At 39.7% G+C, this 72,089-nt stretch overlaps 4 protein-coding genes across 4 annotated transcripts in view; 1 reads left to right on the top strand and 3 right to left on the bottom strand.

The window, feature by feature from the left end:
- The first annotated feature begins 18,311 nt into the window (after positions 1–18,311).
- On the top strand, positions 18,312–24,721 carry ptger4b (prostaglandin E receptor 4 (subtype EP4) b). The gene is made up of 2 exons (XM_080047162.1): positions 18,312–19,346; positions 21,300–24,721. Exons 1-2 carry the CDS (start codon positions 18,564–18,566, stop codon positions 21,885–21,887), a joined length of 1,371 nt encoding a protein of 456 aa, XP_079903288.1. The 5' UTR covers positions 18,312–18,563; the 3' UTR covers positions 21,888–24,721.
- A 5,752-nt stretch (positions 24,722–30,473) lies between these two features.
- Positions 30,474–42,190, bottom strand: ttc33 (tetratricopeptide repeat domain 33). The gene is made up of 5 exons (XM_080047239.1): positions 42,122–42,190; positions 41,195–41,425; positions 37,722–37,803; positions 35,722–35,853; positions 30,474–32,872 (listed from the first exon to the last, which is right to left on the bottom strand). Exons 2-5 carry the CDS (start codon positions 41,422–41,424, stop codon positions 32,510–32,512), a joined length of 807 nt encoding a protein of 268 aa, XP_079903365.1. The 5' UTR covers position 41,425; positions 42,122–42,190; the 3' UTR covers positions 30,474–32,509.
- Positions 42,191–42,772: 582 nt separating this feature from the next.
- prkaa1 (protein kinase, AMP-activated, alpha 1 catalytic subunit) lies at positions 42,773–54,460 on the bottom strand. The gene is made up of 9 exons (XM_080046340.1): positions 54,298–54,460; positions 52,050–52,191; positions 50,097–50,190; positions 49,619–49,763; positions 48,518–48,605; positions 48,156–48,380; positions 46,849–47,371; positions 46,177–46,303; positions 42,773–45,585 (listed from the first exon to the last, which is right to left on the bottom strand). The coding sequence occupies exons 1-9, from the start codon at positions 54,392–54,394 to the stop codon at positions 45,302–45,304; spliced, it is 1,725 nt and encodes a 574-aa protein (XP_079902466.1). The 5' UTR covers positions 54,395–54,460; the 3' UTR covers positions 42,773–45,301.
- A 7,391-nt stretch (positions 54,461–61,851) lies between these two features.
- Positions 61,852–72,089, bottom strand: part of aif1l (allograft inflammatory factor 1-like) — a 13,358-nt gene continuing 3,120 nt past the window's right edge. The window contains exons 4-6 of the mRNA XM_080046384.1: positions 68,597–68,638; positions 66,656–66,818; positions 61,852–64,224 (exon numbers count right to left, since the gene is read on the bottom strand). Of these exons, the coding sequence (XP_079902510.1) occupies positions 64,134–64,224; positions 66,656–66,818; positions 68,597–68,638 (296 nt within the window). The 3' untranslated portion in view covers positions 61,852–64,133. The remainder of the gene's footprint in view (positions 64,225–66,655; positions 66,819–68,596; positions 68,639–72,089) is intronic.

Genomic DNA, 72,089 nt, shown 5'->3' with positions numbered 1-72,089 from the left:
GAATAAAGGACAATTTAGCCTCCAGGTAAACTATTATAGCCAAGGGTCCATGCAAATGTACTGCAAAGTTACTAAGAAAATGGTTTTAGTATCTGTTGGAGGAAATCTGGAGGGTTTTTTACGTTCTCATTACATTTTTTCTTCACTTCCCGTGGGACCAATAATGTTTGTTTACTCACTTTCACAAACATAATTCAAACTTGTCTTCTAGTGCCAAGGGTTAACATTCCCCCTTTCATCCTCAGTTCGATCTAATAATAAGGTCTTCGTTAATATAATGTCCAGATTAAGATAAATTTCCTGTGGATATAGTCTCCGGGCTACGGACCCTTACACTGGCGTCACCATCAGGCCAAAGCCTCCATCTGTTTGTCTATTTGCGATGAAATATCAAAAGTCTGTCACGTCCAAAAGAATCTGAGCCAAACGTTGCAAACACAAGCCTAAACTCTGACAATATAGGCTTAGACAAATATATCTTTGTCCTGTTAGGATGAAAATGTGTTTGTTGACTCACGATCGTGCACAGTACTGTTTATTTTTTATTTTTTCATCAGAAACTGCTCATCATTACTCTATTGATTTGCTTGAGTACATCTACTTACCGGAGATGGTAACCGCCACCACCACACTCATTTCACATAGACCACAAAAATCCCTGAACAAAACAGGGTAAACCATCCAAGTAAAGTGACCTAGATTGATGTTCTTACTCTCATGCAGTATTTGCCGATGAAAAAGAGATTTTTATTTGCTGGGTTGATGGATGTGTGAAAAGACAAGTGCCCGAGGAAACCCACAAGTCTGAAATTAAAGTGATTATATACAGAGGTATAGCCAGCATGTAGGTACTGCGTGCCAGTTTATTTAAACAAAGGTTCCTTTGTCTCCTTGTAAGTAGCAGCAGATAATATATTTGTTGTTCAGAAACCTGTCGGATGCCTGAGGGATATGGTAAGAGTTGAGCACAGATAAGAAAAGATTTCACACAGTAGTCAGTGTGTGCTTTGAGGGGTTGAGCCAAGAAGGGCAGAGATACACAGATAAAGAAACTGCCCGAGAACACCAAAAAAAAAGTGCAGAAAAGAAACATGATTTACCCTATGCATCATACACACACATGCATGACTGCTAAAAGCTCCAACTAGCATGTGGAGTGGAGTTTCATGGTGCAGCCGCAGTCAGTGGAGCATGGTTATTGTCAAGGAATGCAGAAGAGAACAGGTGGGGCGCTGTGGTATCAAAACAGATGCCAGCAGCCGCTGCTGAAGACTTATGATTGTCTCATTAAAATCTGATATGAAACACAGGGATGTAAATCTTTCACGCTTTCATACAAACACACGTATGTCATTCAATTGAGAGGGGTGTGAATAGCCACTACAATCTAATTGGCAGTTTGATGTATCCAAATAATGGGTAATGAGGCATACCACACAGCACCATGAAGACAACAACATAAAGTGCAACTAGCGACAGTGTTGGTTAGCAACACGTTAGTCATGTGACGTGTGTTTTTTAGTACAGGTCAAGTGCAAGGGGTTATAATTTATAATTTGGTAATTATAAAAAAGTTCTTTTTTTTTAAAGATATTTTTTTGGCATTTTTATGCTTTATTGATAGTGTAGCGACAGAGTTGAAATGGGGCAGAGAGGGGAATGACATGCAGAGAACGACCGCGGGCTGGAATCGAACCCGGGTCCGCTGCTGGCCGAGGCCCATGGGGGGGACGCCCTACCAACTGAGCTAAGGGCGCCCCCTCATATAAAACAGTTCATGATCCCAATAATGCTCCTTTAATTGTGGAGTTGTGCAAGACATAAACTCCAAATCAATTCGAAATGAAAGTAACTCAAAAGTTGTTACATAGTTACATGTTTTGTCTTCTCAGCTGCTATCTAGTTTCAGCTAGCTACGTACGTAAACTTTCGTCAGTTTAGGTCGAGATTTGTCTGGAGTGCTTCATGCAGGCTAAGCTAACCTTAGCTGCCGATGGTCTGTTAATACCGTAGGCTGGCTGCTTGTTCCACCCAACTTCTTATTTCCTATTCATACATTTGTTAACCAAACAAGTAGAAATACAAGTAATAGTAATGTCAGTAATTTCCTCTGCTGTTCAGCTATTAGAAAGGTTATGTAGCCTTCTTACATATAACCTGCCATTACTTTTTTCAATTTCCCAACTGAGAGACAATATTCTGGCCATCACTGTAGCAATGCACTTAAAATGTCACGTTTAATATCTTTCTTTTAAAGTAAGTTTTAGTCACATCAATAGATCCTTGGTTTGGTCCATTGTCCTTTTAATGAAAACCCCTTTCTGAGATGTGCATTCAACCTGCCAGTCATTCTTTCATAACCTGGGTGGTGTTATGTTTTGGTTGGAACCTGGAGCAGCCAACCCCCTCCACCACTGGAAACAAACACAATTATCACCATAGTCTCTCTTTACTGTTCATCTTAAGAAGACACTAGACTAGACCGTTCTGCAAAAAATAACATTTAGATTGTACTTTTGGATTTCTTATGAAGTGTTTGCTCAATGCAACACGCTTTTATCGCCTAGACGGCATACAGCCACCACCATGCTTAAATGATGCTTCCATAGCGTAAACGGCCGGGTCAGACGATGTCAGCCGTTCTCAAACAGTCGGTGTCTGCAGAGACCTGTTGCATTCTGGGTCAACCTAGGTGAAGTGCAGTCGTAGCTGTAACTTGTTAATTGTGTCGTTGTATAGGATGAAAGGAGGGATGAGAGGTTTCGCCGTGCATCTTAATGAGGTAATTATATAACGCCCAGTCCTTGTCTCATATCTGGCTATTGCTTTATATCTTACACATAAACAAATACTGCACAAGCCTTGGGACGTGAAGTTCTTGATGTTTGCTCTTCCAAGCTGCTAGAGGGAAATAGTTTGCAACTGTTGAGACTTGTTCCTCTAAAGCTTATGTTAAAACCGCACCTGAGTGTGGAGCTGATGAACATAATTATAGCCATAAGTGTCTTAGGTTCTTCATAAATGTACCGATTGAGAGGACATTTTTTGGAAAGGAGATCAAAATAAAAACAAAACATATAATAATATGTCAAAAGTCAGTTTACATGTCTAAAGCAAAAACAAAAACAGAGGACTCTCAGGGCTCGTCACATATTTCCTGTAATTTCCCTAGTGATGGTTCGGACGTGTAACAGTTCCACTCGCCTCCTGCAGGACAGATGAGTCTTATCTTTTAGCACACACTCACAAACACACACACACACACACACACACACACACAAGCACGCACGCACACACACACTACACTACTGCGCCAGGCAAAGATGAAAGCTGTCTCCATGTGTTGTCAAGATAGTACAGAACAGAGTGTATGTTCCATCTCTTGAGTCAGAGCGGCTGGCCGATGAGTCACTGAGTGCAAACATTACATCTGTTCGAGGAATGGGACCAACCAATTGCATTTTTTCCTGTTTCTATAATTGAGTAGCTTTACAGTATAAGTGTACTATTAGGAGAGAAGGTTGGTAGTCCTACATTTTTTTTTTTTTTTTTTAACAAAAACTACATTTTGTCAGTTCCTTGTGAGAGACCAAAAACCTATGCTGGATAAATGTGAAGTCAGTCAAGAAGAAGGCCTGACATCTGGCTTTACTTTGCGCTCTAACCTAGATACTTAATAGATGTTGTCAGTGAAAAGAATATATATATATTACTATGCATTGCATTGCATTCATGTATGATCACTGCTGTTTGATCAAAGTTGTTTGCTACACGAGTGCAACTCTTTGGGTAAATAATGAGTAAAATAAACGGTTTTCAGAGCAAATTGGTCCGTTTTGAGATGGTTAAACATTAACCTCACAGGTTGTCCAGGCGCTTCCCTCCCTTTGGCCAGACAGACAGTAGGAGTGCGTAACACACACTTTTTGAGAAACTTATCAGACTAATTATTAACCTTTAGTTTGTTGTTTGTTGCTTCTTCACCGTGTCAAAGCTTTAAAGACTTAACAAACATCATTGCATTAGCCTTGTCATGCATAGGCTCTGAATGTGTGTCTTCCTGATTGGTGACCAAGACATAGCTCTATATATAGCCTACAAACTGTTCAACAACAACTGACAACATCGCCTCGAGGTAAAAGTGTGTACACCAGACTCATGTGTCTTCACACTGTTGCTCTAAACACTCCACTATCGCTTGACAAATCTAGTCTGATAGAAGACTCACTGCATGCGTACTGTGTGCAACCACATCTGAACGTTGACCTGTTAATAATCTGAAATCGATTAAGTGTTTCAGTGACACACGTGAACAGGACATTACATCTTAAAATACTTGACATTAGACATATTATTTAGAATATATTCAGGAAGTCAGTTGCTATATAAATATTTTACTGTTGGAACAAACCTTCCCTTATCTTAACCCAGTGTTTTTGGTAAGCTCCATCTACGTAAAAGCAGTGTCAACATGTTTTTTTTTGCAGCTACAAGAACCTTGCAAAGTGTTTATTGATGTACAGCATTTGTCACAATGATCCTTTATTATCCGTTTACACACATGATCAGGTAGAGTTATAGTAAATATTACAAAAATCTATTAATGATCTGTCAAAAACTAAGGGGCTGTTAACAGAGTAACGTTTTCAACATAAATTCTATGTTTTTTTTTTAAATGTTTTACTACTGTCCTGGCATGCACTACATGTACGTACTACAGAGATTTAGTTTCCTTTTGTGGTTCCGTGTGCATGTAGAGCGTATTCAAAAAAATGTGTCTAAACGCAGACATTTAAAAAAAAGTTTTTAGCTGGATCGTTGTGGTGTACATGTGGCCTAAGGCGAGCAAACAGCTTCCACTTCTTGACATCAGTTGTCTCTCTCTGTTTATAACTTCTCTTTTAATCTCTTAAACAGCAACTGACCCCACTGCTGATATAACGTTTAAAAAAATGTATCGGGTTTAATCCAAAGGACATCCTCATCTGAAGGGTTGAATTTGTGCTTTAGAACAGAAGTGGGGGCTTGATCCGACTCCCTGGGGTGTTCACTCCTCAATAACTACATGGGAAGCTTACAGTGGCTTGTGAAAGTATTCATACCCCTTGAAATTTCCCACATTTTGTCACGTTACAACCACACACGTACATTTATTTTATTAGGATTTTATGTGATAGACCAACACACAGTGGCGCATAATTGTGAAGTGAAACATGGTTTTAAAAAACATTTATGAATAAAAAACTGAAAAGTGTGACGTGCAAAAGTATTCAGCCCCCTGAGTCAATACTTTGTGTAACCACCTATCGCTGCAATTACAGCTGCAAGTCTATTGGGGTAAGTCTTTATAACCTTTGCACATCTACAGACTGACATTTTTGCCCATTCGTCTTTGAAACCTTTTGAACCTTGACCCTAATAGCTCAAGGTTCAGATTCGGCATCAGATTGGATGGAGAGAGTCTGTAAACAGCAGACAATATTATAACAGCAAGTCTTTCTTCTTCTTTCAAGGCATTCTGAATTGTATTGAGGTCTGGACTTTGACTGGGCCATTCCACATGACTATGCTTTGATCTAAAACATGCAACTGTAGATCTAGCTGTATGTTTAGGGTAGTTGTCCTGCTGGAAATTGAACCTGTGCCCCAGTCTCGAGTCTGTTGCAGACTATAATAGTTTTTTGCCCCCTGTATTTGGCTCCATCCATCTTCCCATCAACTTTGACCAGCTTCCCTGTCCCTGCTGAAGAAAATCACCCCCACAGCATGATGCTGCCCAGGCCTGCCCACACAAATGGCTGGTCCCCTGAAACCCTCCAGTCATTGGGCCCCCCTTAACCATTACTCCTATCAACAATGGGTGTGAGTGCGCTCATCCCTCAATAAACAAATACATGTATTTGTAGAGAGACTAACTATCTTATCAACCAGGGAATTGCAGAGACAGTTGGGGGAGCAAGGGCTCATTATTATTTTAAAATGGTAGCACATTTCTGACTTAGCCCAGTATACCTACAAATTTATTTTGATTCCCTTACACTCACACAATTGTTTAACAGATCAACAGATCTCTACAAAATAATCAGTTCACACAGAGACATTGCTCTTCTTTAGTATTCACTAAAGCAAACAGTTTTTTTCACAATTTGCACGTTTTCTATGCTACTAGTTTCTGGTAAGATACATTTACACTAATTGACTGCACCAAATATTGCACTTTTTTGTATTTCTGCACATGACATTAAATCATTTGAAATCTTTTGGTGGTATTTTTGAAATAAATAACACTTAAAAAACAACATCAACAACAAATTCTTCACACACAAATGAAAAAAGGCGGTTCTCTACATGAATAACCAAACCAACATACCCTCAAAACTATAAAGTTGGCCTATGTTTGGTTGCAACATTTAGGCAGTTCATTCTGCTCTCATCACTGCAAAAGCACTGAAATCATTACAAAAAAAGTTCTTAATCTTTGAACTCAAATATGTTCCTTCAATTATTTCCAACTTCTTTGCATTAAGAACTTTTTTAGGTCTATTTTTATTTAATGTTTTTAGAAACAATTAATAAAGAAAGCAAAACAGAAAGCAGGACCTTGGTGGTTACGGCAATAATTAAAACAGGATGATGCTGCTCGTCAGCTTCATTGTGGTAGACCCGGCTGGTTGGTCAATTGGCCAGGTTTGTGAAAAACTGGTCAGACCTGGGTGGTCGTGTCAACCTGAAGACTTATGTCAAAGCCTTTAGAAGGTATAGTCCCCAAAGGGAAATTCTTTTTCACAAAAATGTATGTTATGGGGAGAGAGGAGTAAATCCTGTAGACTCAGTAAAAGTAACTAGCCTGTCCTCTTTATAAGAATGTAGAAGAGCTACAAAAGGTACCCAACCTGTTTTTTCATGGGGTCCAAATACTTTTCACAACGACACCCAGACACAAGTAGCAGGTAGGCCTACATGTGTTTTCCGTGAGCAGGAACGACTCAGGAAATAAAATCCAGACAGAACTGTTTAATATCAAAACCCAATCTTGTCACCATTTGAAACAGTTACACTCCGCTGTGCTCAATCTGAAACATTTTTCTACTGCTTTTTAAATGGCCGTAAGCGGAGCCGCGTCTCTGTGTAAACACCCAACTTTGAATAGATATTGACATAAATATTTAAATATCTAAAAATAAAGTTTAGCTTAGTTAGGTTCTTGGCTTCCAAAGACCATGGGCCCCCAAGTGGCTGGGTCCTAGAAAGCCTTCCCACTTTCTACCCCTTATGGGCGGCCCTGATGCTGCCATCACCATGTTTCACGGTGAGGATGGTGTGTTCAGTGTGATGCCCAGTGTTAGTTTCCCCCATTTACATTCAGACTTCAAGTTTGGTCTCATCTGAATATGTTGTGTCCCCCGCATGGATTGTGGCAAGGGTTGGAGGAAGGTGCTCTGGTCAGATGAGACCAAACTTGAAGTTTTTGGCCTTAATGCAACCTGAACACACCATCCCTATCGTGAAACATGGTGGTGGCAGCATCATTGTGGGTCCTGTTCTTCAGCAGGCACAGGGAAGCTGGTCAGAGTTTATGGGAATACGGATGGAGCCAAATACAGGCAAGAAAACTTGTTAGAGTCTGCAAAAGACTTGAGACTGGGGCGGAGGTTCACCTTCCAGCATGACAACTACCCAACACATACAGCCAGATCTACTATGGAATGCCAGTGGTTTTCAAACTGTGGGGCGCGCCCCCCTGGGGCAACAAATTTAGTTTGTGTTTTTGATATTAACATCATATTAAGCAAATTTAAGTTATCATACAAAAAAGGAATACAATGTTTTGGTCTAGATTGTTAATAGCCTAATAATTGAATCAGATCATCTGGGAGATAATCCGAGGTTAACTGATCACGTGATGTCACGTTCACATTCATGCACAGTGTGTATTGAGTTTATTTAAAAACATTTGGAAATGGGGCTGTCTTCAGTTTCCCATGCACTGTGTATAGTCTATATAGCCTATTTCAGCCTCGTCTGTGGAAATAAAGATAGCTGGACAAGAGTTCTTCTGCTTCGTTCCTCTCACTGCATTTAAATGCATTCATTATATTACAGAGAAATATGTCTTGTTAAAGAAAAAGAGCACCAAGCCCAACCCAGAGGACCCTGCATAATATTTTATTTTAGATTAATATTTTTATAGAAAATTCATGTGTCTTTCTTCAATAGCTTCTACTTCATCTGACCCAGTGTCTCCAAATTATTTGTTCACACAATTCCTCATATTTAGCCTCTTAATTTTACTCTCAAAGTGCACCAGATTCATAGCCTGGAAATCCAGATCCTGATATCTTGAATGATAGAGGGTCTGGCCACGATCAATAGTAATTTCCAACTCAAGGGGCGGCTCCTACTCGTGCATTTCAAATGCCACTGCATGCAGTTGGATAGCACTACAACCAATCAGAGCGATGCACAAGGTGACGTATTAAGCCCTGTTCGTTTAGCGAACAGCTGTTAAACTGTTAAATTACATTTTTGCCGTGGTCGGTCGGCAAAACAGAACATTCCACTTGCTAATGAAAGATTTGAGTGCCGTCTTCCAAATCGTAAAGGGTCGAGGCCAAAGCAGTCTCAAACTCACACAGCATATCCGCAGCCATCTTTGATGTTTACTATCACGGCTTCGACGTCGCATGCACGTCACTGTCGTCATCCGCCCATATTAGATAGAACCAATTGAAACATGAGCCAGGATTTCTGGACTTTCTGAAAAAGTTTCAATGGAGAGTGTCCAGACCAACAGGCGCAGCAAATTTAATTTGCCAGCGCCTAGTGGCAGGTCTGGGAATGCCAGGCTACCAGATTCATGCATTTCTCTTTAAAAAGGTGACCGGACCCCCCTAGTAGGGTCTGGTTCTCCGCTGGCTACTATTTTCACACAGCAGGACAATGTGGCACTAGCAAAAAAACTGGGTGTGTGAAGGACATTTAACAATAGTCAATAATTTGGGCAAATCTGTCTGTCTATCTTTCTCACTCCGCTGCACACTCAGTCACTACTATCCATGCTTAAAGGAAGCAGGAACCACTGGATTAAGATGTTCAAATGTATTTTAAGAAAGCAAAACAAAAACATACTTAGATAAAGATGTTAAAATGTTTAAAGAAAATGTTTAAAAACGCACAAAGATGTTTAGAATGTTTCAAAAATATGTTTCAAATGTGTAAAATAATTAAAAGATCTTTCAAAACACACAGGGACTTGGAACTTTTTTTGGGGGGGGGAGGGGGCTCAGCTGAAATTTGTTCTCTGAGGGGGGGCTCACTCTCTCACACTTTGAAAACCCTTGATTTAGATCAAAGCATAGTCATGTGTTAGAATGGCCCAGTCAAAGTCCAGACCTAAATCCAATTCAGAATATGTGGAAATACTTGAAAATTGCTGTTCACAGACGCTCTCCATCCAATCTGACGCTAAATCTGAACCTTGAGCTATTTTGCAAAGACGAATGGCAAAAATGTCAGTCTGTAGATGTGCAAAGGTTATAAAGACATACCGCAATAGATTTGCAGCCGTAATGGCAGTGATGCATTTCTACAAAGTATTGACTCAAGGGGGCTGAATACTTTCGCACGCCACACTTTTCAGTTTTTATTCATAAATTTTTTTTAAAACGATGTTTCATTTTCATTCCACTTCACAATTATGCGCCACTGTGTGTTGGTCTATCACATAAAATCCCAATAAAATAAATGTACGTGTGTGGTTGTAACGTGACAAAATGTGGAAAATCTCAAGGGGTATGAATACTTTCGCAAGCCACTGTATGTGGGATGTTGGGCTTTCTCTGAAGCAAACACACAAACATAGACGCAGCCATTTATGGCACTGGCCATTGGCAGTTTAGAGACATAAAATCCTTTTTATTTTTCTCTCTTTTTTTAGAATGATTAATATTGAATTTGACTGAAGGAGCACGAGAATTGCCAGAGGGGTACGGACATATCAAGACTTGCCTTTCACTGATCTGTTCCCAACCGTAAAATAAACAACAAACTACAGGTCTGCACTTGCAGGACAGAAACTGTAGAATGTGACACTTACACAACACTGTCACTCAAAAAAAACTGATTGTAATACTGACTGTTGATTTTCTTTTGAATCCCAAATAGGTTTATGAACCTTATCCAGGGAAATGTGAGGGTGCTCTCATGGGGCTGAGGGGCACGTGCACTCGAGCAGCCGATAGTAGACTTCTTATTTATGGTGTTTTCTTTAGTTCCCAGGGGAAAGATTGAACTACTAGATCTGATGTCTTGTCAAATGACCCTACTCCACAAAGTACACTTGAGTTGAGATGGGCAGGCAGATAAAAATGGGGGTAGTGGTCGTCAAGAGTGGTATGCTTGGGGCTCTGAGTGTATCTCTCCGGGGGGATCTCAAAAGAATATCATGGGTTTTCCCAGGCAGGGACATGACTTATTTATCCTTCTTTTTCAGTTTTCCTCTCTGGGAATTTGCATTCCTTTTTCTACAAGGCAGTAGAAGTCCTGCAATAACAGCACCTGGGCTTTGTGGGGGTAAACTAGCCAGCCTGACTATACATATGAATAAAACACGCTGTTCTTACAGACAGCCCCCTACTGTTCTCTGGTCAGCCTGCCCCTCCCATGTTTACAATAACAATGTATGCATATTTGAACTGTCTCTCCTCCAACCCACTGTAATGTAACTTAGACGTCCCCCCCCCCCCCCCCACCACCCTCCCCGGGGAGCAAATGATCCTTAAATATGAGATGATTCTAAGGAACTGTGTCACTCCTTGCAAGATACACTCTGTTGTATACGGCAATTAGTGAGCCCTCCGGAGGACCCTTGCTATTGAAATAAACCTTTTGCTTTAAACACTGTATCATCATTTATCACGACAGCTTCAAGTGTAAGACATAAAGATGAACCCTCCACATCAAGAAAGGTCTCAATACATTTCCAAAATTTCTGAAGAAATAGAATTAAAACAATATTGCCATTTTATAAGAATGTTGATCAAACGCTATTATAGCTTTTATGCCAGTGGTTGAATCATTAGGTCTTCGTAAAGATCCTCTCTCACGTTTGGGAATAGAGAATGATGAAATGTATCACAGCATAAGAATGCACCAGCAGCAGCGTTCCTCTGAGAATCACTACGATACTTCATGGTGAAGTCCAATTCCAACCCTGTATTTATTTTTGTTAAATTTGGAAGATTGTGTTTCATTCTCCTGAGGCAATGTTGTTTATAAAAGGCAAACATGACCAAATACTATTTCCACATAGAAAAACAAAACGGTTAATGTGTCCAAAGGATATAAGTAAATCTATCAGAGGTTCATTGATTCAATAAATTTGATGTCTGGATTGTGAGTCCGTAGGTGCAACATGGCGTACTGTGAACACATCGGATTGTGTACGTGATGACCTTTCTCTCATCTTTCTTTTTGTTTCATGCCAGCTAGCTGCAGTTATCTATTTTTATATCGCTGCATCCACCCACAAGATTCTCTAAAACCGGCCCCAGGTCATGCTCACGTCTGTGCTATCATCCAAAAATACTGACCGAACATTGACAACTGGTTTCACAAGAAATTTAAGGTTTTTCGAAAGGATTAAATCCATCCATAACTTTAACTTCAAACTCTCTATGCCTACACAGCTTGTACAGTTTTTACCCTAACTGGAGTATTTGGTATATTTGTGAAAGAGCCACAGCAGACATGTCCTTAAGCGTACACCATTCTTGTAATGCTCTAATGTTTTTTTACAATTTTTTTTATACCATTTTATCCGCTGCCAGCCATCGTGCCTCAACAGTCAAAAGTTGTTTTCTCCACTCTATCACTGTGCCAAATCCACATCAAGTGAAACTACCTGGTAAGCCATTTTGTTTTGGGGGAGTTGAGAAGCTTCTGCCCTCAGGGGGGAAACAAACTGAACAACGGCTATTATCAAGTACAGATGAAACGCCGTTTAAAAATAACCCTGTGCATAGGGAAACATGCTAAAACATATTGTATAAATAGTCACAGCCAGTAGTTGGCATGATTTAAACTAAGTAAGACTTGTAAGTGAATGAGGCAAACTGGACAGGAAGAATTATTATGTTGACCAAAAAACAGTTTCAATATATAAAATGAGGATGTGAGTATTTTTTAAAGTCAGTCTTTGGAAATTGTTAACCTTTGCAAAGATAAGAGACAAGACAACGTCACAAACAGAGTAAACATGGCCATTCACTTGTTATCTTGAGGAAAACATTCCCTACTTTCATATTTAGTTCATATTCATGCTGCTAATAATTATATTATATCTGTCGGAGAAATTCTATATCAGTTAAACCTTGTGGGAATAAATGAAACTGAAACTCCTCAACATTTACATATTTAATGAAAGTAGATAAAACAAACAGAAATCAGAGTATTTTCGATTCAGCTGAAAAGGGTCAAGCCTGTCTGCCCATTGAGTGAGGGTAGTAGGAATGACAACGTTCTTGGTTTGCAGACAATCTTTATACAGTGCAGTGTGCTTTCATCTATCAGTAGTGTCACTAAAGGTTATCAGTTTTACAAAAGAAGAAATGCTAAACAAAGGATCTGCTCCTAAACCAACTGTCGTGAGGTCATTTGAAAAATACAGTTTGGTGTCCCTTAAGATATAAATTCATTAGATTAATATCTCTTTCATCTAACAGCAACCCCCTTATCACCCCATTGTAAATGGCAGCTGGCAGAGAGAACAACAGTTTCATCTCAAACATGCTTAGTGTGAACAATACAGGCAAGAAACAGGACAAGAGTAATAAAACACAATCACAATATCTATCCATTTAAGCAATGATAAGGCGTGCAGTGGAGAAGTACCAGCAGTAGTTTTCGGTATATTCATGACATATGGTGCTAGCTATGCAGGGAATACAGTGAGAGAGAGATTGATTATGAGAAAAATATTATCGTTACCATTATTTAACTGTCTGGACATTTCTGCTACCACACCAGCAGCAAGTCTCATTGAGATTACAAATCTCTTTTACAAGGGAGTCCTGGATGAAGAGCGTGTAAAAGGTTGAAAGGCGTTAAGGCCGGCAGCACTTTATTTTTCCCAAGAGAAGTGCGTGGGTTGTGCTGTATTGTCTAGTTGCCAAGCTGTCAATATACAGCTAACAAAACTATGCTGCCTTAGGTTTTATTTTGTGTGTCTCTCTTTGATGTAAGTATTAATAGATAATTGTTAATGGTAAATTCAGCAGGTAACATCACTGTCTTTAGATTAGGGATCTATTCTCAGTCCTTGTGCAGCAAATCCAGTGTTGGCCTTTGTGGTATCTAGACAAAGCCCGTCATACTATTGGCCAAAGTATGAAGTCACTTTGGCTTAAGGCATCTGCTATAAAAAATAAAAAAAACACTAGGATCTTTACACAGTAGCTTGTCTGCTGCCAGAGGTTATTATTATCCAGAATATAGATCAGTTGATAGAGCTACCTTTTGCTTGGATAAACTAGGGAGGATCGGTGGGAATGTGAAAGGTTCCTGGGAAGGTGGTGGTGAAAATGAAGATGATATCTTGAACGGAGCTGTGTCAACAAGTGCGGGAAACGCTGCCATCTGTGCTCCTGCATCCTTGCCAATAGCCGTAACATTAGCATTGTGTGATTGTGAGAGCAGTTAAAAAAGAAGAAGAAGAAAGGATTTACATCAAAGGCCAATGTGGAAACATTACGTACAACGTTATGGTTTTGTATTACTCTCAAGAGCCGTAGAGTGACAAGGATCAGATATTTTCCACATCGGAAGAAGTAGAGGCGAAAGAACAACTGCACAGAATGAGGGAAGTTGACAGTTTCAACATGGTGCCCGCTACATGACCCTCTGTTATTAATGACATAACCTAGTACTGTAGTCACACCTTAAAGCTGAACTAAATGATTTTAGGACACTGGGGGGCTGAAGAACTTCAAAACAAGTTGTCAAATAGTTCTTATAGTGGCATCATTGCATTTGCAGCTAACGTAGAGCCACTTCAGCATCAATTTTGAATTGTGTATCTGAGACAAAATAATGTAGGTCCAATATATCAGATATATAGATATATGTCAGAATTATTTCCATATGGCGGTTAGCATTTTTCAGACAATCTTTCAGTGTCTTTGAGCTCCTTGTCTTCTGCGACGGTGTTGATTCTTGGTTTCTAGAAAGATAATTCGACCACTACATTTTAAACTCGTTTTTTCGCTCAACATGAAATTATTTCCTCCTCGGTGGTCAAACATGTTACGTGAGCCTCCAAACACTCCTGCGTAGTGAAACAAACAAAAACAAAACGTTTTTTTAAGGTCGACTTACTCTAAAAGGCTGTGTGTAAACAGACTTGAAGACACAACACTGAGGCTACAAACAACCCATAATGTAACACTTTCTGTGAACACAAAACCTTCCAATTCTCACAAAGGGTATTTCCAGAGCTATGACTTGATAGATGATTTTTTGCCTTTTTCTTTGTATGAGTGAAAGAAAAACTTCACCTCGAGGTCAGAGGAAGTTGTTGCCTACCTGCATAGGTTTTTTGTAGTCTAGTTAGTAGCACATGACTAATTCGCAGCGCACTACACATCACCCCAGCGCTTTGTCACGGTGTACGAACACTAACATCCTGCCTTCGAAAAACATTTTGTTTACGGATCACAAATAACTGAATGAATGTGTTATTGACTTTCTGTTTGATTAGCTTAACACACTATCAACTTCCTGAACAGCGTCCTAACAAACAGTTAGATATTTATCTGCTGCAGCTGTTGTTTGTGAACACAATTCAGTTGCCTTGAAGTAAAACAGAAGGCAGAAAAAAAAAGTTTGGCTTTAGTAAAATACAGCATCAAAAATAATGTCGGACATGTATACTATAGATGATTATGTAATGTTCAGGTGTGTTTGAGTGTGACTCTACATTAAAAATCCCAACTTTTATTTAAATATAAAACTGCTTTTAAGATTCAGATTCTTGAACAAATGTTTCTCTAAAAATGATTTAGCTTAAACAGAGTTGACTTAATATGCATTGCCTTTTTGCTCGGCATCTTTGCAGCCTCTTGAACTGACTCAGTGGAATCTCGGCGGTTGAGAGGTGCTGCGACCACAAGCCGAAAGCACTTTCAAGATCGTGCAATGGTGTGTTCACATGCTTCTAACCTTTGTGATCCGAGTGTGTGAAACAAAATGAACTTATAGAGGGTTCATTCTTTTTGTAGTCCTGTGCAGTGGGTTCATTATTTTTGTAGTCCTGTGCCACCTCTTCAGGAAAATTTGCAGCGACATATTTCTGGAAAAAAGTGTCATAACCATTATATTTTGAGTATAGCACCATTCACCCTCATGGCGACTCTGACTCATTCTGAGCTCCCTTTACTCAACAATGTGATGAGCATGTGAGAAATGTATTTGAAGGTGCAGCTTTTGTCTCTATTGTTTTATATAGTAAATTGAATAACGTGTTATCCTAGTTATAGTTGTCTTTTCATAATGTCTCGCATTGCTTTTATATCTCGTCTTAATTGTTATGACAAACATTGTGATCCGCAAATAAATTAAACTTGCCTCGCATAGAATAAAAAGCTTCGAAAGTGTGAGTAAGTAAATGCAACAATGGGGCAATTTAAAGTCCCACATTTAAAATAAATGGACTCCATTTAATAAATTGCTCTTATGTATCAAAAGTCAATGTATGCAGACTGCCCCCATAAGTGTATTTTAGATTATGGGATTATGAATTCTAATGACATAACATGTAAGCATTTTAATGTGGTTGAGATCATGTTAACCACACCGTATCATACTTTTTTTAATTGATATTTTTTTGTAAATACAATCTATAAGTCTGCACAGCAGTGGCGGAAAGTAACTTTCCATTCTTCTTATTTTCATTTGATCATCTTGTAAAATAATTCAATGTTACAAATTTAATTATCCACCAGTATATAAACTAGTTAAAATAAGCACCACCTCCTCTGTACTTTAATTATCTATCAAACAATACTTTTTATTGAGGTTTTTGCTTTTAAAGCTAACTTTTCTAAAAATAGAAATTCTGTTAGGTGTCTCCATTAACCTTAGCCTGGCTCCGCCCGCCTACCTACTTCCGCTCAAATTTCATTTTCCCTTCAGTAGTCAGTCTGGGGGTGCGGTGAATTTCTCAGTTCCCTCAGGAAAATCTACAGCCGTCCAATCAGCGAACAGAGCGAGTGGCTGAGAACGATGACGTCGAAGTTGCGCTCCAGTTTCAGTTGAATGCTGCGTTCCTTTATACTCGGAGCTTGGAGATTTCCGACTTGGTAGTTCTGAGTTCCGACCTGTCTGTGTTCCAGTGCATCTGCTCGCGAAAGTATGGACGCCGACAACCTTTCTCGTCCAAATAACTAAACGTTAGGCTCTAGCAAGTTACAGGTACCGGTAGATCCATAGACCACAATATGTAGTGAAGTCGGACATTTCCGAGTATCCTGTACAACTGGAACGCACCGTCAGAAGCCGGCTCATGACACACGTGACGACCAAACGTTATGCGATTGGTTGGCTAATCCAGAGTGGCACTGGGCAGATCCAATAGTTTTAAACGTCAACAGACACCCGCCTCCAAGTGAGTGAACGTTTGCCAATTACAGCACTTCCAGACCTTCTGTACAAATGAAATGAAGTACGATGGTCTGGTTGGACCAGGCTACATTAACCTCAAACTACACATTAAAATGCTGGTAATGTGTTCATTTCTCAGTAACAATAATAAAAAGACAGAATTCCAATATCGTCACAATATAACACTCCGGAAGTGGCCATTCAGTATAAAGAGTATCTTTACTTCTTAACTTTAGGTTTATTTTTGCTGTTTAAGTCCACTTTGTTTGTTTACATTCCAACCTTTTATATAAATAAACCCATATGCCTAATGAGCAATCTGATTACAATCTACACAAATAAACAGTGTTGAATAGTCCCAGAACCATAGTAGGCCTAATAGATTCTCTGAAATTGCTGACCAACTGACAATCAGTACCATCTCGCTTTGTTGCTGATTGGTCACATTTCTTGGGATAAGTCCAACTCATTCGAAGTTTCCTGTTCCCTCAGTATCTAATTCAAACATGGGCAAAGTTTGTCCACTCCCAAAGCTTGAAGTGAGAATTTCCCTATGTTAAGAAAGTTTTGCAGTACAAGTAGCAGTCTTCATCCCTTATTGAAGGAAAAGTAATACAAGAGCATCAAAACATACATAAAATTACTATGCAGAATCTTTGAGTAAAAAAATACATACATATTATCAAATAAAGTACAGAATGGCTGAATACACATTCATAATTGGATGAATATATAATTTTAACAACTTGTATGTAACTGATCAGCTCAGTCTTTGACAATGCAAAAAGCCCCAATCTTATACAATCTTACGAAATAAATCTGGGTACAATTACAAACCTGAGTTTTTCTGCACTGACATTTTGAGTGTTTCAACCTGGTTTTGATTCACATGAAGAAGGAGAAGTGACTGTATGTGCACTTTATTATAGGCTAGACAATAGACTCAAATGACTTGATAATAAGGAGACTTTAGCAGGGAAAAAATGCATCATGATATAAAAAAGGTGAAAACACAAGTAGTTATTCTTATACTGTTTAAATGTGGATCAGTATAATTCCTACATTTCACTCTGCAACATAGTGAAGTAGAAAGCAGCATCAAAGGAAAATATTCACTTTTGAAGTGTACATAAGTAAAGTAGTTGAATACATGCATTTAGTCTACCTGATAAGCCTTTGGCTTCTTCCGTCTCCCTTCGGACAACACAAAGTATGATGTATGAATATTTGCAAGAGAAAATTGTGTATTGTGTGGAATTGTCCGAAAGAATAATAAATAAATAAATTCCGTTTAACAAGACTTGATCTCATAAAATGTATATGCAGAGTTGTTCCTACTGTTTTAGATGCACCGATCATGTTTACGCCAATCGACATTTGTCACTTCACCTCTTTAAAATGAGAGATGACGAAGGTGGCGATAGAGCTGTACTTCATGGGGAGTTCAGTGATAGTGAAGAATTGAAACTGTGACCGTAACCACGAACACAGAAGCACTGTTTTTCTGAAGGCTGTTCTCTCGACTCGCAGCATGTGGTGCTTTGCGCACTAGTTCCCAAGGATCTCACTGGTTGACTGATATGGCTAGAGGAGGAGCTGCCTGCCTCAAGTAGAAACTTCCCTCTGTCAGTGTGTGAGAGAGAGTGTGACAACAAGGTGAAGCAACTGCTGCTCGCACCAGAGCTCAAGTCTTTAGTCTGCAGATCGCATGCGATTTCACCGAGAACGTTGTGGATTATGGAGCGTAAACTCTGTGCGTAAAAAGAGACATTTTTGGACACGATGGATCCGCTTCTTGTGGGTGAAGAGCCTGGCGAATGCACGTTAATGGAAAGTGCCACTGCTGCTTTTAAAGTTATAGGAACACATTTGCGTTGTGCAGACCATTGAAAGAAGTCCCTGCAGGTATGAACTCCACGGCGGCCGAGGTGAGATTGAAACCGGCGCCCACCATCCCGGTGATCATGTTCATTTTCGGGGTGGTGGGGAACGTCATCGCCATAGTGGTTCTGCGGATATCCAGAAAGGAGCAAAAGGAGACGACTTTCTACGCGCTGGTGTGCGGGCTGGCCGTGACGGACCTGCTGGGCACGCTGCTGGTCAGCCCGGTCACCATCGCAACCTACATGAAGGGCGCGTGGCCGGGAGATGAGTCGCTGTGCCAGTACTCCGGCTTCATCCTGCTCTTCTTCTTCTTGGCCCAGCTCAGCATCGTGTTCGCCATGTCCGTGGAGAGATTCCTGGCGATCAACCATGCCTATTTCTACAACCAGTTCGTCAACCAAAGACTGGCTGCGCTGACTCTGTTGGGCATCTACATTTCCAACTTCGTGTTTTGCGCGCTGCCCGCCATGGGGTTCGGTAAGGTGAAGCTGCAAAGCTCGAAGACGTGGTGTTTTATTGACTGGCAGACCAACACCACGTCGGTGGCGACTTTCAATCTGATGTACGCGGGTGTGAATTCGGCGATCGTGCTCGCCACCGTCATATGTAACGTGATGGTGTGCGGGGCGCTGATCCTCATGCACAAGCGGTTCATGCGACGCACCTCTCTGGGCACAGACCAGCGGCGCATCGCGGAGTTCAGGCGCAGACGGAGTTTCGGACGTTTAGCCGGTGCAGAGATCCAGATGGTCATACTGCTGATAGCTACGTCTGCTGTGGTTCTCATCTGCTCCATACCTTTAGTGGTGAGTATTGAAAACGTACTTTAAACCATGCAGGAACATGTTGTAGGCTAAGTGCGCAATGACTTGAGCGTAAGAATGTCACAATTAATTTTTTTAACAAAGAAGCCACCGTGTGAAAGAAAATGCATCAGAATGCAACTAAATTACCTCAACAGCATCATATTAAAGGTGCACTAAGTACCTTTGGCTGCGTCAGACAAGTGGAAAGGTATATTCTTATAAATTAATAAACAACATTTCCTAAAGAGTTGATGTGTTTTTGTAAACTAACTGCAGGCTCTACGATGTAAACAAATCCCCCTCCCTTGATACTGCATAGTGCACCTTTAAAACCTGATTCGAATTGAAATAAGATGACGCTCGGATCAGCAATACATCAAAACATGTCTTACTTTTTTAATTAAAATTATTTCTTTTTTTAAACTGCCAGCCGGTTGTAAATCATAATAATATGCTACCTGAACTGAACTCTGTGTACCAGTGTTGATCTTTGCGGTCAGATGGATGACGCATTTCTCTGGGGAACGCTCTCACACTCCTTATATGCAAATCCAACTGTTTACAAAAAAAGACAGCATTTACATGTAGTTTCCGATAAGAACATGAGTGGCTTGGATTTGATTAGTGTCAAATGTCACGAATGGTTTGCAAAGAGTGCCTGATAATTCGATCCTTTTAGCTCTCAGCACCAGACTTTAACGACCAGTGGTGGAGACTGTGAGATTTCCCCCATTTGTTTGCTCTCACAGTGTGGGATGACAAGCAAACTTTCTCATATATGTGTGAGGCCAGAATGTCTGTCTGAGAAGGTTAAAACAGTTGTCTGCTGTCTTAAAACTAAACTGCCAGGTGCCCATATGTGACATAGTTTCTGCTTGCTCAGATATAAATGGGGGGAAGAAAAGGTGCACCGAAGTTCTAGTTCTTTGCAAAAATAAAGTTCAAAGTGATTCTAAATGTTAAAAAGTTATTTCTTTATGGCCAGTTTGATCAGGAGGGAATGAGAACAGCAAACAAAACCTGCTGAAATGTGGGTGTTATTTTAAGACTGAACCTCACTTTCGATAACTGATGAAATGTCAAACAAGAAGGCTTGTGTGAGTCCGGGTTTGGTTTAACGATGATTGGTGATTAGACTCTGGGGAAGCCCAATGGCCAAAGGCTCTCTTATGATGAATGATGGTGAGAAAGGTTACTCTGGTTACTCTGCTTTCATTGGCCTCTTGCCATCTCTAGGCTACACTACTGTGGTTAGAAGAAGTCACATATCCAGTCAGTGCCAAGCGCTGTCTGAGATTGGACCATATCATGCCAAACAGGACTATGCAAAATAAACAATCATTTAACCGTCGTAAATGAAGTGTGGACAAGTTCGGGCTTGTAGAAAAAGGAGAAGCTCAAACTGTCTCTACTCTCTACATTTTAAATGTTCCTTGAGGTGCAAAATTATGGATGATTGTTAAAGCCTCTGGAAAATAGGCCTAGTAAAAATCAACATATGATAGGAAAGTTGGAAGTCTTAATAAGCTTTAAAAAAAAAATCTGAATGAGAATAAATGTTCGTAATTATAAAACTTAGTTAAAAGAAAACAGCTTTTTTACTGTCTAGACCGTTTGACAGGTCTGTGTGGAAGTGGCAGTATCAAACGGTATCCATGGCAACAGTCATTGTTTTCATAGAATGTTCGGCAGAGAACTGCCCGTGATTGGTTCAAAATTCATATAGTGTCATAAGAACCAGAGCATCGCCCGCCTCATCTAAAACCGAAATTCTGTAAAGTTTATCAAACTTAAATGACAATATCTTTGATATGGCTTGATACATATGCAGAACTCTTTTCAGATGCTTATTATCATGCAACTAACTCCCAAAATTACATTACAATGATTTTGGGTTTACAGGGGCTTTAAGTTCCAGAAATTGATCAACTTTTTTCTTGTCTTTGCCGTCAGTTGAGGATCTTTATGAACCAGCTCTACGGAAACCACAAAGACCTGCCTTTAGACCTGGTGGCCATCCGCATGGCCTCCGTCAACCCCATCCTGGACCCGTGGGTCTACATCCTGCTCAGGAAGACAGTGGTCCTCAAGCTGATGGAGAAGATCAAGTGTTTGTTCTGCAGAATGGGCGGCCGGGCTCAAGGGAACCGCAGGCACTTCCGCTGTATGCAAGACCGCTTAAACTCCTCCATCGTCTCCCGGGACTCCCCCTCGCTGGTGTCACATGGGCTGCCCGAAAACGTGAGCACCTCGCAGACTTTCCTGTACCCGTCGGAGGGCAACACCGGGAATTCTGGATCATTTCGAGCGAAGCCGAGGGGCGGCTCGGGTCAGACGCCGGCCCCACAGACACCACAGACATTACAGGGCCCTCAGGAGGTGGAGGGGCCTCAGAGGGGGCATTCACAGAGTGATTTAGAGGACACAGCACCAGGGCTAAAGCTAGGGTACCCAAAAGAGCTTCGAATGTGCCCAAAAGACCCGGTTCTAAAGGTGACATTCACGGACGAGACAGCAAACATACAGGAGAAATGCATATAACTGTCGCTGTGATCTCGAAAAGCATTTATCACAGTAAGAGAAAAGTCTCGGGATGGAAGATTGGAACTATTAGGAGCCCTGCAAAGACATGATACTAATGGAAAAATCATCTAAAGATTGAATGGTCATCCACATCTATGTGAACTGTAGTTTGACAGATGTATTACTGAACTTAATACCCATCATCAATGTATTACTCCTCATCCATAACTTAATAACCCATAACACAAACACCATATTCCTAAATACACCACAGTAAAATCACACAACATTTAAAATCAACACAAATCTGCAGAGGATGTGACGTTGTATGTAAGCTCTTTTGTTGCACTTTTTTGAATTCTGAAACCACTGCTAGGCTGTTTTTATTGTTCGTTTCGTATCGTTTTGACAACCTGCGAGACTGCAAAAAGAATTCATGTTAAAATGTGAACAGTGCTCCATAATGTTAATTTATTGTATGTATGAAATGACTGTATAGTCTTCTCTGTGAGAAGGTCCAGATCGTGTGGAGCCATTTTTAAATCGGTACAAGATGAATATAGGCATAGCTTTTCTTTTTAGGCTCGTAGAAACATTTGAAAACAATTATGTCAAGCTGGTTGACGGAGCAGCTCAAAGATCAAAGCTAGGATCATACCATCCACTGCATTTCATAATAAAAGTCAGCTATACTGTGGCTTTCCCACAATAGACACTGGAGGACGTTAGGGGGCCTTCAAAAGCAATGTGTTACTATAAAATTGCTAATTTACATGTACTTTTGAAGGGTTAATCCCAATTCATTTCATTTGACCTTAATCTAATGTGCACTTCCTCTCACCTAATCAGACATTATGAGGTAAGGGCAACGTGAAGTTAAAACATTGTTAAGTTTTCTGTTTGATAAGGTTAAAATGTTTTCCTTTTCTTTTAATCAATTTCCTAGCCTGGTCCAACCAGACCATGGTACTTCATTTCATTTGTACAGAAGGTCTGGAACTGCTGTAATTGACAAACGTTCACTCACTTGGAGGCAGGTGTCTGTTGAAGTTTAAAACTATTGGATCTGCCCAGTGCCACTCTGGATTAGCCAACCAATCACGTCACGTTTTGTCAGACGTAGCCTATGTCATGAGCCGGCTTCTGACGGTGCGTTCCAGTTGGACAGGGAACTCAGAAATTTCCGAATTCACTACATATTGTAGTCTATGGATCTGCCGGTACCTGGCAACGGTAACTTGCTAGAGCCTAACGTTTAGTTATTTGGGAAATTTGAGAAAGGTTGTATGCGTCCATACTTTCCCGAGCAGATGCACTGGAACACAGACAGTTCGGAACTACCAAGTCGTAAATTTCCGAGTTCGGAGTAGGGGAGAGTGGCCTTAGTTGTGCCTGTGGGGAAGTTGTGCCACCCCTTGTATCTAGAAAACCATAGAAGAAATTGGCAATGTGACCACATATTTAAGAAGAGCCATCCATTTGACTCATCCTGTAAAGAAGGGAGAAACATGGAATAAGATATAAGCACATTTAAGCTCAAAAAACAGTTTTTTGCCTTTCAAAGTAAAACTTCCATGATCAAGGTTTTTTGATTATTGTGTCTGAAGAATTATAGACACGTTTGAAAACATTTGACACGTGTTTTAGTGCTTTATTATGCTACACTTTGTGTCTATATAGTTAGCACGATGTCAGCCCTAAACTGCTGCATCATGCTTATTATCCAACATTCTGGGGTTGGGGTGATTTGTGCCAGAGGGCCTGGGGTGAGTTATAAGTAAGTAAGTAAAATGTATTTATAAAAGCACATTTATAACAGTTTGCAGTGTCCAAAGTGCTGAACATTGTGCATTCAGTAGGTAAAAAATGAAGGTGAAATAACAAAAATAAAAGACATAAAGCCCAGACATCCACATATAAACAAGGATAGTAGTGCAGAGGTAAGATAGTTAATGGGGAGGAAAAACCAGGGTGTACAGATGGGTTTTGAGCCTTGATTTAAAGGCAGAAATGGAGGGGGAATCGCATATGCCAGGTGGCAGTTGGTTCTACAAGGGCGGGGAGCTAGTGCAAAGTACATTTCTGAGAGTTGTGCCATTGGCATGGCTGTATACGCTGGTCACCAAAAGAAAGTGATTGTCTACAGTAGCTCAGAAGAGACTGACATCTCCATTCCACTTAACGACACCACTGATGAGAGTTCAGATGGCCAGAAAGATGATGGTGACTGTCATTGTGAGCTTTGCAGGTAAAACCATTAGATCTGCTAGGCCTTGTTTAAGAAAATTGTTCTTCAATCTTTGTAATATTTACTTTAAATAAACCTTAAATAAGTGATTGTCTAATGGATTTGTCTTGCATTACAGTTTATGAGATATATATGGCACAATTTACCCCATGGTATTCTCTCTTGTGGCACAACTTACACCACACCGGGGGCAAGTTGTGCCACAAGACAACTTTTTTTTCAAAAGCTATATTTCTTAAACAGTTTATTTCAGGTCCAAAGTTATTGTTGCCGGGGATGCACAACACCCTGAAATATATGTACATATTTGAGTTGGAGACTTTACTGTCAAGGCCTCACTTTAAAAAGCCACTCGCTCTGTTCGCTGATTGGATAACCAAAAATCTGGAAGAGCATAATTCCATGAACACACCCCAGCCCCAGACTGACTACTGAAGTGAAATGAAAATTGAGCGGAAGTAGGTAGGCGGGCGGAGCCAGGCTATCAATTTCCTGGTGTAGCAACAAAATAATTATGCTGTTGTCATAAAGATTGAAAAAAATATCATGCTCGTATTTCAATGTTTACCACAAAATGTTGACTCTTGTGAAAAGACTTCTGTTGTACCGAAACTCATGAATAAACTGAAAATAAAAGTTGTTAAATATTCATATTTACTATAAGAATTTGCGTCACTTTTTTTGGAAACTGAAATGTTAATCACAAGGTATAGTGAAGTATGCATTGAAACTATTGTTAGTCTGAAGTATTTAGGTAAACCTGCATGGATAGCAAGAGAAGGGAATTACCAGGTTTACATTTGAAATGATCAGCCAATTAAAATAGTTGCTAGACCCAAAATAAATAATTAATAATTTTAATAATTGATTAACTGTTTGTGATTTGACAATGAACAATGCCACATATTCACTGGGTTTAGACTTAATGATAAAGTGCTGTGTTTTAGATAGTAGTTTAGGTTTGGGGGTGTTGTAAAAAGAAATGAAGAAATATTAAAATAAAATGGAATCAGAATCGTACTTCACAGCACTATCTGTGCAGAAAATATGACCAGCCAGCAAAATCGACTCTGATGCCTCTGCTATTGACTATGCCTCTATGAATCATTGCTGAAAATGAATGATTGATTAGTCAACAACATAACGACTTTGATGATGGAAATAAATACTGATCATTTCTTGAAGTATATGGGTCACCATCTTTACCAGTCAAATCAGCTGAATCTGCTGGAGAGCCATGTGTAATAATGCTGGAAAGTATATAAAAGTGGTGTCAACTTACTACACACTGACTTATTTCCAAGTATAAACAGATTCACATACAGCTCAAACAGATCCTAACCCAAGTGAAAGCCTGTCTTTCAAATACTTGCTCTCCAATTACAGTTTCCATTGCCAGCTTGTCACTGAAAAAAAAGAATGGGCAGCTTTTAATCCCTTTCACCTCTTTCTACCAAAGCGCTGATGGCTAAAACACATTTCAATAAGCAGGTCAGGTGGCATGTCCCCGCTCACCTGCTGACATATGGTTTTCCTCAACCCAATCGCACCAACTCCCGGGCTTGGGTCCAGAGCCTTCCGGGAGCAATAAAACTTCCTACTGGGAACAAAATCCCATTAGAGAGAGCTGTGACCTCATACTGTGAAGTCTGTTATGGCCGTCAAAGTCTCTCGGGCGGCAGGAAATTGTGATTGACAAAACAGCAGTGATTGGATTTTAAGTTAACACAGGGTGAAAGGAAGAACAAAAAAGAAAGATTCTTCTTGGAAACTCTTTCGCCACCTCATCAGATGATACATTACAATATAAGTGACAGGCTGTTTAAGACATTTAAGACCCTGCTATGAGGAGAATGCTATTAGAAGATGTCACTCAAAAAGGAGGGGGTGTCCGTGATGTGGCCTTTTAGCACAGGGATGAATTCCCGAAAGTGTTGGATATAAAAACGATATCAGAATTTGTACTTTATTATTATCTGGGCTAAGGTTCAATTGAGGGCTTGATGCATGAAGATTTTAAATGAAGTGAGAACTATAGATGAGGTTACCAGGGACTAGAAGACACTGCAAGATTGAATAACTGTTAACATCCAGTTTTCTAGGTCACTGAACTGTATCTGTGTGTGTGTCTTATCTTATGTTTCTTTTTCAAGATACCACCACATTGTGTCGGTCTTAGCCTTCACATACATCAAAGACTGTTGCATGATGTTTCTCTTCGTCTCAGATGCCTTCTGATGCGATTGTCAATCTTACTGTCTATTTGTTGATTTGTGCCATTACCTTCTCTAAATGCTTGGCTTTCTTTGAGTCTACAATCTTTAGCTGGACAAGTTTTAGAAAGTTGAAATAAGCAAGGGGAAGGTATGATGTGCTTCTCAAATGTGTTTGTTCTAAGTTTTACGTTTAGCCATACAGGCAAACATTGTCCCACCGCAAATAACTTGGTTTTAAATGATCTTTTGGGAAAAGTATGCACCCAACCATGCACAAGACACCAACTTTATTTCTATATAAGTATACGCTATAGCTGCTATGTGGGGGTGTCTTGGTGCTATGCTAATGTAAATATTCTTACAATGATAACCTTAACAGGCTGATGTTAATCAAGCAGGTTTAATGTTTTTCCATGTTCGCTTTCTAAGCTTAGCATGTTAGCACTCCGAAATTACCACTTAAAAAAGTTACAGCTTATACTGTAAATGTCTCAACCAAAGTTCACAAAAATCCATCCATTAATTGTGACATATTTCTAGAAAAACCACGTCACCCTTGTGGTGGTGCTGCAGGAAAAGTGAAGGGATCGCCAAAGTCAGTAGGACCGTGCGGAGACCATTAATGTCTGAGACAAAGTGTTGTGCCAGTCCACCTGGTAGATGTTGAAAGATTCACAGGAGTGGTGAAAGCCCTGATCTGAAGGTGGCTACAGGAAAAATGTTCCTGTCGCCACAAATGCTAATACCATCCTTACAGATTAAATGAAAAATATATCCAAAATGTTATCAATGTTTAACTAAAAGAATCTGATGACTTCAAGTTGCACTGGAGGACAACTAATGGGACACCAAAGTTGGTAGGTTTGGCCCACTGGGGACCATGAATGTCTGTGAAAAATGTTGTGACAATCCATCTGTGATTGAGATCTCATGTGGCAGTCATGCTATGTGTATGTTGTGTTTGCGCTTGAGTAACATGTGGGGTCATAAAGGTCAATCCTACACAAAGTACTGTTTGATGTAATGAGAAATCAATGAGCTAATCTTACCCGGGTTCCTCAGATGTATCCTTCCTCTCAAGCAAACAGTCTGATGTGTAACCAAAGGCTCTTTATAGTTCCTGATTGTTGGGTGTGTTAGTAACTGAGGGGGGTAGTATGATGTGCCTTCCAGTATGTGTGTTCTGTAGATGGAAAGTGTGTGTACTAGCAGGCCTGCCCACACAAATGGCTGGGCCCCTGAACACCTCCAGTCAATGGGCCCCCCTTACCCATTACTCCTATCAACAATTATTACTATAATGAGTGTGAGTGCGCTCATCCCTTAATAAACACATACATGTATTGTAGAGAGACTAACTATCTTATCAACCAGGGAATTGCAGAGACAGTTAGGGGAGCAAGGGCTCATTATTATTTTAAAATAGTAGCACATTTCTGACTTAGCCCAGTATACCTACAAATTTATTTTGATTCCCTTACACTCACACAATTGTTTAACAGATCAACAGATCTCTACTATCTCTTCTGGTAAGATACATTTACACTAATTGACTGCACCAAATATTGCACTTTTTTGTATTTCTGCACATTACATTAAATCATTTGAAATCTTTTGGTGGTATTGTTGAAATAAATAACACTTAAAAAACAACATCAACAACAAATTCTTCACACAAATGAAAAAAGGCGGTTCTCTACATGAATAACCAAACCAACCTACCCTTCAAAACTATAAAGTTGGCCTATGTTTGGTTGCAACATTTAGGCATAGTTCATTCTGCTCTCATCACTGCAAAAGCACTGAAATCATTACAAAAAAAGTTCTTAATCTTTGAACTCAAATCTGTTCCTTCAATTATTTCCAACTTCTTTGTGCCTTGTGTCTTTCTTTGCATTAAGAACTTTTTTAGGTCTATTTTTATTTTAAATTTTTAGAAACAATACAGAAAGCAGGACCTTGGTGGTTACGGCAATAATTAAAACAGGATGATGCTGCTCGTCAGCTTCATTGTGATAGACCCGGCTGGTTGGTCAATTGGCCAGGTTTGTGAAAAACTGGTCAGACCTGGCTGGTCGTGTCAACCTGAAGACTTATGTCAAAGCCTTTAGAAGGTATAGTCCCCAAAGGGAAATTCTTTTTCACAAAAATGGACGTTAGAGAGAGAGATAATTTAAACCTATTTGTAGACTCAGGAAAAGGAGTAACTAGCCTGTCCTCTTTATAAGAATGTAGAAGAACTACAAAAGGTACCCAACCTGTTTTTTCATAGGGTCCAAATACTTTTCACAACGACACCCAGACACAAGTAGCAGGTAGGCCTACATGTGTTTTCCGTGAGCAGGAACGACTCAGGAAATATAATCCAGCCAAAACGGTTTAATATCAAAACCCAATTTTGTCACCATTTGGCACACAAAGGGTTTATAGGATGGATTATGTTTGAAACAATTACACTCCGCTGTGCTCAATCTGAAACATTTTGAACATTTCTGCTTTTCTACTGCTTTTTAAATGGCTGTAAGCAGAGCCGCGGCTCTGTGTAAACACCCAACTTTGAATAGATATTGACATATATATATATACAAATCTAAAAATAAAGTTTAGCTTAGTTAGGTTCTTGGCTTCCAAAGACCATGGGCCCCCCAAGTGGCTGGGCCCTAGAAAGCCTTCCCACTTTCTACCCCTTATGGGCGGCCCTGTGTACTAGGAGTATATATTGTTGGTTATATGATATATGGATGAATAAATTAGATAAATACGATATGTAAATAGTGTTTTGGCTAAATGCCGTTAACTTATGTGTAAAAGATCCCCCCTCTCCCACAATAATGGTTTAATCCAACTTAATTAGTTTGTGGGAGGGTATTTAATGGGAGGTTGGGCTGGGTTAAAGGGATTTCTTGCTGTTCTTTGGCCCTGTTGCACACGGTTCTTTAATAACCACCCAAGGCCTAACATATCTCTGCCTGGGTCTCCTCAGTTATCCAAATTTAAAAGGCCAACCTCACATCATCCAATAATTGTTGAGATATTTCAACCTTGACCAAAGTGGTGGACCTTTAACAAGTTTAAACTACTTGTACTTAAAGGGAAACAAAAGTGTTAGTATGTTAAGAGCAGAAATTAAAACGGTGTATGTTCTCATGTCATTCATAAAAGCAGCTGTAAAGCAGATTGTTGGCGCGTTTTGTGCAAAATCCATTAAACAAATAACCACAATCAAGTGAATGTGTTTTCTGTATTGAATCCAGTTTTCAATTACCTTGAATAAACAGTTTGTCTTCATGATAAATTGTTAACCAAGACATGGACTTACCTTCAGTTGGAACATTTGAATACATGTGTATTTTACCTACTGTAAAACCACTTGGCACTCCCTGGTTACACACAGGTGTTCTCCATTTGTCTCATTATGCAACTTCTATAAACAGCAGCTGCAACAGGGTGTGTCCCCGCCATGGTGGCAGGCTAGGGTGTGACCGTTAATATGATCATGCATTGTCGTTCTATATTTGTTTTTAATTTAGGTCAATTTGTAGAGATTTGTTCTGTCTTTGTCAATTTGACCTCATGTTTTAAATTAAAGACAGCGCATGATTCTTACAGTTTGCATCTGCTTATCTGACAAGAAGCTTCTGAATATTTTTATATTAATAATTATAAAAGGATGGTCTTATTTACTGAACAGAAAACCTTAACACTTGTTGTTGGATTTGTACAGGACCACCATAGAAATGTACTGTATATGATCTAGTTTTTAGAGCTATTCACACCGATCCCTTCATTATCTCGGGAATTCTCAGGTTGGCCCTTTAATAGAAACTCAATTATCTCTATATTTACGCTGGCCCACAAAGCTGAGGAGCACTGAGACTGTAAAACTCCATTAAAATGAATGTTGCCCATCATCACAACTACACAGAAATCTTGGATGCTGCAGCAGTTTCCAATTAGTTCAATGACGGATCTCTGTATTTTAATACAATGATGAAGTAACAACGATGGAAAAAACATGTCTTTATATTCCCTGACGGGTCAATTTTGTTGCATTTATTCAAGCACATAAAAGACAGGAAAACATATTGACAGTGAATACAAAAGTAGGACATTTCCATCACCACCTGCACAACGGTAGGCTATTTATTTTTCTTTAACAGTTCTTTTGTTTCCCAGCTGTTTCCGGAATTTTCATTCTCCAAAGTTACTACAGAAAAACAGATGTGACTGTAGTAACCCCAATAATCACCAGCTTTTTAACAGTTACTCTCTCTCTCTATTTATATTATCTGCTAAGAATCCTGTTACTCCAAATTAAACTTTTACTTGCACACAAAAAATGAACCAGTAAATTTAGTTGTTGCTTTGACGGTTGTGCATATTATGACAGACTACTGGAGAAAATCAAATTGGAAACAATGACTTACTGTTACTAAAGCGGTTAGAAAAACAAAAACAGAGCACTCTGTTGCTTGTGGTTTACTGTTTAGTGTTCTGTCTTTTACCCTTTCATGTTCTTTGCTATTGCAAATAAAATCTTGCGGTTGTGGCAAGTGTGATCAAATGCTTGTCCGCCTCAGGGGTGCAAACTCAGAATGCTTTTATTATTTGATTTTGCAATTCATCAGGACCCAATACTGTCAATAATCGTTTTCAAATTGCTTATTATTCTGAAGACTCAACAAATATGTTGGTATGTATGACTGGTCACTATTGCCGGTAAATCGCACACTTATGCTGCTATGCAACGTATTATGTATTTGTTTTGTTTTCGCTTTAAGCTATACATTTTTGCCGTTTAGATTTCCTCTCATGCTAGCGGTAAGGCTCTGAGGAGGGCAGTGTCATTCAGTCACACACATCTCAACAACTATCAGATGGACTGCCGGGAAGTGGTGTATATATTCATGGTCCCGAGAGGATTACTCATAGTGACGATGATGATCCGCTGACTTCCCTTGTAGCAGCGCCATATTGTTGACATGTGGTTTTAATAGAAATATGTCAACAACTGTACGATGGATTGTTGTGAAATTAGGCTCCGACATTCATTTACCCCTCTGGATAAATTGTAATTACATTGGTGATGTGCTGATTTTTCATCTAGCGCCATTATCTGGGTCGAAATTTCTGTTTGTCCAATTCTTCAGTTTTTGACTAAATACTTGCATACCGAAATTCAAAATAACCCTACGATTCGAAAAGTTCCCAATAAAAGAGATTGCAGGAAACACAGGGAACTATCACACATTTGAATTAATGTTTATTTACACATTGACAGCGCACTGAGCATACATGCTTCTTTTTAGCTACAACCTGTTTCACAAACACAGACACATTGAAACCTCACAGGTGATTAATATTCGACAATTAGAATTGATGCACGTTGTTTGAAAATCACCATAACTATTTGTCATTATTATTTTCCGGTTTAGACGGGAAACTATATAATTCTGTCAAATCTTTACCACGTCTTTTTCTTTACTTTGATTTTGGTCCATAAACCTTAATCCTGGTGAGACGCTAAATTCTGATTATTAATTGAATGTACTACAGGAGAAAACAGCTTTAACCTAAATGATTGATCGCGTTTATTCCCTAATGTGTTAGCAGCTTTTAACCTCTAGTATAAGAGCTTAATGTTTCTCGTATATATATATATATATATATATATATATATATATATATATACACACACACACATACATTTGTAATGTTATTTGATTCTAAACTGTATAAACAGTACTGAAGGAAAAGGCTGCCTATGTCAATTAGAAAAAAAAAAAAAAAATTCTTCATCAAAATGTATTATATTCTTGATTTTAAAAATAAATGTCCACATTAAGACGAAACAGAACAATTACATCTATGTTTATGCATCTTTGCTAAATGAGGCTCTCATTGGGTGATGAGTCGACTGAAATATGCCTGGAGTTGTTTTCTTGGCTGTCTAAAACTCAATGAGCCAGAACACGTAAAATCTTTATATGCACATTCACCACGATTAACATTAAAGGGAGAAAACAACAAAACTTAATTGTCTTTCAATCTGTTTGCATATAAACCTTCATAAGAATGTGAGTTTGAGTTCTCTTGTTTACTTGCAAATATATATATTTTTTTTATGCTACAACTTCACTCACTCAAAGAAACAATCAGTCCATGCTGAGAAAAACTCAATGTCTTCTTGCTTTGATAAACTGTTCCTTTGAGGGTGTCTCTGCTGTGTCCTCCGATCCCCCTTCCCCTGTGAGTACATTCCTTATGTTTCCCTCCGCGTCTATGACCACCGAGCTCCGTTTCAGCTCTTCGTAGCGCGTCTGTCTCTCGGCGACGGCCTCGCATGCTAGCAGCACCTCGTCAGACTCAAAGTCATAGTCCTGCTCCAGCTCCGGGCCGTTCAGGGTGGGCTTCTCGGCCTCCTGCTCGTCACGTATCTGGTGCTGCTTCTGTAACCTGCGCGCCCACGCCAGGTCCTCCTGCCACAGGGCGCGCTCCGACGGGCACAGGTGGATCGCAACCTGGAAGGACTTCACAGCCTACAAGGGAACAAGTATACCGCATGACATTAAAAGCTCTGGTAAACATGGTCTAAAATATTTAAAAAAAATCAATATATGATATCAAAGTTGGCTGTCTTAAAATGCTTTTACAAAAATCTGATTGAAAATGGATGTTCATAAATATTATAAAACCCAGTTAAATAATTTTTTGACCTGACCGCGTGGGCGTATCAAACGGTCTCCATGGCAACATTCATTGTTTGGGAGGAGAACTGCTGTTCAAAACACGTATTGTGTAATAAGAACCAGAGCATTCTAAACTGAATTTGGGTGGTCGTGTAAGACAGGTGTAATTGCTCAATCTGCTAGCCAAGGTGATTTTATAGCTTCCAACTAATTTAAAACTCTAATTCTTCCAGGCCCGTGTGTGGGATCAGATTAATGGTGTGACACTGTGCAGCAGAATGAGCAGGCGGCTGCATCATCAGTTTGTCAAGGAACAAGACCATTACAGCTTTTGTGTTTTACTGCAGGTAGATCTATGGTTTCATTAAGGAGTCATCAATATCCGTTAGCTGACTGTGCAGCTGTAGACTGATGTGAAAAGTATTGTCCTATTGAACAGAATTACAAGCGGCCTCCGATCGTTTATGGGACCTGACGTCTTTTATATACAGGCTATGGACGTAAACCTTAAGCTGTGACGGAGTTCTGCCTGAGAAATAGATCCAACAATATGTGCTGTTGGAGTTGACTGATGAGGTCATAATTGATTTCTCACAGATGTTTGAAATCTGTCGAGCATATTTTAAGTTGAGGGATCGAAAACCAGTAATGTAATGGGATATCTGTGCCAATGAAGCTAATTAGATGAAATAAATATGAGTGAACTTTACTGGCACTCTATTGCTGGAGACAAAACCATTTATTGTAACTCAAAGAGCACTCAACACATTTTCACGGAGGAGTTTGAGGCACAGGGCTGCTCATACTGAGGAATAAAGTTATGATATACACTCTATATTTTTATCAAACTATCGCATGTCCCCCAACTATATGGAGTTTAAGAATTAGGGATTTTAAATCACACATAGGCCTTTTGATATAAATATGTATCTGAAGCATTGAAATTAACTACTAAATGTAGTTGTACCTCATTTTGCTTGATGTAAATACTGGAGGAACTTTGAGGCAGAGGAAGTGTCAATGATGCATCCAAACATCAAACATTTAAAGGGCAGAAGCAAATACAAACAGTTTTTTCCACACTAGCCTTTATTGGCCCTGAGCAGGGGATAATCAAAAAATACACCACACTGCAAAAAGATTATCTTCAATATGTCATTGAGTCTTTTTCAAAGACGGTCTTCCTAACTGCCATTAACTTGGTACCGAGTTTCCCTGCGGGGATCAATAAAGTATGTCTGATTCTAGACTGAGGCTTCTTATAAACCTCTTAATGGGAATGTCGCATCGAGCCAACATTGCTTACAACTTTTGTGTGAAACATTCCTGACCAAGTTTCATCTTGAACGGTGATCAACTCTTTTATTTCAAAAAGTAATCCTTCAATAGACAAAATGCCTCCGTAGGCAGTTCAACCGGCTCCTCTGGGAAAACATTAGCCAAGAGAGAACTTAATGATACCCAGAGGATGAATGGCGACACAGCTGTCTGGCTGAAATGTCAGTTATTAGTATATATATATTTTTTTACTCAAAAACTAAATAGAAGCTGTATGTTTGTTTAATTTGGGTACTTTCCACATGTTCCTCGAGGAGTGGAAATTAAAGAATGGACGGAAAAGAACAGTGCAATGAGGGAGAAAATTTGGGATCACTGCACTCACCTTTAGCACAAACAGACACGACTCAAACATGTCGATGCATATGAAGCTCCAAAACTCGAATGAACAAGCCTCGCTAAAAATAGCCGTGCAGTTTTTTTCTTTGGCCTTTCTTTTCAACAGCCTCATTATTCAAGGAGGTGTGTCTATACAGTATTTGGTTTGGTTTTAGCTTTAGAAACTTTTCAACACTTGCCATTGTTTGTTTTTGGTGCCGTAGGACAAGTCTCTCAATCAAGTCAAGAGACACACAGTGCCCGTTAGGTAAAGGTTTTCTGAGTTCAGCCTTCTGTGCATGGCTGTAAATGGGCCAAACAGTGCAACTTGTGATTTACAGGTTTCAAACACACACAGGTCCGGGCGTGTTCCCGGGCCAATTTAAGCAATCGTCAAAGCCTCTGGGCAGCTTGGGCGTGCTTTAAAATACGGGACTTCATTTTCAGAGGCAAAGGCATGGAGTTTTCAAACAGCGGGTAAACAGATATAACATGACGTACCTTAATAGATCTTCAAAGACAAAAGAAAAAAAAAAGATTTATAGCCTGTTACAAATCAGGTGCAGTTGATTGCTAAATCAATCATACTTACAAGAAATAGTGACACTCACTGCGCGGGAAGATGAGCTGAGTAAGAAGCCATCTATTGTTGCGCAACACTACTTAGCGAATGTTGATACGGTTTATATGCGCCATCGTAAAGTCCTGAATGTTGGTGTGTTTGAACAGGCAAAACGGCGCCTTTTTGAAAACAACCAAGCAAAACAAATGCGTATTTGTTTTAATCGCTGCAGTGAGCACATTCTCAGCCATCCCTTAATACACCTTCATCTGCAATTACAAAACGGTTATGTGATTTTATTTTAGTGTTTTTTTTTTATGTTCAGTTTTTTTTTTGTGTGTCTCCTCTCGCAGTGACTCACACATTCCTCCATCTGGTAACTCTCATTTGTTTGCGGCCCTGAATTCAAGCTCAACAGCTTTTGCGAACATGCCCTCCTATAATATGTGTTCAGTAGTGCTATAATGCCAGCCACACTCACCAGGTCAACCTCTCCCAGGTTGAGCTGAGCCCGGCCCAGAGTCTGCCAGCCCTCCCACCACAGAGGGCGGAACTTCAAGGCCATCTCTGCTGCCTTCACGGCCGGGAACACCTCCTGTAAGATGGTCAAGACCTGGGCACAAATAGGAAAGGGTTAAAGACTCTAAATCTGTCTGTGGGGAGCAAGGAGAACCCTAGGTAGATACATGCTTCAGTTCCATAGGACTACTTTTTCATTTTGATTTGCTGGCATGTAGGTACTATTTGCATGTATTTCGATAAGTCTGTAAGAAAAAATATATACATAAATATACTGTATATATATAATCGAGATCGAGTTATTAAAAAGCACACCAATTATTGGCAATGCTGTTGTTTTTATTTATTTATCACCATTCACTACATAGCAGTGTAGTCTTCTATCTGAAACATACTGAAGGTGCCAGAAAATCCGAAGATTAAGGTTTAGGTTTGTGTGCAAAGCAAGTCTCCTTTGACAGAAAAATCTCTAGACTGAAAGTGTTCAAAAATTTATTTTTTTCTCAGTTCACCATCTCACTATGTTGCCCATTTTGCTATTCGTTATCTGTTCATACGTATATTCTTCTGAGACACGGGTGCAGTGTTGACCACAGAAACCAATGAACGTACACTAGTGAGAAGTAGTTCCTCTTGTGCTGTGTTCAGTGTTTCTCTGAAACACTTCAACAACAAAAATGAAGATGGAAGATAAAATTAAATTCATCGAGATGTACAAAACCCAAACCAGGTCAGGCATCTTGTTATCATCGTCTAGATACCGATGCTTCATTCAAAGGCATGTCTGATCATAAGCCAGTGAAGCCACTTATATATATACATATATATATATATATACATACATATACATATATATATATATATATATATATATATATATATATATATATATATATATAACATATAAATGTATGAACACTGGGACCCAAAAGGGCAGCTGTAATGAGAGTTGTGTAACTATTAGCATGCATGGAGAGCAATGTTTCTGCCTTTGATTCATACTAAAAGATATTTTCAGGGCCCATTTTACAATGAACAATGATGAAATGAACCTTGTGACCTCACTTTACCACAAAATACATTTGTATTGGCCTATTGAGTCACTTCTCAGTGTCAGCAGGTTAGTGAGCTCATTTATACAGCTGGGAAGATGTGGTGACACTTTTATAAATGGAGCCATTTTTCTTCCAGAGCGCACTACAGTCAGACATCCAGTGGACGTAACAGACACAACACTGATTCAGTTAAATAGGAAGAAAGTGATGAGGGGAAGTAAACAACGAGCAACATCGGTTTAGCCATCCTCGTCATCTGGAGCCAGTAATGGGAATACGATGAGGTCAGGCCTATTCTCAGCCATAATATTAACACTGATAATGGACAGTAATAGGTTAGATGTGCTATAGGTCTGTCTTTAAGCACAAAACAAGCAAAAACTCAAGTCTGTGCTAATGTAATTTCTTGAAGATATTCATAGCATAGGGAGAAGAAAAAAAATCCATTTCGTGGGGACGTTTACCAGACCCGGTCCTCTAATGATTTCCTTCTCAAATACCCTATAATGGATAAAATATCGTATTAGGCATACAATAATCCATGTGATGTGAACAGTTACGGCTATACAAGAGAGATTTGATTGAGTTAAACCGTAGGAAACTAATAATGGAGTGAGCTTTGCCGGTCTGTCTACTTCCTCTGGCTTATCCACCTTTCCCGTATATGGGTGGAGCAATCTTTTCCAAGATGTTGAAAGAAAAAGATAGGAAGCAGGATAGCAGCTAAGGAATGATGGCAGAATAAGTTGACAACAAATACACAAAGACAGTGGAAGAGGAAGTGAAAGAAAGAGGAGAAATGAACAAGGCAGTGGAAGGTTAACGTGCCAAAACATTGAACATTGGAATATAATGTTAATTATGTAATGAAAATGAGTGAAAAGTGGTGTATAGTTTTATGATATACCTGAGACTTCATCTCATACAGCTCAGGATTGTCTGGAGTCAGCTGAATGGCCTCATCCCACTTCTTAATGGCCTCCGAATGCCTTAAGAAGACACACACACACACACACACACACACACACACACACACACACACACACACACACACACACACACACACACACACACACACACACACACACACACACACACACACACACACACACACACACACACACACACACACACACACACACACACACACGATCAAATTCACATGCTAGAAGTGGAGGATTTATCACACAAAAAGAGATTGATGTTGTTGGCATCATGAACCTTAATCTGGTTGCTACAGGTGCACTGTGTTGACTTTGGCTGATGTTTACTTCATTGGATAACACAACAACCCTTAAGCATGATTCACTCAAACAGACGATCACATAACATGGGTGCAATCGCATAGCTCCATAGTGCCCGCCCTGTGATACGATATGTTATCTAACCTCACAAAGATCCACCTGTTTGGTTTGTTTGCTTCCATATCATGAAGCTATTTCAATCCTGGTGAATTGGATAAGTCACTGTTTTAGAATGCTGCCCCGATCGTGTTCTTCCATTCTTGCAAATTACTTCTCAAAAGCTGAGATTAATGTACTTTTCTGAAAAACTGTAGTCATATTTCTGTTATTAGGCCTACTCATTTGTACTCAAATATTTGTTTTTAAATGTAATTGATCGATATTCGGACTCTCTTAAATAGAGTGAAAAGGGGGAATTTGATTGTGCTCCCTCTAACAACCCCTCTCCACCTCAAGTCAATATTGTCTCAAGAATCATTTTAATAGTCCCTGCTCCAGACAGAAGGCTTGGACAGATGATGAGGTGAAATCCCGGGTTTGATAACACGATATGCCTGCGGTGTCTGCATCTTTAATAGCTTTACAAAGAAGGATATCCTGAAATATTATACCCACACAATGAGACCATAAACACCGGTCCATCAGTTACAAAACTCGGACTATGGCCAGGAACGGGATCAAGCACGCTGCTATTTAACAGACAGCGAGGTGTGGGGAGAGAGAGAGAGAGAGAGAGAGAGAGAGAGAGAGAGAGAGAGAGAGAGAGAGAGAGAGAGAAGGAAATGGAACTTGAGCAGTGTGGAAATCTTGCCAAACAGATGAGGCAAAAAAGACTCTGCAAAATCATTGGAGGAAATTAAGCAATAAGTGATACAAAACATGAAGCCAGGGAGCTAAAAATGTCAGTTATTATTCTACTGTTATCGCATCTCTGTTCGTTGGTCAAAGGAGGGTCATCCATAGAGGGAGAGGCAAAGTAAGAGTGAGATAACACATGTCTGAAATCATTGGTATGAAATAAATGTAATCTTATATGTAGATTAAAGAGTGAACAAATTGAGGTATTTGCGGAGTGTTCTTGTGCAGTAGAGAGTAGACTGTTAGAACATTATGACCATATGATATCACCCACCTAAAACAGGGAAGTTGGATCCACTAACAGTAAGTAAACTGACAGGCTAATGCAAACCACAAATCAAAACAAAAACAGGCCTTCAGAAGTTGTTTCAAATAGCCTCAGAGAGCCAAATTACATCTTTCAAGCTCAGTTTGACACAGCATTACAGCTGGAAGCCAGAAAAATCATCCAACTATGTGGAGGATTTGGATGATGAGGCCTCACAAATCATATTCATAATGTGAACGGTCATAAGCTAATGCTGGTCTATTATTTACTATCTATGACGCTGATTGAGCCGTACTAGAGTCGCTGCGTGGTTATTACAGAGGTTCAGAAGCCTAAAGACTGAACCAAACATTGCGTAATGTTCTTTTTATTTGTCGGTTTGTTCAACCCATCCATTCAGAGACAATGGGAATGTTTTACTCTCGTCATGAATGAAAGTGTAACCCAGCCCATTCACACATAGACAACAATGACGGGACAGGGTGTCCCAGACATGTGCTGTTGTATGAAGATTATTACACAATACGTTGACCGTGATAAATTTCAATTATTGGGATAATCGTGAGCATGGTCACGAGTGACTTGATAATGCTGTGTAGCTCACTTTCAGAACATACACTCCTTTATCGATTTCCTGATTTTGTTTTTAATTGCCTCAAGTGACTCCAGAACGTTTTAGAATCACTGTTAGAGTTTAAAGAATAGTTTCAATATAATGAATAGAAATGATTTAAGCCACGATAATCATGACATACATTTTGATATTGTCCCATGCCTACTACTACACCTAGGACAATATTGGTTGAACTTAAAAATCTAGGTTAACAGCCATAAGTTACATAAACCTTGAACCATCAGAGGTCCACCTATCAGCACACAATGTGAGTCAGGGAGGAGAATGGTCATAGAGGAGCTTTTCAATTACATCATGACCATCTAAACGGTGGTAACAACAAACCGACATCAGAGGTCTATGCCTTTAACGGGAAAAGCTCCTGTCTGAAGCAGACACCAGCTCAAAGCTCTGAGCGGCCATTATGGAGCAGAAACACATCATTTCCCCCAGCAGAATCCACTTTCTAACCCCTAATATAATTACAGGCAGTCACCGAGGGCAACAACATGACATCCTCTGGACGGTGGGGTTTACACAAAGTGATTGTTTATTTGGCTTAAAAAGGGCCAATCATCATGGAAGAAATCTCAGATAACAGTTCCTGAAGAAGGCCTGTTATACCAGTGTCTCTCATTAGATTTCTTTCAACTGTGTATGATGTTGTAGTAATGCAGTAATTCACAAGCAATATAAGAATAAGAAAAATATAAATTTAAAATAATATGATCTGTAACTATTACTCAAAATAACAATCTCACAAGAATATACTTTGGGGGGTACTAGAGTGGATTGTAACAATGTATCCCTATTAAATATAAAACAAATGTTATGATTGGCTTCAAGACCAGCTCCTATACTGTTCAGTTAGGGTTATATTAGGGTTGATATATATTTACTGATCTCTTCCTAAAAAGAAAAGGTCTGTGTGGCTCTGTACACTAGCGCCCTCACTTGGAGACTTTATAATATCACATGTCCCTCGTCATTGGCAAAAACATTTAATTCAAACATTTGAATAACAATTTAGGCTACTTTTTAACATTAACTTAAACCTGGAGTATATGACTTCTGATTTGTCAAAGTTAACATGAGCTGACACTTTGACCAATCAGAGCGAGGGCTCCGATTCTCTGTTCTTATTGGCTGTTGGGACTGTCCATTCACTTTGGCACGCCTTTGTTGGTGTAAAGCGTGTCAGGGAGGGACCATAGGGGAGGGACCAAACAGAACAAGTGGAGTGGTTGAGGTATTTGGATTCGAATCTCTATCCCAACTGCCATTTTCTCCCCAAATCCTCCACCCCAGCTTTAATCGTTGCCCTTTAAGATTTTATAAGCCCTTGAAGAAAGTCTTATAAACAACAAAGAGATATGAGAAATATGACTGTCCCTCACCTGCCTTGCTCTGCCAGCAGTGCACCCTCACCCTTCAGCTTGGTGCTCTTGGTTGCACAGTCATCCAGCAGAACCTCCCGCCGGCGTTTGATGGCATGCTGCCAGTCCACCTCCTCGTCCGGGCTCGGTCCATTCACTTTGATCTTCTTCTCCGCCTCCGCCTCAAACTGCTGCACCACTGACTTTGAAACCTTCTCACCAACTTTCCTCTTCCAGCCAAATGAAGCCATCCTGTAGTAGGGAAGAGGTCAAATAGAATAAAAAAAAAACATCAATTACTTTGGGTTTGGGACACTTTTTCCCGAATGTCTATTGAAACATGTCAAGACTTTTGGCCATATGGTATCGAGCCATGCGGATTAGTGCGACATTATAGATGCTACAAATTATTTTTGGTTTTAAATTGCAACGTCAGGAAAAAACATTGATTCATAAACTCCCAAAACCCCTGTTCTATCTTTTCTTTTTAAAGAACGATTTAAGATATTTTGATACCAATTAAAGCCTTATTTTTAAATTAATTAATACATTTCTGAAGGAACCCTACATCCGTTATCAGTATTCAATCAGTACTAGAAAAGGAATGGGGAGAGGCTCTTCATTCTAAATATAGGCATACTGTGAACTATATTGATCTGGACGACTACCTTTTAATACGAATTCTAAAGTAAGGTGCATATCTTATTCAAACACAGGTCATACAGCTTGTTATCTATACACGTGCCACTAAATAAACAAAAACAAACCCTGTCTCAACAACGATAGCTAACGTTAGCTTTGGTAACCTAACCAGCTAACATTTGACACCTCGGTACGTTTGCTCGCATAAACATTCAATTACATTTTTAACATAACCCAACATTAATTTCACTTTGTTATTGGTATTGTAAGACAGTCAAATGCGCTCAGGTGTGAAGGTATACGCACAGACTACTCCAGCTTTCCGTGTGCAAAATTGGACGAGCTAACGAAAGCTAAAGGTTTAGCCAGATAAATGACCCGGAAGTTGTGGAAATGTTTTGACGGTCTCTCTTAAAGAACCACGAACCAATGTTTTTTTTTTGTTGGGACAAGAGTATGTTAACGACCCTCTCATGAACAAATATCGTTATTTTTTCTTTAATCAACACATTTTACAATTATAAAATATATTTTTCAGGAAATTATCGTTACTAAAATACCACGTCTGGGACTGACGCTCCCTTCCTCCCCACCAGGTGGCACCAAAGACACAACTGAGGATTTTTTTTCCTGATTTCTATCCATCCATCCATCCATCTATCCATCCATCCATCCATCCATCCATCTATCTATCTATCTATCTATCTATCTATCTATCTATCTATCTATCTATCTATCTATCTATCTATCTATCTATCATCAAATTGAAAATAAATGAACCAATATTGTTCTCAATGTATTAAAAACAAAGGACTTTAATGACCTTGTGATAGACAGTTTATATTTTTCATGTGACATTAAATTGGTATGAAGGTTCAACTTCATGTGGTCTAATTAATCCTCAAAGCTTTCAAAAGACTGGAAGCATGCAGAAACATCAGCAGAATCGTGTGCAATTTAGCAGTTTATTAGGCAGTGAATACAAATGATTTCAACACTGTCAATTCAGATTTACACTGTTCAATCTTGAAGGGTCCCTTTACACATCAAACAAAAATATAACAATATTTATTTTGAAGAAGTTCAGATAAGACTGACAGATCTGCAAACTGTCCACTTAGACAACTCCATAATATGTTTTTCAAAAAAAAGGTCCCGGTTTGAACACATTCATCTTTCCTGCAAAACCATCCATGATAGGTTTTGTAATCAGACCTCGAAACTGTCTCTTAAAACTTAAGAAATTGTTTAGTCTTACAATATCTTTGCAGGACCATAGTTTGTCTTTCTCACCATGATCACTATTTCCATAAACTCTAGTTTAAAACAGACACAAAGGTCAAATATCAACAAAAATAATTCAGTCTGAAATTTGTCCCTCAAGACAGCGAGACGATCACAATTATTGTCACCCTTGGCAATTTTTGTTGCATTATATCTTTAGAATGTAAAAGTATTTATAGAAACAGGTTTTTAAAGCTTTGGAGAGCTAAACAATGGAAAGCAAGACCAACTGCTAACACCTCCGACTTTTAAGTGTCTGATATTACAGGTAGAATGTGCAAAGTTATTTAAAAGCCGATTATAATTGACTTAAGACGAAAATGAGGACTATGAAATGAGAAACTGGTTTACTTTAAATTTTTTTCAATTACTGTAATTAAACGTTGGTAGCAGTCACTGAGGTCTACAATAGTTTGGCATCAACATAATCAGATGAATATTTTAAGTTGAGCAGTCTTTTTTACTTTTTTTGCAATGCAATCATTTAAAAAAAAATTAAAAGTGAATTTTAAATTGAAAACATAATTGGTGGACTTAAATCACTAAAATTGCAAAAAGATGCCAATAATTCTGACCAGCAATGAATTTCAACATAAACACTGATTAACAGTACTGATAATAAGGCAGCCAAACAACAGACACCACATAAAACTGTAAGACTGTAGGAAATGGATCAGACTGGTGTTTCAAGACATCTGAGACTTGGATGAGCTTGTAAGTATCAGGTTGCGTTGGAATTTTTTTACTCAAATATAAAAATCATCCACACATTTATGATCTTAACGCGTGTGATGTTTTTACTTCAATCAGAGTTGCGTTCTACCCAGCAGGACTTCACATTCCAAGCTCACTAGTCTGTCTCGGGTTTAAACTTATGTAAACCAATTTCACCTTTAAGGGAATGTGTCAAATCATTAACATATCCCAGAAAATGGCAATGTTTTGGATGAATTCAACTGCTATGCACTGCATGTAGTTGCTACTTCTCATTTTCAAATTGAGCCCTTCGGCCTATACACTTGTGATGGATTGGCATTTACAAATTGAATGTAGGCAAAAGGCATTTCACTCAGTAATCAAACTCAAATCCTAATAATTAATCTAAGAAAAGAAAATGCAACAAAAAAAAGTCAAAATCAACTTGTCATTTTAATATGTGACACTGAAAATGATATATTTCTAGACTTTGACTGTCATGGCAAAATACCTCTTAAATGGTAAAAAGCAGGCTATAGTTATCTGGACAGACAATCAAGTATATTTGTGATTGAAGGAAACAAAATTGTGATATTGATTTTAAAAACCAGACAGTAAAAAAAGGAAAATATAGACCATCCAGCAATAGATCTTATTGTAGTAAAGAAAAAAAAATCCAATAGAACCAACACTGCGTCCACTTAACGCACTGATAAATATATTCACGTCTTTATATATAAAAATGTAGGGGACAGACAGATCTCAAACAAATGTTTACAACAAGGACAAAACTATGACAATTTAGTCTCTGACAAATTCAGAATCACCAAAAATGAAAAGAAAACCAAAGTTAAATCTGATGAAGCATTCTTTTCGTCCCTGACACAAGACAGAAATAGAAGGGTCATTGCACTTCTTCAGAGTCCAATGAATGTGACGGGCTTGACAACCCTCTTTATAGCCAGTGCAGCACTCCGATAGACCGGCACTATCCCCTCTGTTCCCCCACTGAGAGAAATACAAGAGCAGCAGGTATTTAAAGATACTTGTGCAAAAGTGCTTCCTGCATCCTATACGACCGCCACCCAAATACCAGACGCATCGACCAATCGGTGCCTTCCTTCTCTGCAGGCAAAACCTTGACCTTGTTCCCTGTACTGACACTCACTGACTGGCTACAGTACAGGTAATTCAGTGTATTCACTTGGGCAAATATGTATCGTTTGGATGTGGAAATTTGCTGTTAAATTGATCAGAAAATTGTAACCTAAATGTTGTTCTGTCCTAGCTATTAAGTAGCTTTGTCGTTCATCTTTCCCTGTTACCCCTTTACATTCCCTGCCAGCTCAGTATATATCTCTTTCGCTTTGGGAACGCAAACCTGCATCAGTGCCATGGAACAATCTCTCCATCCTCAGCCGGATGAATTGAGCCATGAATCGGTTGCATGCTTATTGCTATAAAGACACTCGGATAGGAAAAAAAGGCTAGCGATTGTTTTGCAAGCTATCGTGCAAGTAGTTTAATAAGATTTGCACACATCTCAAAGAACTCGATGGTGTGGCTCCCCGGTCGAGGGATAGTCGCGCTGTCGGCCCCTCCCGAGTCGATGGATGAGGTCAACGATGAAGCTAAGGAGCCTTCTGTTGCCTTGGAGATGGCGGGCACAGAGCTAGACATAGCTGGGGCCTCAGCCCCGTCCACATCGTTCTTAAGAGTGGTGCGACAGTTGCCCACAGAGCCAGAGCGGAGAGGGGTAGCAGTTCCAGACTTTGGATCCAACATATCATCTGAATAGCACAAGACACAGAATGGTTGTTAGAAAAAAACAAAATAATGTTTTTAGTATTTATATCATCTCTTAAACATCATATTGCATTCTCTTAAAACCTAAATATCATTCACATACAACAGCAGCGGATCACAAACACTGCGGCTGTCGGCTGACTTTGCTGTAACCTGAAGCCAACATTTTGTCTGGTACCCTTTACACAGCATGCCTGTGCTACGCTAATGGCCTATAACAACTCTTATCTCCAATTTTCCTTTGAGGTAGCGCTGCGCACCTACACACACACTGTACAAAAGCCCAAGTCCTCAGCCCTGAGTCAATTATTTATGGAGACAGGACCAAATCTAGGTAAACACAAACTACATACAGGGAGCTGAATTCAGGGCTTATCAGAATATCTTATCAATGTTAGCAGCTTATAAACTTTACAAAACTGAAGTGGTACAAGGCTAGTTTAAATAATGAAAACTACATTAGAGAGCAAGAAAACAAGGTTATATATTTTTTTAATTTTACTGAATTAACTTACAAAACTGGTTGTTGTAAATATATAATGTAAGCAACATCAGTGTATTTTTCCCACACGTACCGTCTATGCTACGGAAGTCTAGGAGGTAGGTTCTACTGTCCACCTGGTAGAGTTGAAGGCTCATCTTGGTCTGCATCCCGGTGATGGGATTCTTCCTTTTCACACGTAGATAATAGGGATTCACAACCTGGAAGAGTTTGGAAGGGTGGAGAAACAATGACTGTATTGAAAGGTACTCTGAAATCACACATTGTTATGAACAGGTAGGTAACATGATCCCAACATTAAAGGAGCACTATGCAGTTTCGGGGGAAGGGGTACTTGTTTGCATTTGCAGAGCCTGCAGTAAGTTTACAAAACCATTTTGACTACATGTCTTCGTATTGAATCATTTCTATAATCATACATCAAAACAAAATTATTTTGAGGCACCTGGAACCAAACGTAAGAATAGAATACATGTGTAAACAAAACTGTGGGCCCTGCTGCTGTAAACTACAACAGTGAAACAGTTATATTTAAGGTAGCTTTCTAACTTCAAACAGTGTTGCAGTGATCCAATTTTCCTTTGAGTAAAGTTCCTTTAATTCAGTTATGAGAATATACCTTACTAAATATTCACTTATCTGACTTACCCAACGTTAGTGACCCTTTAAGTATGTGACTCCATTTGCTTTCTACTACATTTTAGCTTCTCAAATAGAGCACAATCTTGGTCCTATGTTTCCTTACCTTCCACTCATAATCCAGCTGCTTCATGGCACGGCAAACTTCTGACATGATATCATTTGGTCTACTCTGACTGCGGATACCTAGGTGCCACTTGGCCCTTCTAACCCCTTGGTGCTTGGACTTCTGGGGGTTCAACTCATCCAGAGTGTGACGCGGTCTGGGGAGCGTACTCTCTGCCAAGAGGAAGGGCACGCGCTCCGGGTGGGGCTTGACCACCACGGGCACAGCAGCTGCCCCGGACGTGGACATGTGCTCGTCTAGGAAAGAGTCGGGCGGGCTGGAGGCCAGGTAGAAATCCTTGGCCTCGCTCATGATGCGACGGTTGTCGATGATGAGGTGGTAGGCCACCGCCAGCGGGTCCTGGTGGTTGCGGCTGTATATGCAGGTGAGGACCTCCTCCTCTGTGCATTCAAACTTCTCACACACCTCCTTCAGGGCCTCGTCGTCAATCATGTTGTTGCTGTAGGAGGGGTCCTCGGGGAACAGGTATTTGGGTAGGTCCTCTTTAAACCAATCGTCTTCTCTGTGGGAGGAAAATGATTCTTTCTTTAAATAAAACAAACTACTAGGGCTGTCCCGAATTTTACAGCCGACAAATACACCCTTTTGTTTCGTATGAATATTCGAATACTGGTTCCATCAAAAAGAACAGAGTTAAAAACAACAATATTAATCCCAATGTTAAGCATAACGTTGTTAAGTGTGTTTGCAGTTCTAAATGGAACCAGTAGGTGGCAAAATTGTGTAAATAATGCTCTATACTAGGCCTACCTGTGACAGGCAAATCGCCCATTGCACAAATAACAGCAACTAGACTAGAGACATGCCAGAGATAAATATTAGCGTTAGGCAGGTAGCTAACAAGAGCTAACCCCCTGTAAATAAGCCTCTTAAAACAAGCCATCTCCGCGTGGGTGTGCTGTGTTGCCCTCTTGTGAAGCGGAGTTGGCTTGGTGTTAGCGGCTAGGTGTTAGCTTTAGTTAGCTGGCTGGTTATGTCTAGCAAATATCAATAACTTTATTGATCCACAGCTAGTCTTGTGCCAATGTGTAATTACTCCCAAATTATGTTGGACATTTTTTATACTCCAGCTAAGCTTCCCTAATACCGAACACCAACCTAACGAACGAATAGCGGAATATTCTAAATACTCGTGACAGCTCCTCAAACCAGAGAACTGTACAGCAGCCGTGTCAATAGGACTAGTTTTTACATATTCACTTGTCGAAAAAGACAATCTGCTCTAGAATCTAGACAAAACAAAATAACTACGCCTGTTAATCATGTGAATGTGTTAATCCTCTCACCGTATCTCTTTGATGGTGGCTCTCTTCATGGGGTCCACCTGTAGCATGTGTTTCAGGAGGCTTATTACCGAAGGGTTCAGATACTGCGGGGTGAAAAACATCCCATCGCAGATCTTCTTAAAGAGCGTTGGCACGTGGTCATCGTCAAAGGGAAGTGTCCCACACAACAAGGCATACAGAATGACCCCGCTGCTCCAGATATCCACCTCTGGACCAGCATATAACCTAAGGACCAGTTAAGAGAAACAAATCGGATTAAATCATGACGGTAACATTTTGACTAGGTTTATTATGCAACATGCTGCAGTGGGATGTCATGGGGAAAATGCCTAAAAGTTCTCTTTCAATGTCAGTGTCCGTACCTTCCTGAGATGACCTCAGGAGCAGCATAGTTTGGAGAGCCGCAGCTTGTTCGCAGGAACTCTCCGTCTGACATCATGTTTGATAAACCTGCACGGAAGAACAAGAGCACAAAACTGACTTGTTACGTGTTCGCAAACAGTTGCATATTTACACATCCTACAGCTACATGGTGACATTAGAGTTCATTATGGAGTCATGTTTCTGTCCACCAGGCAGCTGTAAATGCAACATTCAACATCTTTCAGCATTTTTTGCTCTTTACCAATTCCTGAAGAAAAGATCTGTCTATTTAGCTGATAGATGCTCCACTCTTTTCAGCAGTTTGTCACTATCTTTGTCCGTCTGCAGTTTGGTGCTGAGTCAGTAGTGAAATGGGGATAGGGGCTTTTCCCTTTAAAACATATTCTTACCGCAGCGAAAAACAAACTCCATAAAAGCAGTGAGTGAACCAAAGCAGTAAAATTGTGGTGCCAAACCGATTAACAATGAGCCGAAAGTCGCTATAAAGCTGACACAAGACTAGGGAAGCTGCTGCAGACTCAGTTGATAATTGATGTTTGTATAATCGAGCAATCCCGTAACAACATGGTCAACATCCATTATTACAAGAATTTCTGTGAGGTTACATGAGTCCAGGAATGCTTCTCTTGCAGTTACCTTAGGAGTGAAGTGGAAACACTTTATCATGACATTGACAGAGAAACAGTTTTTAAACGTAGGTCAAGTCACATATGGGCGGATACCTAATGCACTTCATAAAGTCTGCACCAGCTTGATAATGATATAGCATATCCGATTGGTGTATCACTACATGTTACAAAAAATGCAGAGATCTGCTAATAAAAAACATTGCTCCATAGCCCAATTAAAAAGGTAAAGTCAGCAATTCTAGAGAATGCTTGTTGACAAAAATAGCTTTTGGTTTAAATCAGTGAATATCTCCTAACAATCTGCTACCTGTCCACCTGAAATAAAAATCCATATGGTACATTTCATTTAGTTTTAGTGAACCAAGTAGTTAACTGTTGTATCAATTATTTTCATTTAAAATATAATGTCACTTGCTAGGACTGCTGAGTTTGGGACCGAGGCTCACTTACCGAAGTCTGCAATCTTGGCATTCATGTGTGCATCCAGCAGCACATTTTCAGGCTTAAGGTCTCGGTGCACCACCATGTGTCTGTGGCAGTAGTCCACTGCTGAAATAATCTGCTGGAACAGACGGCGACTCTCCTTTTCCTCCAACTGTCAAGGTAGAAATTATCCATTAGGTGTGATCTTCTCCGTGACTCACTCTTGGAACATCACAGCTGACTAAGCAAGCAGCGCCTCCGTCACCTCCTAACAAGTGTTCGGCTGCCAATAACAACAAGCACACACAACGCACTCCTGTCTTCTGGTCCCCTCATTGATAATAAGATACACAACTTCTGGCACATATAACAAGATGGATGGAGGGAATGAAAATGTGGGACATCATTTATACTCGACTATAAGCCATTTTCCAAGGAAAAGCAAGTTTATTTAAAGAACACATTTCATACAGAGACGATTCAAAGTGCTTTTCCAGTGTCATACCTTTCCATTTTTGCAGATGTAGTCGAAGAGCTCGCCCCCCGAGACATACTCCATCACCATGAAGATATCCGTAGGGGTGCTAATCACCTGATACCTGCAGACATAGACACAAAGTTGAAGACATGTGGATCGACAACATGGAATCATTTCATCATTTGCACAGAGCAAAACATTTGTGTTACTAAATCTCCTTTTGTTATTTGGGATTTGGTATCCAGGTTCCCCAGCAAAATTGACTAAAATGGTCCTGCATCTCTGAGATCTAAAAGCAGCATCTAGTGGTAGACTATAAGATCATGGAGCCATAACAGCCTCGGGCCTTTGGAGGCCCATGGCATATTTATGTGCCTCCGTTTCTAGCTTGTTTGTTGATTAAAGGGATCTCCATTAGCTAATGCTGCAAACGCAGCTACTCTTCCTGGGGTCCACACTGGACATACAATACATACACATTTCAAGTAAAACGCCTGAGCAACAGTATGACTTGGTTTTCGATTCCTAGTCTGTTTGGTGTTGCTCAGATAGACTACGGTGCATTTGCCCATTTATGCCACTGGTATGTGGAATGACTGTAAATCCCATTATCATATTCAACATCAAGGAACAGGAAGAGCTAACAGGACAACTGACATTTCTGTAGAAACGACTGTCAAAGACAAAGGTACTGAGGTTTGAGCAGATCTGACAGATACTCATTAATTCCTCATTGGTGTCATGATAACCACATTAACACATCCTGTAAACAAACTGAAGCAGCGCTGCGTTTTATTGCTTGTCTTCTCTAGACATAATTCAGGTCAGACAAGGCAATGTTATGCAGTCTGCTCCAGTGTTTGTCCGTCCCGTCAAAGATAGGATCTCTGTCTCTCGCGCACACAAAACAGAGTTTACATTCTTGTGCATGCATGACATGGAGCTGGTATTTTAGGCAATTAGCCACACCTCCTGGTCACTCAGTGCAGACCCCCCTTAGCTGTGGCATTGGCCTCTGGATGGGGCCTGTGTGTGGACTTTCACATACCAAGCAGGAAGTACTTCAAAAAATGTCTAACTATATTTATAGATCAGTCAGTGTACTGCTGCAGCATTTTTGCGTTGCCAAATGAGTGAGAGTGTTTACTTCCCGCTCGCAGTTGCTACCATTACTGCTTGACGCACCTTTGCATTAAAGAAACAACTACATACTGAGCTGACCTCTTGATTATTGTCACAGTCAGTTCAGACACGAGGAGTTAAATAATGACTCAAAATCACGCAGTCATATATCAATACAGATGTCAGGAGGGACACAAACTATTGTAAACAGGACAGATAATGTGTGACAGCAACACAAATGGATTGGAGGAAGTCAATTCTTCCCTGCTGTATTTAAATAGCTGCACTAGACAGACCTGTGAGTTATTGTGCATACATAGCAAATACACTTATAGTAATTACAAAGTTTTTTTAAATCAAAATAAAATTATTTTGAGGCACCTGGAACCAAACGTAAGACTATAATATGTTTGTAAACAAAATAGTAACTTTTAAGGTAGCTTTCTAACACCAAACAGTGATCCGTGGATCACATTTTCCTGTGAAGAAAGTTTGTTTATTCAGTTACCTTAGAGTATACCCTAGAAAATGTATCACTTCTCTGACACACCCAAGGTTACATAGTTCACCTTTACAGAAGAAGAGTTTGAACAACAGGTATCCCAAAAGACAGAGATAAAGCACATTCTTGTAACATTAAAAAGTAATGTCAACTTACATTGACCTTACTTTTTTTATTACCTAAAGAGGCAATAAAGCAGAACGAGCCACAGGATTGAGGAGACTGGGTCAGACGGATATTGGATGTATTCTAAAAACACACACCATTAAAGTCTGGAAATAGCTCAGTGGGTGGCTTTAATGTGGCGGCGAGGGGGGATTACGGAGTAGCGAGTAGGGGTGTAATCTAGGACTTACAGTTTAATTATGTGAGGATGCCTAAAAAGCTTCAGGTTCTGGATCTCCCGCCGGATCTTTCCCACCACGTCCAGACTGCGGATCTTCTGTCGGTTCAAGATCTTCACCGCCACTTGGTGCTTGGTCAGCTCGTGTTGGCCCACTGCGAGACAAAGGTGCACATGTGGAATAGCAATTACAACCCAGGACATTAAAAAATACATTTGAAAATGTAGCACAATTGTAGGAAAAAAAATGAATGAAGTGATGAAAAACTATTGTCCTTTTGAGATGTAAACCTTGTAATCTTCAAAATGAAAACTTTTCAGGATTTTAGGAACGATTCTTGTTTTAAACCTGAATTTACTGTTTTGTTTGGGCTCAAGCTGTAAACTCAACAATGAATGACATATATCACTATAACAGTTTATATGCTGAACGTCACATTTGAGCAAAAGTTGCATATTTACACATTCAGTAGACACTGAGCTAAATGAACATTTATATGGTCATAGTCTGCCTTCTGAATCTAAAGCTACTTAATGCTCCATAATGTTCACCAACTAGTCTGAGCAGGTCCGTGTACAGTACTTTTTTACAAAGCTTTTTGCTTAGAAATTATGCTAAAAGAACCTGACTGACAGTGAACTAAAACAGTTAAATTGTAGGCCAGAAAACCTTAAATTAACAAAAATGCACAAAAGCGATGAGAGGATGTGCAGAGTCGAGTGATATTTCTCTGTGGGGTTATGACTCCGAGCGAGCCCGTTCACATACAAAGTAGCCTTTTGACTTATTGTAAATACAAAAATATTGATTGTAGCCGCCACTTTATCTGTGACAGCTTAAAGTACATCTGCAAGACACTTTAAGCGTCTGGAATCACGACCCTCAGGACAGCAGACCAAGAACTGTTTACAACTTTAAAAAACAATCCAAGCAAAATGAGTTTTATATCTAGGTTGTGGTTAGGTCAATGGCTTTTGAAGGAGGTTCGCAACCCCCGAAGGTTAAAGTTTTATCTAAAATCCAAACATGTAATCCTTCATCTGAAGTAAAAAATAAATAAAAAACACCACTGACGTAATGTTGCAAGGATTCCACGTGACAACAGAAATATTCAAAAGCAGTGGCCAGGAGAAAAGTTATGCAAACAAATCAGAATAAATCTACCACACACAGAAAAAAACCTATGACATTCTAAATCGATGGTGGAAAGTTAACAGCACACACACTTGCATATAGGAGTTAGTCAACAGCTGCTATTGATTAACCAGTTGTGCTGGAGGTCAACTATTAACTGAGTCAACAAAAGCATTATCATAGAGCAAAAACTCTGGAAAACTGTGGACATCTTACTCATAACAACAAGCACAAAATGAGTGCAGCGAGATGACTCACAGCAAAAATAAAGTGACTGTAAACACAACCAGTGGTTGTTGTGACTGCTTTTTTAGGAGAGAGTCTGGTCGGGTATGCAGCTATATTAGGGCCTAATCATGTCGTCCTAGGAGACAGAATGCACTAGGCTACTTGGTGTACCAGCTGCAGAAGAGTTTTCTAACATTCACACCAGACCAGTCTATAACAACAAAGGCACATCTGAAAAACAAAATGTGGGCAAATAAAAATAAATTATAGTTTTCTGAAATCCAGATGGTATTTTGCCTGTTGGTACAAGCTAAGCTGTGTATTTACACTACTGATAGTACCGCCCTGTGGACTGACTGCACTGGGCGTAGATTGGGCAGGATTTCACCCACTCCCTCCATACAAACATCTTGAAAAACATTACGTTATTTCCAGAAGGAGTTAATACAGCACGTTAAGAGCAAATATAGTCCACGATTTTCTTAGTTTATGTTTAAAAGATGGGATAATGAAACGACACGAGTCGAAATGATAAAATGCACCTCGGGTTTACTTCCCGGTGTCTGTCTTCTTGACAAGCGACTTGTGGCTCTCCGGTTAGCTCAAGCGCGAACAGAAAAATTAGTGGCTAACTAGAAGCTAATGTTTTTAAACTTGCTTTTAGTGGCTTTCGCTGGCAGTTGCAGCTTCACCTTTTACCCAAAACGGCATGGTTTTTCCATGCACGAGTTTAGCTAACTAGCCTGACAACAAGTTGCATTGCCTTCCTGACGTTTGCGACAAGTTAGCTTTCATAGAAAATGCTAAACTAGCAGCTAAGCTATAAAAAAAAAATGCTCCACCATCTTTCAGATGGCAGGATGCACCACACAGACGTCAAGACGACAGTCGCACGTACCTTTCACCTTCCCAAATGTCCCCACTCCGAGCGTGTCTCCGAGAATGTAATGTCCAATTTTAACTCTTCCTTCGTGTTTCTGTTTTTCCGTCGCCATCTTCCCGCAGTAGTGGCCTTGCTGCTGCGGGGTTAGCTAGCTGCTAACTGCTGGCTGCGGGCAGAGACGGGCTGAACTCCGCTGTGTGAGTGCGTCTCTCCTCCAGCGGCTCCTGGGTGGGAGGTGCCCCGGCTCGTGCGCGATTCGTCAAAAGCGACGGCGACGTAGTATGTTGCCTTCACATGCTCCCAGGAAACTCCTACATCCAGGGTGTGTGATCATCAATCTTGCCCTTGCTCCACTTTATATTAGACAACTTCAACTCTGCTCCAAAATCTCTCAATTCAGAAGGCAGGGCAAGTTTATTTATTTAGCTGTATAAAGAAAAGTGGGTAACGTTGTTGAGCCATCCTCCTATTATTTTGAAGTACAATATAGCCTATTGTCTGAAGACCTTTTAATGAAATAGTGTTTATCATTGTATTGTTATAATTTGTGTTTTGTTTGTGTCTGGAAATATTATGGTTGTTTTAAGATCGAGGGAATGGGGAGAATAGAGAGAAAATTAAAATGACTGAGAATAAAAGTAGGAGAAACAGTGAGGAGAAGGAGAAATGGAACAGGATGTCAGCAATAAAACTGGATAAATGTAATGTGACATTAATTATTTACAGAGAAGGCCAAACAGTGCAATAAATATAGCAACAAGAGGCATGTGTGTGGTCAGAGCAGTATGGGAACAGAGGATATTCCCAGCATTGTGGTGCCATATATGTTTTCTGTTGTCTGTTAGGACCCCTGGCATTCAAATTTAGACCAGAACTAGAAAAATGCCGTTGGAGGTACAAATAGCCTATACGACCTGATGATTACATGTTATTAGCTCTTCTCAAACTTTATTTTATCTTTTATATTTACCACAACTAAACAATCAGGACAAACAAAATCAAACAATAACGTTTTGGTATAAGTCTGTTTCCCACTTGCCTGGTCAGAGCTCCAAGCTTTGGAAGCAAGCCATTAAATTGCATAGTTGAATATACAGTAGTCGCAAAGTATAAAACCCCTGGAGTTGACCTTTACGCCTGATACATTCCTCATAATCAGAGCCGGAGTGGGACTCATTTTCAGCCCTGGAGTTTCATGCCTCAGACCGGCCCATTTTAGTTCACGACCAACATTATTAATATAATGTAATAACAACCTTAATATGTACGTCTGCAAAAGTGCACTGTTCTCTGTACCCTTGTAATTCTGTGTTTTTAGACTGTGTGGACTCAAATGCTCCTGTGTAGCCTAGCCTATAGGTGGCTGCCATGGTGCTACTATGTGCAGTAGGAGTGTGCGGAGACGTCATTATCTGTATCTGTTCAACAAACACAATTATCTGTATCTGTATTAGGATATGACACCGGAAGTGGGCTGGGCTTATGTCTGAATATTTTTTCACCAACAATTATTGTCCCTTCAGAGCCTCAAATTGATTTAATATTGGCATATTATTAATAATGAGATATATTTTCCTCATACTGTAAGCTACTTCTCATCTGTTTCTCTCTCTCATTATAAGTTATGAACTGTCTGAGCCCCTACACGTTTGACTGGGGGACATTGAACATTCAGAGTCTAAAACAGTAGGCCTATTACATCACAGTAAATCATAAACTTGCGCACTCTTTTTATTTTTAACTATAGTTGTATGATCCATCGATCTAGATAAGATTTATTTTTCCCGTTTATTTCCCTCTTCTCTCTCACTCTCTCTCTCTCTCTATAGGCCTATCTCTGTCGCGCTATCTCTCTCCCTATCTTTTTTAATTTCTAACTTAGTTCAATGAATAATTACTTTGGACTAGGAAACAGCGTTTTATAATCTAGTGATGTAAGTGATCAACGCACAAAAACTAAACTTTGTTTGAGCAAATCTCTTAGTTATAAACAGATTGTATGAACTAAACAGGCGGAGTCTTTGCAGATCAAATATTTAAAGATCGATTTTATTAAATGAATTACACGGCCCGTTGCCATTAGAGAGACGCGGTTCACGTTCAGAGATTTGAAATAAATTAAAGTCAGGAGGGACTGAAGGTGAGTTGGGGTCAGAAACTTCCAGCGGAATGGAGAGAGACCGCGGCTCACGGGGCCATGCATACATGCAGCCGGTCTTTCTCTTCTAAGCCACGGCAGCGGAGATGAACAGCTGATAGGTGCGACTCAAGTTAAGGCAGAACGCGCTGCGTCAATTTAGTGCATGATAGGCAAAATAAATAAATAGTTGTTTCCCGAATGATTCGGGAAGTAAAAATATTCGGATCGATCTCATTATCCGTGCTCATCGGAATAAATGTTCGGATTCGGGCACATCCCAGTGCAGCCGACGCTCCAGTCGCCATTGTCCCGAGCATAGGCCTACATTGAAAATAAATGACTGGGGGCTGGCACTAACTTTTATGAAGCCTTTGGTATGAGTGCAGAATTACAAGTTATCTTCTTTCACCGCGTAGTCCGACATGGAAGACATGCTGCTAGTGAGAGACACGCAGCAGGGCTAGGAGTCCTTAGTTCCTGTTTCTGCTTCAAAATAAAAGTCATCTCACGTTACGCCAGTTAGATGCTTTTAATGTGAAACTGAAGCTGTATGAAATGGTCAGTTTCCATTAGCAGTAACTTAACTGCGGACTAATAATATGATTTTTAATGCACCAATAGGTATAATGATATTTTAACCCAGTGCCATGACTGGGCCGGCCCTCGCAGCCCAAAAACCAGAGCGGCCCACCGGGAATGCTCCCGGTTCTCCCGATTAGCCACTCCGGGCCTGCTCATAATCTAGATTATGAGTTATATATTACATTACATAATACTAATCTTTACAATATGCAACAGCAGTGACTGATATTCAGCCAAAGCCAGGCACATTATTCTGTCTTGCTGCTTTAAGGTTGCGAAACTATGCAAAGGATTACTTCAGTTGTGCGAGGCAATGTAATGCTCATTCTAAACTGAAAGGGAGTTTTGTTTAAATAAAGAAAGGTGCTGCCAAACATAAAGTGCATTTGGCTTGAGAGCAAGAAGGTGTAGGTTAAACTTAACACATTTCATGCTGCACAAACTCCATGCTAATGGCAAAGAGGAATGCCAACAATTTATCTAAATCAATCTCAGCCTATTCATCAGTAAATCTCCTTCCTATGTGTTCATTGTGTTACGTTATTCCTTCACTACACAAACCTATTAAATGCTTTTTAGCATCCTATACATTTTGTCATGTTTCACTATTATTCCCCATTGTAGGAAAACATTCAAGAGTTTGAAAAGGCAAATCAGAGCCAACTAGCAGATCTTACAGGTGTGACTTGTTTTTGTTTAGTGCTTGTCCGGTGTTTGGATCTACTTGTGAGTTGTGAATATGCTTTCTCATGAAGTAAGAAGCTGGTAGGCCAGGCCCGGAGTGGCTAATCGGGAGAACCGGGAGCATTCCCGGTGGGCCGCTCTGGTTTTTGGGCTGCGAGGGCCGGCCCAGTCATGGCACTGGGTTAAAATATCATTATACCTATTGGTGCATTAAAAATCATATTATTAGTCCGCAGTTAAGTTACTGCTAATGGAAACTGACCATTTCATACAGCTTCAGTTTCACATTAAAAGCATCTAACTGGCGTAACGTGAGATGACTTTTATTTTGAAGCAGAAACAGGAACTAAGGACTCCTAGCCCTGCTGCGTGTCTCTCACTAGCAGCATGTCTTCCATGTCGGACTACGCGGTGAAAGAAGATAACTTGTAATTCTGCACTCATACCAAAGGCTTCATAAAAGTTAGTGCCAGCCCCCAGTCATTTATTTTCAATGTAGGCCTATGCTCGGGACAATGGCGACTGGAGCGTCGGCTGCACTGGGATGTGCCCGAATCCGAACATTTATTCCGATGAGCACGGATAATGAGATCGATCCGAATATTTTTACTTCCCGAATCATTCGGGAAACAACTATTTATTTATTTTGCCTATCATGCACTAAATTGACGCAGCGCGTTCTGCCTTAACTTGAGTCGCACCTATCAGCTGTTCATCTCCGCTGCCGTGGCTTAGAAGAGAAAGACCGGCTGCATGTATGCATGGCCCCGTGAGCCGCGGTCTCTCTCCATTCCGCTGGAAGTTTCTGACCCCAACTCACCTTCAGTCCCTCCTGACTTTAATTTATTTCAAATCTCTGAACGTGAACCGCGTCTCTCTAATGGCAACGGGCCGTGTAATTCATTTAATAAAATCGATCTTTAAATATTTGATCTGCAAAGACTCCGCCTGTTTAGTTCATACAATCTGTTTATAACTAAGAGATTTGCTCAAACAAAGTTTAGTTTTTGTGCGTTGATCACTTACATCACTAGATTATAAAACGCTGTTTCCTAGTCCAAAGTAATTATTCATTGAACTAAGTTAGAAATTAAAAAAGATAGGGAGAGAGATAGCGCGACAGAGATAGGCCTATAGAGAGAGAGAGAGAGTGAGAGAGAAGAGGGAAATAAACGGGAAAAATAAATCTTATCTAGATCGATGGATCATACAACTATAGTTAAAAATAAAAAGAGTGCGCAAGTTTATGATTTACTGTGATGTAATAGGCCTACTGTTTTAGACTCTGAATGTTCAATGTCCCCCAGTCAAACGTGTAGGGGCTCAGACAGTTCATAACTTATAATGAGAGAGAGAAACAGATGAGAAGTAGCTTACAGTATGAGGAAAATATATCTCATTATTAATAATATGCCAATATTAAATCAATTTGAGGCTCTGAAGGGACAATAATTGTTGGTGAAAAAATATTCAGACATAAGCCCAGCCCACTTCCGGTGTCATATCCTAATACAGATACAGATAATTGTGTTTGTTGAACAGATACAGATAATGACGTCTCCGCACACTCCTACTGCACATAGTAGCACCATGGCAGCCACCTATAGGCTAGGCTACACAGGAGCATTTGAGTCCACACAGTCTAAAAACACAGAATTACAAGGGTACAGAGAACAGTGCACTTTTGCAGACGTACATATTAAGGTTGTTATTACATTATATTAATAATGTTGGTCGTGAACTAAAATGGGCCGGTCTGAGGCATGAAACTCCAGGGCTGAAAATGAGTCCCACTCCGGCTCTGTGGTAGGCTACCATTGCTGCTAGTGTCATGTAAAAGATCTTGCTTTAATCTGAACAGAATCCCAACTACTGTATCTCATGACCTGAGAGGGACCCCATAGACACTCTGTGAATAACAATCAGCTGGTCAGGATGGCAAGAGCTGCTCGCACACGGTAATGCATGACCAAAACTCTCTCAAAACATCCCAAATAATACTCCAAAAGCACAATTCAGTATACTCCAAGGGATTTTATTAATAACAGCAATAATCGTTATTTATTTTTAGTAGGGTATAACCCTTTCTATTCATTCTATGGGTATAACTCAAAGTACAGGCTGAACAAATACAGGTTTCACAGCAATTAATGGAGAAAGACTGGCCAAGGGAACAGTAACCATGACTCCCCAGAGAGTTCTGGAAGGAATTAACAGTTTAGTCACAAAAGTCTCTGACAGTGACACTTGGTTTACGTTTTTTGTGTGTGTATGTGTGTCACTGTCTGTGTATTGCTGTGTGTGCGTTGAGATTCAAGACACTGATTAGTCAAACAGGTTTATAAACACTGTAGATTCCAAATTTTAGAGCACGAAAAGTCCTTTGGATGTTTAACAGTAGGCTATAATGCATAGAGTCAAAGTTATATGTTTTATTCTGTTTCTGCTTTTATTTATCAGGAGGTCATTTGAGGAGTGAGGATTTTATATTTATATAGTTTGTATTTCTTCACATTGTGTGTACACATTCTAACAACCCAGGATTTGATCAGAGTCCTACAGATGTGATAACTCAGTGGTGACACCTTGTGGCTGTTTTTGTCAATATTGTATGTGTGCGACTGGTCTATTAAAGGTTCTGGTCAACTCTTATTGTTGGCTGTGAATAACAAAATAATGAGCTGCTAATTGAGATTGATTCAAATGTTTATGTATTTAAAGTGACTGTATAGATTCAGCTATATATCCTTGTACCGTTTTTTTTTTAGCATTTATTTTGGGAAGTAGGTCAAGGGTTAAATGAGGTGTCAGTTGAAAGTTACCAAATGGGTTGACGTGTCATTCATGACAATGTAGCAGCTCATCCAGAAAGAGGACTCCACCACCTTGGCAGCTATTTTAAAAACGATTACTTCAGATTGTGTAGATTGAGGGAAGGTGAGATAAATCAACATACTTCAAACTCATTTGATGATAAAATACAGAATGTTACAATATTTATTTAAAATATGTTATTCTTATTCACAAGTCTTGTGTAAAAATAAGTGCTTTTTGTTAAAAGAAAATAAAAAAATCTTAGACCAAGCCCCTTTAAGAATTTTCCCCCCCTTATCTCTTAAAAGGAGTGTTCTTTTATGTGGGGTTTGCAAATCGGCCTCCATTCTTCTTGACATTTACTGCTGTTTGTACTTGACATAGCAGTAATTGTATTATAGTTGTTCTACTGATAATGCGCTTAATGGAGCTCCACAGCTCAAAATGGAATTTTAACATTTACTTCCTTTTTTCATGAAAGATGAGGTATCACACTTTTCTATTATAATGTAATCTTTGATAATAAATCTGGGGTGTGTGTGGTTCCTCATTTTCCATTAGTACATGTAATGTAATAATTTACATCTACTTTATTTGAGCAGACTTTTTTTCACCAATTGCTCTTTCTCGTGTCCTGACTGTGAGCGACCACTAGATGGCAGTGTCTCCTAAAGAGGGGCATGTCCTCTTACCCTATAGTGCACTGCAATATTACATTCAATATTCCAGGCATTGACCATTACCATTACAAACAATGCAAATTCATAGCATTTTTGACTATTGCACTAAAAAAGATATCTGAAGTCGACCAACTAGTGACACACAGTGAGAGGGAAGCTAGTGAAATGATAAAGTCAGGTACAATACTAAGAGAAGACTGAATGTGGCAGCACAACAGCAGAACGTGCAATTATTTAAAACAGCCTAACTCATAACTTTTCTATTTAAGGTCTGCCTAAAGGTGGATGAAAGAAAAAACAAAAGGTGCAAAGTGCATGTGAGGTTTTTGCTGACAACACCGTTGACATAATTGGATTTGACATGGGCCCCCGGGGGTCAGCGACATCATCATCATTAGGTGGATATTTTATTTTTTACTTTGGTGAGAATCCCAGAACTGTCCAACTCAGTTACGTCTGCGCCTCCATAAGCTCCTGGCAGTTCATTACATGCAAGAATGATTATCATTTTAATTACGGAGGTGCTTATTATAATCCTATTGCATCCGCCTGTTCGTATGCTTGTTCAAGTATTGCTCACACTGACTGTTCCCAACGCCCAGCACCTGCTCTCCCAGTCAAATGGAATAAAACAATGCATGTGCACACAAGAAATAAGACAACATCAAACATGTTTTAAGCAGCCATTTACTTTTTTTCTCATGAAAACATTGTATTGCTCAAGAGTTTGTGTATGCGTATCGCTGCACGTACGCTGAGCAAAAAAAAAAAGTGGAATGGGAGCAATTTTACAATGAAACAAAGTGACCCAGTTGTCTCAGACAAAAATTCCCACACACTATTTCTCTATGCCTGATGGTGGATAAACAGGGAGATGATCACGCAGAACTAAGATTGAGATTTTCTCAGTGGCAAAAACTTAATAATGCCTAGGTTTTACCTCCACACAACCCAGCACTGATAGCCAAATATGTGTTGCAATGTTATCTTTAGCAACACAAGGAGTCCTTATCATACTACTCCCACTATCTTTATAACTGCTCTCTGTAAACCAAGGCCACTCGAGTGAAGTGGCTTCAGTAAACAGCGATACTGCATTAATGACTAAATCTCCCCCTCAGTGTAGAATGTCATCTCCTGCAATAAACATAATAGTGAATATGGTTTCTGAACAAACAGGTGTTTACTATTGAAATAAAAAAATGTATCCAAAAACAAACACAACTTTATGCACATTAAACTTATTAAATCGCACATTTTTTCGCACAGACATAAAGGTAGTTATAGGAGTAAAAGACAACAATACAATTCATAAACCATTCAAAACTAAACAGGCCAGTGTTAAGAAGAATTTTAATTCCTTTGGTGTCTGCGAAAACAATGTGCATCTTAACAACGTTAAACCTATCAGTGTGAAAACTAAATTACAACAGTTTTTTAAAAATATGTTAAGTGAGGTTAAAATATACTACAGGTACCAAATTCACAGTAAATAGCGTGAGTTAAAAGAGGACAATTTAAACTGTAGAGACAAAACAGTGAGGCACAAAACGACAGAGTTCACAGGACAATTAACCCAGTTGAACAGAGAGCTGATGGCTGGCTGGGTGGAAAAAAATATATGGAGGGAGAAGGATGAATCCAAGACAAAAGAGAAACGAACGCCACACACACACACACATACACATAGTATATGTATTGAAAGACAAGTTAGGGTAACCTCATCCGTTAACTCACCCTATAGGTTAAAAACTCACTGTGGTGTAAAAAATAAAATATATGGTAGGAAAATAGGGAATACAAACATGGAAACTCTTCATGAAAAACAAAAACAAATCACTCACTCACTCAGAATGTTGCGGAAACACCATATCAATATAGTTCAACAAACAGCATTAAAAACTATCTCACCAAACGACAAAGATCATTGTTTTTTTTTTCGGAAAATCGTGAGCAAAGAGGACCGTTGGAACTGAAACGCCTGTGTGCACTCCTTACTAGTTTATTCTTTTCTTCAAGAAGCTGTTTTAAGTATCTTCATGTTGAGGCACTTGGAAAGAATATGATTGTACTTGTGTGTCGTATATTTATGTACATTTTGTTTTACGCTCGTGTGCCTGTAAATCACACTCCTTCCAAAACTAACATGTGCTTTTAACCTTACAGATCTAAATGTTCTTCAAAGCCGCATACTGAAACGGAAATGTACCATGGTCAACACGATCTCTTATTCTTTTTTTTCTCTTCTCTTAACTAGTGTGAGTGGATATTCCAAACGCATAGCAGTTAGTCATCTACTTAAATGGTTATTTTCAGATCTGGAGGTGGGCCATGATAACCTAGTGACTGATTCCAGATCAGTATTCCCCGAGGGGCTGATGATTTTAACCCAGAGGTAATGGGGCTGGGTCTGTAAGCTCTGGCACCTGATCTAAAGCGAGAAGCTGACCTAAGGCTAGCCTGGCAGGAATCCATCCGAGACAAAAAAAAAAAATGTACTGCTTCTTTTCCCCTGTGCTTCTGCAAAAGCCTTATACTCTCACTTTGTTATAATTAATTAAAATTAAACAAAGAAACAAGGATGGAAAAAGGCAACCTCCAGAGAATTTCTGAGTCTTCCCTTCAAATATAACCATTAAAACACTCATTACAAAAATGTAATTTATCAAGCGGATTACATGTACAACTATCAATGCTACATTTGAATTAAAAAGGAAGGGGGAAAAAATGAATAATAATATTCACAGTCAAACATCGCTTAGTGAGTTTTTGGACTCACAGCCTTTTCCGTGAAATAGACACCTTGCTCACACCGTACTGTATATCACAAAAATAACATCCTGAACCAATGGTCCCACACTTTACACCACACTCCACATGTTAAGAGAACAACTCGGAATTTTTCACGCAACTTCCACCTGCTCGTAGTCTTGAAGGCTGACGGCTATACTTCAAGGCAGGCTGGAAATGTCCCGCTTTGGAGGGGGGCCGTCTGGTTTGCAGGGAGCAGCGCCATTGGCTTTGTCCTCAAAGATCAAGCAACTGTGGGGAGAGAGGGAGAGAGACAAATGATTGGAATCAAAATTCCAATCAAAATCGACTGCGTGATTAATCTACTATTCAGTACAATTGATGCTATATACATTATATATCAGCACCATGGAGAGAGGAACTAAGAAAGTCAAATGTAAATAAAGAAAGGCAGAAGGTAGTGAAGAAGTGTTAAAGAGGTGCATAAGACAAGTTTAAACAATACAAGCCAGCAGGATGTGTGAGTGATGAAAAGATAACTAGAGAGACACAGTTACAATCAGTGTATGAGCTGAGCTGAGTCTTAAGTGGAAGCAAAGGAATGAAGGGAAACCACAAGAGTGGAATAGTGGTGAAGGCTGCAAACAGTAGAGTGAGCGATCTGACAGGAGCTATTCAGAGCGAATGCCTGTGTCTTTAATTTCCTTTTTTGGAAAACTCTGCAAAGCTCCACTAAGCCCATAAGGAGCATTGGTCCTAACGGTGAAGAAGGCACTCAGCAACATTCTCCCTTAACTTCACACCACTGATACCTACTGTGCTATCTAAAGCTCAAACGAGTTGATGAGGTCACTCGCCACTCACAGAACACTACTACTAAACCAATTAGGAGTGCAATGACAAGTCATGTCTTGCTTTTGTAGCTGAATGGCATATTTCCATGTTAGGCTTATCTATACTATGTGTACACAAAAGGGCATAATAGATAAACTGATTGGCTGAAATAATCTTGCTATTGTTCACATACATAGACTGTGCAGTCTATGGTAGGGTACATACTTGTTTAATCTGTAAAAATAACATACACATATGCACTCCAAACCACACAATGTGATATTAAGGTAGGACCCCTGGGATATTCTTATCTAAGGCAGTTTTGTGCAATTAGTGATAAAGAAAAAAACAGAGTTTGAAGTTAAGACTTTTTAACCATCTCTAGAATAAAATATAAAATGTGTAAGGCTCTTCTCTTGTTTAAAATCTTGCTTAAATAAACTAGAGTGACTATGCCTCCCTGTGCACTTAGGTATTGCACTAATAGTGACTTTAATTAAAAGAGCTTATCCAAACAGGGCCCTTTGGAGACTGACCTAAACCATTTTCCCTCTAATTGCTTATGAACCAATTGTTTTCCTGCTGAATGCTTTGAGTAACAACTTTCTAAAGCTGTTATGTTCCCCTCCCCTGTTATCAGATAAAGTGTGTGTGTGTGTGTGTGTGTGTGTGTGTGTGTGTGTGTGTGTGTGTGTGTGTGTGTGTTTGTGTGTGTGTGTGTGTGGGTGGGCAGTTGGCTAGAGTAAAACAAATTAAAATAAATGACTCAGCAACACACTTATTGTAGGTAGATAAACCTACACCCTGTGACTAATGTAACTAATATGAATATACTTTGTTCACTAAAAATATCAGAAGACAATAGAAGGTCAGTCAAATAAACGATCATTTCCTGTTAATGAATGTGTTAACTCTTCACAATGGAGTTTAAGAATTCACAAGAGAGAACTCAAATCCCCCATCAAAAGACTGGCCAAAATGTGTGTAGTAAAAGCATGTTGGGTTTTCAACATCTGTTTAAACTTGCAGACCTACGGTATCAAGCATTACATTTGATCCCTGACATATTATTCGCCTGCTGAAAATAATCAAAAAACAGACTTTAAAAAAAAAATGGAATATGGGGACTATTCTAGCAGAATCCAATCAAAGAAGACAGACAAGGCCGGAAAGGGGAACGACACATTTATAAATAGCAATGGAGGGATTATGATTATGGCATACGCTTTCGAAAAACGGTCAGAGGCGACAAGTTATGCATTTCCTCTACTTGGTGTTTTTTCGGGATTATGAGATTTGTCTGCTAAACAGTGCGACCAGATTAGTCCAGCCGAGCTGACATGCAGTAGCCAAAGCACTGCTGCAGTCTGACCCACTGCAAGGCTGCTTTAAACGGCTTATGCTGCCTACACTAACCGGGTTAACAATAGAAAGAATATTTGTCACCTTATCCACATTGAAGAAAAAACAAATAAATAATCGACAAGTGTAATTTTTTTTATATAGTAAAAGAGACATTTTGGTGACAGAATATGGTACATTTTGGTGTGTTTTCAGTCAGTCCTTCATGTCAGCGGTTAACCAGCCTATAATCAGTTACCTAAGCACATGATCCCGGCTAAGAATAAGGAGGGGTTGGCTATGGATAGGCTACATTGGCTTTGGTTTTGTTGCCATGGAGATTAAAGCCTGAAGCAGCATGCGGGTGATGACATCACCACTGGTCATCCCAGAATCCCCTGCTGACGGATGGAACGATCAATCGGCTGACGTAGCACATGATGCTGACTAACCTACACACAATGTAACAGCAGATGCTTTTACAATGCACATTCAAATAAGTCAATATTCTTTACAACACACACACACACACGCAGGGTTTACTTACAGTTTGAGCACAGCCGAGCGCTTGCCCAGCATCATCTTGACAAAGTCTCTGTAGTTGATGGTGTTGCTGCTGCCGCCCGTCACCTCGACGATCATTTTCTTCAACTCCAAGTGAGTCTTGGGCACGCCCAGCTTCTCCATCATCCGCTTCAGACCCATCATTTCTAAGAAAAGAGCACAGAATGACAATCAGACCCAGGTTTAAGTGAGACAATGTGAGTGTAACTCTGCATTGCTAGATTGTAAGGAAACCGGATTATTGTCTAAATGGTTCATTTTGTGAGAGCTTTTTAAAGAATCGCTCAAAGATTTTCACACATATTGAGTTGTGAGAACCACTACTCAGCCTGTGGAAAACACATGTACATTTTATGAGGCTCTGGAGGGAGAAGATACGATGTCAGCTTGGGACCTAAAAAGTCTGTGCTGCACATTGGACATGCGCTTTTTGAAAGATGGGAGAATTTAAGGAAGGAGGAATGTTGAGAGGGTTTACCCTGAGGCTTTTGTATGACAGGAAATGTAGGGAAATTGGTTTAAAAAACATAGGATAATACAATTTCACATTTTTGACTGAACCAAAGCAAGAATTTAACCCATTGATGACTATGGCAATCTAGGATGCATGTCCTTAATGCCTGAGGGTTTTCTGAAAAAATAGTACGAATTGTCAAGTCTACCAAAACCTTAATATCTAAGCCTGTGTAGCACATAGAAACATGAAATAAAATACATTTAAAAGTTAAGGTTCACAGGTTTTATTTAAACATGCTCCCTTAGCGCCTACAAACCAACAAATTTTTCTAAAAATCGTCAAAATTAGATGGGGGAGAAAAAAAAAAAAATAATATAAAATATAAAAAAATAATGTGCTAAATGAGGCTATAATCCTGCTTCCTTTTAGCATGGATAGTAGTGACTGAGTGTGCAGTGGAGGGATAAAGATAGACAGATATAGGAAGGAGGAGATAGCTTTATTTTATAATTTAGTTCAGTTATCACTGGCACCATAAATCCGACTTCCAAGTACAACTGGAACGCAGACGGACTCCGGCTGTCGGGAGCCGATCAGCTGGTCCAAACGGCTGTATACCACGGAGATGAAAACAAAACTGAAACTTAACTATCGCCTAGCTGGGCTGAATTTGAGTTGGAGCAGCAAAATATAGCCTAAATTCTTAAATATTGTTAATAAATAGATGCGATGTACTGTGTGTTTTTCATCAGTAGTCTATAGTAGGCCTAGATTCTGCGCTCCGAACGCCACTAACTGTTCTGTAATACACTATCGCCGACACAGCCGGCGTATTTTTTTATTTTTATTATTTATTTATTTTATTCGGCAAACCACACAACTTTTGGGTGGTCACGTGGTCTTAAAAAAATCAACAAAACCCACCTCATGTGTATTTGAACCAATGACAGTGCATTCTATGCTGCGCACGCCATGAAAGTTAGATAAAGTAACAATGCTGCGCTACGCAGCATCAGGCAGGAGATACAATGTGGCGTCGCGCAGCAGCCGTCATCAATGGGTTAAGCCAAACTGATACCTGGCTACCTTGTTTATGTGGCTAAAAAACAAAACCTGTTTTCATAAAGGACATTTAGCGGCTTCTCCCAGGACCTACAGACAGATGCCACATATTATGTCTGGCTCCCAAGGCTACAGTTCGTCTCACATCTGCTCAGGACAATCACACAGGTGAACAGCAGTGTCTCACTTTACAAACAGGACACAATTGAGATAGTAAGTAACTTTATTTATATAGCACCTTTCAATGAGTCACATGAGCCTGCCTAAGCCCTGTACTCACACACTGGTCAGACAATACACACACACAGTATTAATTACTGATCCCTCATGTAGACACCTCACATGGCAAAGCTGACAGGTGTTATCTGGGGATGGAGTTGTTGTTTTGGTGCCACTGTTACTCACCGATGTCTCCTTGGTCGTTCAGGTCGAACTCAGAGTATTTATCTGCAAAATAAACACACATTATTATTACTAACACTGGTAATTCATTTTTAACACACATCTCGTATGCAACATTTAAAAGGTGGAGCCAGTGATCCTGGATGAATGCTTGTTGTCAAAATTACATTTAATCCAAATCAGTAAATAAGTTACCAGTATCAAAATATCCAGTGCTAATACACAGTCTAGGTTCTCGGTAAACAGGCATTTTGCTAGCTAGAAGCTACGGTAAGCCCCTTTTGTTTACATACCCTTTGTTTACATACAAGAGTCTAGGCTGTGTAGATATTCACCGGTTATGACAAAAAAGGTGATTTTAACAACAAGCGTTCTCCAGAATCGCTGACTCCACCTTTAAAGAAGCACCACCAGCAGCTGGCATCTTACATGTCAGCAAAACTCTTAACACAACAGTGATCTCACTGTCTCCCACTCAGGGCTGACAGCTGACTGGGCAAAAGGGAAGACACATGCAGCTGATAATGACAGGTGTGTTTTCGTTTTAGTGTGTGTGTGTGTGTGTGTGACTGTGTGTGTTTTGTCTGTCAGGGGTAAAGCAGGCAAACGACAGCTGAGTGGGCTTGACATGTGAGCGGGATTAGAGTGAGGGGGTCAGGAAGTTAAAAAGTGAACTTGAAAGTTCAAACACAGCAATCAGGAAGGAAACCCAAGCTGCTGGGTCTGAAAAGCTCAGGATACAGAGTTCTCCGTTACAGTCACTCACTCAACATAAATCTGATCCTTTTGCACCTTTGAAAACACACAGACAAAACCCCTGATGCTTACCCAACAGATGCCACACTGTCAAATGGATGCAAGTAATCTGTTAAAGATTAGCCAATTAGAAAATGTAAAAAGGATTATACTATGCCAGTGTTTCTAAACATACCCCTTACTTATAAAGCGACTTAGTTTTTAGGTTTAAATATGTCCTGCACCTCTTGTATTATTATGAAAGAGTACATGGAGATACTTTTTGTTTTATATAAACAAATGTCGGCTCCACAAAACTCTCTCTATATTTCTCAGTATGGTAGCGCTTACAAACTGGTGTCGCCCCCTTATGTTGGCGCAAGTGCTCAAAAAAATCCCAAGAAGCACCCAAGAAATGTTTCAGTAGTTGATTCTACTGCATGTATGTATGCACAGACACTGTTGTTGTAATTACTCAGAATTCCTCATGGGGCAATATAAGTTATGCACTATAGCTTTACAGGATGGAAACCACTCTAATACAGAATGTCCTACAGATATGAAGCTGGAGCTAAAATATTAAAATTATTTAATCTGTGATTTTTGATCGTTTGGTTTTGGCTTAAACTTCTAGTTCTAAAAGTACTTTTGAGGACTGAAAGCATGGGAGCATTGATTTTCTGTGTGGCTCTGCCCTAAGGTTCAATCACGTTCAGGACTTGGTTTGGATGTGCAGCTCAAAACCTTTTTCACGCTGTTGTTGACAGACAAAATCCTAGTTGGCTCCAGAGGCTCCTCCAACAAACAAAGAAACTGCTTTTCTCAAACAATAACAAAAGGCTCATTGTCATCACAATACTGAAGTTGCTGCTGCTCTCAAATACCACGAGCAGGTATTTTCCTGCATCTCCCCAAAAATTCAACATCCCTTTTTTTTTTGTCCGGGAGACGACTTGAGTCAGATTACACCGTCTCTCTGTCCCACAGAGGAAGCTCTGTGTGTGTGTATTGTGAGGGGAGACTGTGTTAACTGTGTGAACCCAGGGGGAGTGGGACAGCACAATGCTTAGCCTGTTCAAAAACTCTGCGGGGTGGGCCTCCACACACACACACACACACACACACACACACACACACACACACACACACACACACACACACACACACACACACACACACACACACACACACACACACACACACACACACACACACACACACACACACACACACACACACACACACACACACACACACACACACACACACACACGTCGCAGAGCAGCCTGTTCAAGAACATGGCTCAACTTGACAAAAGTCTTCTGCGTATCCTCCTGACATATTTTTTATTTTAGCAACTGATGTGACAAATACACCACAACTTATGAACTGCCAGCCATTTTCAGCCTTAATTATAATAGTCTTCTACTTCTCTTTGATAAACACAAGGAGGTCTTTGATTATTTATTTTGATCTGTTTGAGTGTGCCACTTTGCCTGCCACCATTGAGTTGAAGGGGGCTTTTTCCATCGTCGTGAAAACATAGCTGATAAAATAGTGGAAAGAAGATTGGCTGAGGACTTCGCCCTTGGCACTTTGGCCCGACAGATAAGCAAAGAATTTCCCCCATCTTTATCAAAGACACTGACCGTCAGGCGGCAGTCAGATAAACACTTGACGTGTGTTATACAGGCCTCTGTTCATTCCAAAAATACAATGATATCCACTCTCTTCTTCTCTATCCGTCTCCAGACTGACACACACCTATGTTATCTCGCTGAGAAAGCAAAGTTATAAAATGCCTTAGCTAAGTGCAAACTAAAGGGAAATTATAATCTATCAAATGTTTAGAAATGGTCAAACTGTGTCAGCCAAATGATAACATGACTGAGCTGCTGTCATTATGAGTCACGATTTGGCAACCACAGTTATCCAATGGGTAAACACAAATGGTCTCAGTTTCTTCAGCAGTTATACTATGCTGATTAGACAGAGATGTGGAGGTAGATATTCCACAGAATGTACGTAGGCCGAACTCCAGCTCCAACCCTTCTCCTACACGAAAAATCATACATTCAAATTCTGATGTTAGTCAAGGCTCGAATCATTTCACCTCCTCCACTGTAAAACGCTCTGTAAAGTAAACTGGAAAGTGTCTACACTCCATTATGCTTACCTACAAAACGTATGACTTCATGTTGTCACCTGTCGTCTGCTCTACATGATCTTACGGGAATGGTTGAATTAAAAATATCTATTGAAGGAAAAATAATCAATATAAAAAAATTATCCTCGTGAAAATCATGTTACTTTAGTTAAATCGATTTTTCTCCCCACCCCTAGCACATATAATAACTAATAAAAACAGAGACATTTTAAATGAACCAAATACAATTCTAAATGACTCCGGCTACAATCTTCATGCAAACTTTGTGGTCAGGAGTTGCAGTGATGTGATTCAGTTGGTGGTTAATATCCCAGTGTTTAGATAGTGACCTCTGGGTCAGTGGGACAGTATGGGAAATAGAAGGGAAAAGATAGAAAGAAAAAACAGCTCTCTCTCTCTCTCTCGCTCTCATGGTGTCGGATCCCCTTTCTGTTTATATATCACTGCTCCATTTCCTGCAGCGTAGACAAGCACAGATTGTAAAGTAGGACAACGGAGTATGTTCATCTCAAGACGCACGCCCCCTTTTAACAATACACTTCCTTATGTTGGTCTAGAAAAACTCACAAAGAGAAAAAAAAATGAGCATACATG

This window comes from Ammodytes marinus (assembly GCF_949987685.1).
Source record: "Ammodytes marinus genome assembly, chromosome: 18".
NCBI lineage: Eukaryota > Metazoa > Chordata > Actinopteri > Uranoscopiformes > Ammodytidae > Ammodytes > Ammodytes marinus.
This window is presented reverse-complemented; position numbering and strand designations above follow the sequence as displayed.

Bases quoted from the DNA above. Each gene is read 5' to 3' on its own strand.
- ptger4b (XM_080047162.1), top strand. From the start codon at position 18,564: ATGAACTCCACGGCGGCCGAGGTGAGATTGAAACCGGCGCCCACCATC. The intron at 19,347-21,299 runs GTGAGTATTGAA...CTTTGCCGTCAG, and splicing joins TCTGCTCCATACCTTTAGTG to TTGAGGATCTTTATGAACCA.
- ttc33 (XM_080047239.1), bottom strand. From the start codon at position 41,424: ATGGCTTCATTTGGCTGGAAGAGGAAAGTTGGTGAGAAGGTTTCAAAG. The intron at 35,854-37,721 runs GTATATCATAAA...ATTTGTGCCCAG, and splicing joins TGTATGAGATGAAGTCTCAG to GTCTTGACCATCTTACAGGA. The intron at 32,873-35,721 runs GTGAGTGTGGCT...GTTCCCTTGTAG, and splicing joins ACCTGGGAGAGGTTGACCTG to GCTGTGAAGTCCTTCCAGGT.
- prkaa1 (XM_080046340.1), bottom strand. From the start codon at position 54,394: ATGGCGACGGAAAAACAGAAACACGAAGGAAGAGTTAAAATTGGACAT. The intron at 50,191-52,049 runs GTAAGTCCTAGA...CTATGTCTGCAG, and splicing joins CATCCTCACATAATTAAACT to GTATCAGGTGATTAGCACCC. The intron at 48,381-48,517 runs GTACGGACACTG...ACTGGTCCTTAG, and splicing joins CCTGAGGTCATCTCAGGAAG to GTTATATGCTGGTCCAGAGG.